Genomic DNA, 72,089 nt, shown 5'->3' with positions numbered 1-72,089 from the left:
TATTAGAGGAAACACAGGAATGGATCTGTGCTCGTTAGTGTGCAGCTAATGAGGCGTTCTCCGGGTCACTTTCAGGTGTTCGCTGGTGTCTGTGGGTCAGACGAGATGTGACCTCAGCGCCGTCGACAAAACCCAAGCAAATACAGATCATTAACAACGATCTGAGAGAAACACACACACACACACACACACACGCACACACACACAAACACAATCTCACACATGTTTATGCATTGAACTGTTATTTTAGTATTACTGATATACGATTCATTTTTGTCAGTATTCTGATTTTTTTTTTTTATATATATTAGTTTTTGTCATTTTTTTATGTCTATTTATATTTTTTATGAAAATCAGACTTTAATTGGCAACTAGCTGAAATAAGTGTATTTTCTTATATTTTATTTCAGTTCAAGTTTATTTTATTGCAAGTTATAACATTTTTATGATTTTTGCTTTAGTTAATAATCTAGATTTTAACAAGATTTTGCAAAATTATAAAAAATACAAAATTATAAAAATGTAAAATATTTAAAATGCATATATATTAATTAATTTACAAAGTGCATAATGTATAATATATGTATTTAGTAATATTTATAATATATTACAACATATTTTAATACAAAATTAAATAAAATATATTAATATGAAATGTAGTTTAAAATACATGTAACTACAAATTATCTAACAAGAAATTTACATGAAAAACTACAAATATACAAAATAAATATACAACTATATCTTAACATTTTTAAAAGCAAGTATATAAAATATGAATATGATCATGTTTAAAATGCATTTAATATGTAATATGCAATTGATAATATATTTCAGTGTATATTTAAAAACAAATCATATATAAAAAGCATAAAAATAATGTATTTAAAAACACATAGAATTCACAAAATGTTTTTAAATATATATATATATTTTAAGTTTAAAACAATAATTAAAAGAATAATTACACTAAAGAATTCCTTGTATTAATTATTAATAAGAAATAGTCTGCCTATGATAATTTGGACAAGGGTGAAAAAATACCAATGTGCACAAAACAAAATAAAATAAAATATAGAAAATAATATATAATTAATCTAAAAAAAAATTATTATCTTAAATATTTTTAATTTCTATTGACATGCAAAAAGAATAAAATTATACTTTTTATATTTAACTAACATTTTAAAATTGAATTAAACCATTTTAGAGTTTTTTTTAATATATTTTTGTAAATTTTAGAAAACTGCAATAATTTAATAAATCTAAATAAAATACATTAAAAGATAATGTAATACATAGAATTTCTAAATGATTGTACAACATATACAAACATGCAGATAAAATTTTTATTTTAATTTTATAATAAAATTATATGTAAAAATAAAATAATTCTCTATTGTTTTATTTAGTCTTCTATTAATGTGAAAAAATATATAACATATTTCTTACATAAACACATAAAACAATTTTTATTTTTCAAAATTTTAGATTTTATCGTCAATTTGATATTAGATGAAAAATATAGATAAAATAACTTATATACATAAAAAAATTGTATATGTTATTAATGTGCAAAAAATATAATAAAACATGTGATAAAAAATTATAAATAAATTTATATTGCATTTTTATGCAAAAACAAATAAATATAATTCTTAATTACATTTAAATAGCATTTAAAATTTATATAATTTAAATATAAGAAGTTTTTACATTGATTAATCAGTTTTAAAGATATTCTTTTTTGTCAATCTTTTTTTTTTTTTAACTTTGAATAAAATATGACCCAGATACACCAGAGCAGAAACCAACATGGCCGTCTCTGCTTAAACTGCTTCAGTTCATCCTGCTTTGACAAATACCTCTGTATCTACAAATTCATCACATTTATTGGAACAGGGATGTATTTCCTCTCAGCATCACACTCTTATTCAGGAACAAAACAAGACAAAAGGCCTGGCTGAAGTGTCCTCAAAGTCCACTTCATCTTCCCGTGTTTACCCTCCGAGGGCACAGAGAGATGCGAGTCAGCGGGAGTTAAGCTGAAACCAACAAGAAATCGCTTCTGAAAGCCACCAAATCATAACAAATGTTGGAGCCTCCTCGTGACTGTTTTGTGCTTGAACCAGTCTTTCTTCATTCTGTGACACCAGATCGTCTCGCGATCGTCTTCACTAGTTTAAAGCTCATGAACACACACGAGGCCGTTGTTTATCTGCACATTTCAACTAAACAGGGACAATTTATGTTTATAAGTTTGATGTGGTAAAGTTGTTGGAGATAATAATTCATAAACACATTTCAAAACAGCGTTCTAATGTAATTTTACTATAAAAACAAATGGCAATAAAATCTGCAGATTTGAATGAAACATAAAAAATATGTATTTGTTTAAAGATTTAATGTAGTAAATTTAGGCATTTTTGTAATAAATGCATTTCGAAATATTCGTCCCTAATTTTACTACAAAAAACCCTGGATGTTTCATTTGTATTTAAAGTAACAATCTGCACAGTTAAATTAAATGTTAGATTAAAGAGTGTGAATGTATGTTTATTGGTTTGATGTGGTAAAGTTGTTAAACATTTAGATCATAAATACATTTCAAATCATCATTCGAATGTAATTTTACTACAAAAACCAAACGGCAACGTTTCAGGAACATTTAATTTGGCTTTATAGTAACAATCCGCACATTTGAATTAAACATTAAAGGAAACAAAATATGCATTTGTTTATAGGTTTGATGTGATACATTTAGGCATTTCTGTCATAAATGCATTTAGACTCTAATTTTACTAAAAAAAAAAAAATCCTGAATGTTTCATTTGCATTTAAAGTAACAATCTGCACATTTAAATTAAATGTTGGATTAAAGAGTATAAATGTATGTTTATAGGTTCCATGTGGTAAAGTTGTTAAACATTTAGATCATAAATACATTTCAAATCATCATTCGAATGTAATTTTTCTACAAAAACCAAACGGCAACGTTTCAGGAACATTTAATCTGGCTTTATAGTAACAATCCGCACATTTGAATTAAACATTAAAGGAAACAAAATGTGCATTTGTTTATAGGTTTGATGTGAAGTTTACCCGAAGAGGATTAAGCATTTGTGTCATATTATGATTTTAAATTATAATTCTAATGTAATTTTACTATAAAAGTAGTAATGTTCCTGGACCATTTTGTTTGGATATAAAAAATAACAAGCAGCAATGTTCCTGGAATATATATTTTTTTTGGATCTAAAACAACATAATTAGTAGGAGTTAAGCTGGAACCAGTAAGGAATGCTTTCTGAAAGCCTCCAAATCATAGGAAATGGAGGAGCCGATGGGTAGGCCGGAAAATAAACCCATAATCCTCTTTTAAAGGACTAGTTCATCTAGAAATGAATGGTGTGTCTTCACTTCCTCACCCTCGTGTCTGTTTTGTGCTTGCTGGGACCAGAGTGTCTTGCAATCATCTTTCCCTGTTGTAAGCTCATAAACACACTCAAGGCTGTTGTTTCGCAGCTAAACGAGGGTTTATGAACTCATCTGTACAGCAGAGACAGCAAAAGCCCATTTGTCTGGATTCATAATACATGTTGTGTGGTGAAGATCTATATTTACCAGCCACTGGCACTATTCTGCCACATATTTTTGTGTTTAACGTCTCGTCCTCTTTACAAATGGCTTCTGATGGCGGTTTACAGCCTTGTAATCTGTTTACGGGCTCATACTGTATGTAATAAACGTGTGTTTAATGATGGTTTGGTCACTGAGATGATAAATCAGATTAATCAAATACCACCCACCTGAGAGGAGCTTGAGATCCTTCTTCTTCTTCTCGTTCTCTCTGGTCTTTAACGTGGCAATCATTAGCTGTTCATTTCAGCCAAATGTTTAATTTAGTCATGAAAACATCTTAATTTTATACAAACAGCATATAACATTTTAAAACAATGTGAAAATACTGTAACATGTAGCTTTGAAACATCATTACAATGCAATTTTAATGTAATCTTCTGCTACGTTTCTTTTAGTTTTAAAATAACAATCTGCTTATATAAATCAAACAGTGAAAATTTGTTAATTTATAGGTTTGATTTGGTAAAGATATGAAACATTTTAGTCAGAAACACATTTCAAAACATCATTCAATCATAATTTTAACCATAAACGGCAAAGTTGGATTTAAACCAATGTACTTTGTACATTTAAGTTAAACGTTATGGGTACCAAAGAAACAAATTATTTGTTTATTGATCTGATGCTTTATATATGTTGATAAAACATTGCAAAGGATATGCAAACAATGCCATGACCTTATAAACATACTACGTTAAACACCGTCAAGCAGTGTTCGAATTGTCAAAGCGGGATCGCGAATCATTTGAATCACTTCGGGAGTTCGGAGCGGGTTCGCGAATCATATGAGTCAGTTTGGGGATCGCTATTCATTTGAGTCAGTTCGGGAGTTCGGAGCGGGACTGCGAATCATTTGAATCAGTTGGGGAGTTCAAAGCGGGTTCGCGAATCATATGAGTCAGTCTGGGGATCGCGAATCATTTGAATCAGTCCGGGAGTTCAAAGCGGGTTCGCGAATCATATGAGTCAGTCTGGGGATCGCTATTCATTTGAGTCAGTTCGGGAGTTCGGAGCGGGATCGCCAATTATTTGAATCAGTTCGGGAGTTCACAGCGGGTTCGCGAATCATATGAGTCAGTCTGGGGATCGCGAATCATTTGAATCAGTCCGGGAGTTCAAAGCGGGTTCGCGAATCATATGAGTCAGTCTGGGGATCGCGAATCATTTGAGTCAGTTCGGGAGTTCGGAGCGGGATCGCCAATTATTTGAATCAGTTCGGGAGTTCACAGCGGGTTCGCGAATCATATGAGTCAGTCTGGGGATCGCGAATCATTTGAATCAGTCCGGGAGTTCAAAGCGGGTTCGCGAATCATATGAGTCAGTATAAATGCAAAATGTCACAGTTCACATTATTTTAATCTCCAATCTCGTGTGCAAGTGTTTTGTTTGCATGTATGTCATTGCAGCAGCACATTTAACTTTAATTGTAATTAAACTACACAGGATCTACCTGTGAATCAAATTATTTTAATGCACCCCTTTTAGCCAATCAGAATCAAATATTCAGACAAACCATGGTATAAATAGATTTATTAGAGTAACCATTCAACAAACCAAGCAACTAATGGTTGTGTTAAGGAAAAAAAGAACACTTTTTGTGTTTGTGTCAATTTGCTAAAGTAGACAGTAGTGTTCCTGTAGCTCAATTGGTAGAGCATTGTGGGGTTGGGGGTTCGATTCCCCAGGAACACTTGATAGGTAAATAATTGATAGCCTGAATGCACTGTAAGTCGCGTCTGCTAAATGCATAAATTTAATTTAATTTAACTTGAAGAGCAGTCTCTAGATTAAGATGAAGGTCCTTCCCAAACCGCATCTTCACTTCATGCAGCAGCTACCAAAAAAAAGAAAGAAAAATTCATTAAAATAATTTTGACTTTTTATTCATACAAAAAAAAAAAAAAAATGTAAAAATGCAGTGGAAATACTGAACTCAAAGGAAACAGCACTAAAAACAAATACTCACAATTTGTGGAACCCGAAGAAATGGGAACATGTCCATGACCTCTCATGTTGATTTTGTCATTAAATCAACCCTTTTAACAAGATCGCATCTCATTCGATTTTTGATATGTTGGTGTATCTGGTTGTCTTTTACATAGTTCAGCATTTATCACAGTAATGTGCTCCTGAAAACTTAATTGATCTTCTCCAATATTTTCCAGGTTTAATATAATCTGAAAAAAGTAGTAAATAACAAAATTCCTATTGTATATATATACAATCTCCTAGCATTACTGGTCAATAACCAAGCAATTTTAAGACATTTTAGTGAAGAAGGATAAAACAGACAAACCTCCTGGGACTGGGTGGAACCCGGATTATCAGTACACAGGAGTACTGGGAAGTTTGAAGTCTTGCATCATTTTTTTCTAAACTTAGGATCAGAAAACACAAAATTTAACAGTTTGCAACAAGCACAACAAAACTTATGGATGTAAGGCAACTTGTGACACTGTCGCGGTTCAGGCTCTTTCGTGTTTTAGTGTAAATCCGCTGTAGAAACATTGACAACTTAATTACTAATGGGTTTAATTAATATATTGATAAATATCAATTAATATAGAGAACAAGTCTTTCTTACAAAACGATTACAGCAATGATAGTGTGCCCTGTGTACATTTTATACCTGTAAAGGATGATCAAGCGATGTTTCTTCACCGATGCTTTATCATGAATGAAGCATATCGCGAGAACTCCCGCACGCAGTGACGCGCACCTTTTCATTCAACCAATCACACACATCAATCTCCAGCTATGATAATATACATATTAAATCGGAACGATAACTCTTATGAAAAATCCCGAAATAGTTGTAACATGTATTTTGATTAACACAGCATTTATAATACGATAGAAATTATAGAAATAAAATCTAATTCAAATCAAAGAAAATGGATATTGATAATTGTGCATCATGTCACATGAAATATACACAAGAATAAACTGATAATAATTATAATTATGATAATTATTCAGGATACCACACTAGCATATTCACGCTGCGCTGTCTCGCGAGTGCAGTGCACGTTTTTGAATTCCAACGGTCGAGAAGAGATTGAGCCCCGTCTGCTGATTTAATCATAGATATCATATAAGTAGAAGCCCTATTGGCCGCTGGGCGACGAGATTTGCGGCCGCCATCTTGAACCGGTCGTACTCCTAGTTTCGTTGCGTAGCAGCAGTTAAGATGCCAGAGCACTGTGCAGCATTTTCCTGTTCTAATCGGCGGAGCATCGCAAGTACGGCTCGGGATTACTTTTCACAAGTAAGACTTAACATTATTATTGTACTATTGATTGTAGTTTGTCCTTAAATCCAGAGAATTGAGAAGGAGCAAGGATCTTTGATAGTACTGTACTGAAATCGTAGCTAGCTAACATTAGTTAGACTATGTATCTCAACTCAAGTGTTTCTCACATAACTTACTATTACTATTCAGATCAGAAAGAAGTTCGAAAAAACACATGTTAGATGCACGAAACTTACTTTTAGCGTTAGGTAACGTTAAGTGCCTAATACCAACACAATCCAATCTGAGTACATACATTGTTCGACATAACATAACTGTTATTTGTGTTAGCGCACGTGATATCGGCAAGTAATGTATATTAAGGTTGCTTTGTTCATATTTTCTCTGTTCTTTATAGTGTATTTGAGTACTGTGTAAAGCGCTAATAAATATGCATAATTTGTATTCTTATTATAAGGTGCTGAGAGCTGCAGAGAGGGTGATCCGCCAAGCTTCAGCAATACAAGCTCCTCAGGTGTCAACAGTCACAGAAGAGAGAGTGTGTGTGTGTGTGTGAGAGAAAGAGAGAGAGAGAGAGAGAGAACCAGTGTATATGTCACAAATTATAATAAATTGTTTCTTCAACTTATTAAATATCTTATTTTACTGCAACTGTTTCTGCTTCTTTATCATATTTATAGTGTGTGATTTATAAATATTCTACCTCACATATTTATATTTTGGGCGTCTGGTCATTTAGATCTTCTATCAGAATAGAATATGTAACTGTAAACCCTATTATGAATATTAAAATACGCCGAATCATGTGTCCTATATCATAGCTGCATGAATGACCTTTGCAGCAAAAAAAAAATCCGCGTCAAAATCAGTTACGTATTCAGTGAGCTATGATTAATTTAATGCGCTGACAGCTCATTGCACCTGGCAAAAAAGTTACACTGAGTGGAGCTGGCGACCGATCCAAGATGGCGGCTCCACGGCTCGTTCGTGCCAATAGGCAGTAGCGTTCGATGGGGCGTCTACCTATATGATGTCTATGGATTTAATGGTTAATCACATGGTTAGCATAAATGTGCCGTGATTAGCTCGCACGCTGGTTATTAGGACATGAAGTAAAACGTATGTACTGTTGTATGCATTTCATGTTATACTTTATTCATTATATATGTTGTTATTCCTTATTCCTTCTGTTATGAGTTTATTTCATGCTTATTCACTGATAGTGTATGTATGACGCCCTGAAAAGACTATGTAGTCGAGTGGACCTATACATACCTGGCCTTGTGTCATAAACTGATTTGTGGTAACAGTAACTGCATCTAAGTCAATACTGTGTTGGTACTATGCATTTTTGCAATTCATCAAGACTATGCACTTGTGCAATTCACATCATTTGAAATGATTCATGATATAGCATCGGTGAAGAAACATCGCTTGAATGCTCATTCATTTAATATCATCCTTTACAGGAGTATTACACTAGCGCAAATGCAAACAAATTGTTTACTTTGTAAAATTAATGAAAATAATGAGTTTATTACTTATTTTTGTTCATGTTTGGTGTTCAACGGATAAAAAAAAATTAATCCATAAAGCAAAACTGTCAAGTTGTGGTACATAATTTCACATAAATGACAAAGAATGAAATTAAAAAGCAGCAAACAAGGCTATAAGTAAGGGGCAGTTCACATTTCGCATCTTTTGCGCTCTCAAGATCATTATTTTAAATGTAAGTGCACCATATGCGCGCTCGTAATGGAAGCGACGCCGCTCATTTTTCCAGAATCATTTGAGTCAGTTCGGGAGTTCGTGGCGGGATAGCGAATCATTTGAATCAGTTCGGGATTTCAAAGCGGGTTCGCGAATCATTTGAGTCAGTTTGACGATCACAAATCATTTGAATAATTTCGGGAGTTCTTAGCGGGTTTGTGAATCATTTGAGTCAGTTCGGGAGTTCAAAGCGGGTTCGCGAATCATTTGAGTCACTTCGGCGATCGCGAATCATTTGAATCAATTCGGGAGTTCGTAGCGGGATAGCGAATCATTTGAATCAGTTCGGGAGTTATGACGACAAAAATAAAACACTGAATCAATTTGAAGCTTTGAAAAAACCGGCAAAAAAAATGTCCCCATCAGACACAAGTTTTTTTCGTATAGATTTTTCTGAAAACTTAAGGCTTTTTTCTTCATAAAACGAGTTGGACATCATCAGACAAATGTCTGCGTATGGACCAGTAGTTAAATCAGAAGACTAAAATTCGCATGCAGAAAATAAGGATGTCACAACAATAATGAGCCACTCACACCAGGTATAAGGTTTAATAATTTCTTTAAACACCGTTTTTTTTTAGGGGTTCAAGGACTTTAAATACTCTAAAGGACTAATCTAAACCAAATAAATAAAGAACAAAAATAAATGTATATTCTGCTATTTATGTTAATACTTGTTTTTAACCTGGGTTACACACCTCCCAGCAGTGTACGCAGTAAGCAGAAATGGCATAAGCCCACATATCTTTACAGATAGCCAAATATAAAACACAAATGCAGTTAGAACCCACATACATTCATTAACAATTTACCTGCTTAGTAGACCTTATAAAAGCCAGGGCTGGCTTCAGCAAGTGAACTGAACAAACTGAACGATGTAACCATCCATCCGTGTGCTCTCTATGCGTCTCCGCTTTGGCCCGGGTCTCAGTGACTCGCTGGTGTGCGTGGCAGTATCCAGCATCTGCTTAAACTCTTCATCACAACAGAGTTTTTTAACACATGCTGTTGCACTCGCCACAACACTTAAACCTGTCAACAAGTCAGTGTCCTCTCTCTGGAGAAGCTTGTTCGGTGGGTCCAATAGAGAAAGGTCTCTGTGGGTTAAGTTGGCAAGGAACATGAAACGTGGCTCAGATATCTCACGCAGAAGACCTGTAGCTTCCATTCTCGTCTCTGAGCCATAGTTCAGCACAGTGTCAGCATCGGTCAGAATCGATTTAATGTCATTAAATGACTTAAGAATGACTGATACAGTGGCAAGATGCCCTGTCCATCTCTGCTCCAGTAGACGTTTAAGATGCGCACCTTTATAATGCATAGCAACAGTTGGTTTTCTACAGAACTTGTACATGGAATCGCACCCCTCGAAAAACTCTGAAAGTGGGGTCTCTGCAGACATGGCATGAACAACAACCAAATGCAACTGATGGTTAAGGCAGTGCACATATGGTATCTCACGTCCAAGTCTGTCCTGTAGAATTTTCTGAACACCACCACGTTTCCCCGACATAAGTGCAGCTCCATCATATACCTGACTCAGAATTTTTGAGCTATCCAAGCCAACCTTGTTAAGCTCAGTCAGAATGGTGTCAGTTAATGTCTGTGCGTCACCTTTCTGAGCCGTAGCGATGCACAGCAGACGCTCTGTAACTTCGTAAGACTCATTCACAAATCGAAGCACAATCGATATATTTTCACATCCTGTGGGGTCATGCGTCCCATCAACTTTCAAAGTGTAATAGGACTCACCAACTTCCTCCACTATAGCCTCTGTCACCACATTATTGAGTGTTCTTATAAGTTCATTTTGCATATCATGACAGGTGAAAGTGGCATTGCGAGGGATTGTCTTCACCACATTAGCCAATTCAGGATCCTTTTGGATAGTGTAATAAAGCATGGAAAGGAAAAGTCCAGACCCCCCCTCCGACATGTCATCAAAAGCGTCAATCTTCCCCCGTAATGGCAACTGGTTTTCAACCAAGAACCCAACCACATCTATTAGTGAGGACACATAATACCGGTTTTTCCTGAGTTGATCTGCATTGACCATCGTTGATACCTCATTCCCCGTATTGCGACGCATCTCCCTCTCTTTCCACATTGCAAAGCAAGACAGGTGGTCCCTCGAAGTTTCATTTTTATGAAATCCACGGTCTTTGGCCATAGCGTGTTTCCAGTTACGATATCCCACACTCGCGAAGGCATCCAATGTTCCAGATTTTCTAGTAAAGCTGAACATCCGACAGCAAAAACAAAATGCTGCTTCTGCCTTGACACTGTACTCCAACCACTCTCTGTTGTGAAACCATTTATCAACGAAGGATCGCCCCTTGCCACTGTAAACAGTTACAGGATACTGTTTTAACACAATTTGGACAGGCCTGTCAGTCCCGATATCATCAACCGCTGTCCGCTGACTTGAAGGACTTGAAGATTGTTGGTCTATGGCTGCTCTAGTTAAATGTTTTGGCGGTTGTCCGAAACTAGCATTCGCAGATGAAGGGCCAGCTGGGCTCTCATAGACCGTGGTACTGGTGGTCGTGGCCGGAGTATCTAAGTCCGATTGACGAGCCTGCGGAGGTCTAAACCATTTTCGTAAATCCATTTTAATTAATTAATTAATTTTTTACAATTAGCTGCTAACAAATGTCTATAATATAGACGGACAAATTGTTTTTCAACTTGAAATGGATTTTTCGCTCCCGCTGCAAATCAAATGTAACAAGTTTACTCAGCGACCAATAAGCATTCACCGAAGCAGTTATGTGCCATGAACAACCAAAATGATGCATTTTCCCCATTCTTTTTATTTTATTTTATTTAAGTTACAGTTTGAACATTTAATATTACAATCAGGGCTTGAAAACGAAAAAAAAAAAAAAAAATTCAATCGGTTCACTCCAGCAGAATCGATATTTTAACGTTTCTGTTCTGCGTTCCTCTGATATTATTACCATTCCGAAACCGGTTCGGGAGGAAGACATACCGGTTAATAACGTTATTTTTTAAGAGCAATATTTTTTGCCTGTAATTTGCCTAATAATAATAATAATTTAATAATAATAATAAAGTATAACGTTTTCCTTAGAGATCTAACGCTTACAGTTTACAGCTTGCACCAGATTTTGTACAAATGTATAGGCCTACTAAAAAAAAAAAAAAAAAAAAACACTTTAAGTTTTTTTAAGATATTTAAAAATGTTTGCTTCATTGTTAAAAAAAAAAACACTTGTATAAGATTGCGTTTTGAGAGTAAAAAAAAATAAAAAAATTAAGTCGGGGCTCATTGCATTTTTATTAGCCATATTACTTTCCGAAATAATGAAGGCTAAAATACCTGTAGTCTAAAGCAAAATGTTTTAAAACATTATAAAAACAGTTATTAGTTTCTCTTCAAATCAAATCCTCTAAAGTTTAGGCTATAAAAACCTCAAACCAAAAACAAATTAATTTAAGCTGAAGCTGACGCCTACCCCTCTCAATCGGCACAAATCCAAATGTTTCCATGTTCCCGACATATCTGCTATAAAATGTTATTTAATATAAAGAATATAGAATAATGGTAAATGTATAATAAGTAACGCTGTATAGCTATGCGTCCGACAGTCAGACTCCAAATTTCATTTAATAATTATTTTGAGGACCTCAAATTGAGGTTAATAGAAAATGAAAACTGTTCAGCTTCTGGGAAATTAGTGAAGCTCCGCTAGGCTATTTTAGTTCCCCTCACTCCACAACAACAACAACAACAACAACAACAAGAAATCAATTAACAGTATTTATAAAAGAACAAGAATTACAAATATAAGAGGCTATAGCAATATTAACGACAAACCAAAACTAATTAATTTAGACTAAAACGAAACTGAAACCAACACTGGGTTTCTCATTCGACACAAAATCAAAGTTTCCTTATGTGCGATGTATTTGAATAACAAATGATTATAAAAAATAGCCTAATGTTTGTAAACATTTTGTGTCTGCATATTTCTGAATGAAATAATTGTTTTCTCTTAAAAACTTTAAAAATGAAATATATATAGCCTATTAACCATGCAGGAAAACCTTTTTAAATATTTTGATAATATACTGTAAATAAATAAATGACTTTTTAAACCGTTTAACTGTGACTCAACAGAGCTTGTACGAGCTTTTGTCCTCTTTAAATCTTTCTCAGACGTTTCCATATGTCGAAATTGGTTAGCGCATTTATCTGTGCATGATGGTGTCCAATGACTCTGGTGAGCGGAGCTTCTCAAAGTTGGGAATAATCAAAGGAGAGCTGCGGTCCTCGATTGGGCAGGAAAAGGCTAAGCATGCTGGCGCTTGAGTGTAGAGACCGCGCGGGATGGATTTTTCCGTCCCGCTCCCGCAAAAATATATGTTATTTTCTCCCGCTCCCGCGCGCAAATGATCAAGTTTCGTCCCGCTACCGCCTGCAAAATCCCGCGGGTAAAGTAGCCTATAAGTTTTTTTTTTTTTTTAATCCATTGCATATTCTGCCTGCTACTCTGTTATTTTTTTAATTCCTCCCCTGTTGAATATAAATTTAAAATAGAAACAAATGTTTCGTTTTATTTGCATTTAATTAAATGGATGAAAGGAACGAACAAGCCTACCTATTAGGCTATACTATATATATATGAATTATATAAAAATAATAATAAACCTGGATTTATTTCATGTTCAAAGGAAAATTAGCCTATAGTCTACTGCTTAAGAATGCCTTCTTTTCTTCAAACATTAAACGAAAAAAATAAATAATTTTTCCTCAATAACAAAATAGACCAATTTTAAATATTTAACAAAATAAATAGATAATTAAAAATAAACGGAATTAAAAAAAACATTGTAGACTACGACTACTAATGTAGTCCGTGCAGTAATAGCATGTCGTTCATTGATGAGGGCTTCAGATTAATCCGTCTCTGCCCACTTATGCAACCGCAATTACTAAAGCTGGAATGCAAAGTAGCCTACATGGCGTGTTACTTTGCTTAATCTTGGAAACTCTTGATATCGCCTTTTCCACCACTCGATCTCTCGCTATTTCGGAATGGAATTACGTCGCTGCCATGGTTTCATCATCATCCTCCCATTCCGCAAAGTCTATTTTATTTTATTTTAGTCTATTATAAATAAAGGTTTATCTGTTTTTAGTAATTTTATTTTGCTAGATATTTCCACTTTGCGGGAGTCCCAGCAGAATCGTTGTCATTTTACACTGTGATCATTGTGAGGTGTTCCAGAATGACTATTTTCAGGTTCAGTTTGTGCAAAATGAATTAGTCTATTAGACTTCAGTTCACCATCTGAGCCACACACATGAATATACCTCTAATTATCCTGCCGCACAATAGAAATCTGACAAACTACAATAGAGTTAGATTGATGGGGGGACTATGCTACTATATATCTAGAGACCAGAGAGGGGAAGAAAACACCTAGCAATCACCCACAACTGTTGTGTTGAGAGGGTAAGTGGAGTTCTCCAGAGGTCAGAGATGACATTGTGAAGCTCCTCGAGCCGTGGGCCGCTGGATGAGAGAAACTGAAGATGTGGAGATCTCCAGTGTTGTTTTAGATGGAGCCTGCGGCGAGCAGCGGGGAGCGGCGGAGTGTGTATGTGTGTGTTTACTCACCGGGACGCTCATCTTCCCTACCTCTCGTCGAGCTAATGGCAGCTGGAATCACACAGCAAGTGCTCTGGCCCCTGAAAGTGAGATTAAACCTGCTGGGAGGAGAGAGATGGGGACCCTCGCTGTTTCAGACAAGAGGAGGTGAGCCCAAGCATACAGAGAAACAGCTCAGTGTCTCTTTAATTTCATTACACTTTATTATCTGAAACACCAGAGTTCAGTTTTATGAAAGAAAGGGAAGTGATGGCAGGAGAGACCTGTTATATAATATACTATAAACTTAAAAGATTAATAAATTAGCTTATAACAAGGTAAGTTGAGTAATTGGGGAATTTTAAAGCAAATTAAAAAATATTATTATAATTATTATTATTGCTACAAACAATACTAGTGTCAACGATCAAATGGATATGGTGGTGTGTTGTATTCATTAAAGGAACAATGCATCCAAGCATAAAAACTCTTACCATAGTTTCAAGTCAGATTTAATGTTTAATGGCTTCTGGGTAAAAGGCAAATTCAACAGATTTTACTATCAACAATAAAACTATATATATATATATATATATATATATATATATATATGATCAAAAAAACAAAGAGAACTTCAAGACGTACTGAATTTTGAATGGGCATTTATTTATTTATTTTTTTACATTTCAAACAGTGAAAGCGCTCAAACTACACATAATCAGTGAGTTTAGGAATGAAAAAAAAAATTAAAAAAATAAATGTTTTGATCACACAAGTGGGATGGGAATTATTTGTTCTCCCACATCCTGAAGATTTCCAATTATACTGAAATCTGGGGAAAGTGCAGATGATTTAAGGAAACTCTTCAAAGATTTTTGTCACTGCAGGTCAGCTTTTTATTTTGACCGATTTTCTGTTCAAACTTTGGTTTCTGCAAAGTAACGTCATAATGATATTTAGAATTACACTGTTTAAAAACAAGCAAACAAAAAAGTAAACAAACAACAACAACAACAACAAAACGTATTTTTAAAAATTTTGAATCCATATGAAATCTCAATCAGGTTTGGCCAGTTTATTCCAACTGATGTGGTTACACGAGACTCTGAATAAGATCTGATTATTATGTGCCATGTATAGGCAGCTACTGATGACTGGATTACACATTTAGTTTGATGGAACAATAAATTCTATAAATATAATGTAGAGATAATTTATTAACAGTATATGTACTATATATATAGATACTTTGGAGTAAATTCAGATTAGCATTCAGAAGTTTATCATCACCCAGAACTGTAACTGCAGTGATGGCTGTTGAAGATGAGTCTTTGCATTTTAATTTATTTCAATAATCCTGAATCTAGGTTACGTATGTAACCCTCGTTCCCTGAACAGAGCCCAATCATCTTCGAGTGGTAACAAAATGCAACTCGCACTCATGTCTTCGCTGAGAAGCCGAGCCCAGTGACCCGACCATTCAGTGGAACAGCGATGTGGCAAAGGGGCATAATGTCTCCATTCCCTCCTTCGGGGAATGAGGGATACATACATAACCTAGACAATCCCTTTCAGTTGGTCACATTCTATGTTACGTCAGACAGAGAGTTACGAATGGGGTCCCTTACAAAACAGTGCCCAGGAGGAGGCTACACTCCTCGTTGAATGAGCTCTTACCCCTAGGGGGCATGGCAGGTCTTGAGCCTGATAAGCCAGGATAATAGCATCCACTATCCAGTGGGATAACGTCTGCTGGCCCCCGTAACAAACTAAGTGCTGGTTTGAGGTCCTAAGGTACTAAGTTCTGTCTACGTAAGTGCGGAGCACACATACTGGAGAGAGCAGTGCCAGGGCTGGGTCTGACTCCTCCAGGGGCAGCGCTTGCAAGTTTACCACCTGATCTCTAAAAGGAGTGGTGGGAACTCTGGGCACGTACCCAGGCCGGGGTCTCAAGATAACATGAGAGTTGACCGGCCCGAATTCCAGGCTTGCTCCATCAACTGAAAATGCCTGCAGGTCCCTGACCCTCTTCACTGAAGCCAAATCCATCAGGAGCACAGTTTTCAATGATAGAAACTTTAGCTCTACTGAGAGCAAGGGATCAAAGGGAGCCCTCTGCAGTGCCGATAGAACCACTGCTGAACTTGCTGAGGGCGAGGTGGATTTAGCCTCCTGGCCCCTCTCAGGAACCTTACCTGATGATCAGATCATGCTTCCCAAGAGACTTACTATCAACAGGGTCATGGTAAGCCGAGATGGCAGCCTCATAGACCTTCAGGGTGGAAGCAGACAGCCTTCATTCCAACCCTTCCTGAAGAAAGGAAAGCACTGACCTGATCTGGCAACTCCAGGGGTCTTCACGGTTTGAAGAACACCAAGTGATGAAGAGGTTCCACTTCAAAGCATAGGCGTGTCTGGTAGACAAGGCTCTAGCTGAAGCGATGGTAGTTACCACCTGAGGTGGCAAGGTACCTAAACCTTCCGTGACCCATCCAGAACCCACACATGTAGGTTCCAAAGATCGGGACGTGGATTCCAGAGGGTGTCCCGTCTCTGAGAAAGAAGGTCTTTCCTTCAGAGAAATTGGCCAGGCAGGGGCTGTCACGAGGAGTACAAGTTCAGGGAACCAAGTCTGGCCGGGCCAAAAAGGCACAACCATGAGGACCTGCTCCTTATCCTCCCTGATCTTGCACAATGTCAGTTGTAAAACAACTGGCAGTGGAAATTTTGTGGAGAGAATTCTGTTAATGACATGAAGTGACCTCACATGCTTCTCTCTCCACAAGAGGATATGGCGAGCGAGGTGCGACATGCATCGGGAGCATAGACCGCCCTGATGATTGATCTACACTACGGTCGCAGCATTGTCCATATGGACCAGAACATTCTTGTCCTTCAGCAGGGCCCTGAAGCGGTGCAGAGCAAGCCATACTGCTAGCAACTCAAGGCAATTGTCATGCCACTGAAGTCTGGGTCCTGTCCAGGAACCTGACGCAGCATGCCCATTTCACATGGAACCCCAGCCCGTGGCAAAGGCATTTGTTGACACCACAACATGTCTGGACACAGGTTCTAGGGGAACAAGAGGTCCAACCACGGGGTGAAGGTTCGGAGGCAGGCCCGGAGTGATGGTCACTTGGAGCATGCCCTGTTACCATGCCCATCTCGGGACATGGTCGTGAAGCCAGTGCTTAAGCGGTCTCATATGGAGCAACCTGAGTGGTATGACTGCCGCTGCAGATGACATATGCCCCAGGAAACTATGAAATATTTTCAGTGGAACTGCTCTCTTGCCCTCAAATTGTCTCAGGCAATTCAGCAGTGACTGAGCGCACTGATTTGTAAGCTGCACAAACATGGCGACCAATTCTATTTCCGTTAGGGCTGGGTATCGATTCAGATGTTCCAGATCGATTCGATTTTTATTCTCGATTCGATTTCAATTCGATTTTCTACACTCGATTTTCGATTCAAGTCAATGAATATAGATTTGAAACAAATACTTTATGTATAAAAAAGAACAGTGAACATACGTTTACAATTGGGTAATAAATAAAAAGAAATTAAGAGCCACAAACCTGTATATTAAACTTTTATTTTAGGTACACTTGAGTACATTAAAACAGAACCCATCTCTAATTTTCAAATGCATACAATTATGTTAAATAATTTAAATAGCCTACATTTAAAATGAATAAATGACAGGTTCGTTGGTAACATCGCACAAGGCACATAAGATGGTGACATCTAGTGGAGAAGATTTGTATTAGATTAATTATTCTAATCTTACGTTCAATGTCTGCGGAAATAAATATGGAAAAAATAGATTTATGGCCTTTGAGAATCGATTTTGAATCGACCACATTTGAAAAAACGATTAATCGAAAAAAAATATTTTTTACCCAGCCCTAATTTCCATACCGAGAAAAGAGATCCTCTGCACAGGGGAAAGTTTGCTCTTTTCCCAGTTGACCTGTAGACCCAGGGGAGACAGGGCCAACCCAAAAGGGAGAACCTTGTACTGAAATGCCTGCCCCTCGAAAGCAAACCGAAGAAATGGTCTGTGTCGAGGAAGAATGGAGACATGAAAGTACACGTCCTTCAGGTCGATTGCTGCAAACCAATTCAATGGATGAATGCATTCGAAAATGTGCTTGGGTATTAGCATCTGGAACAGAAGTCTGTGAAGAGCTCTGTTCTAGGCACGCAAGTCCAGGATTGGTCGTAACCCACCTGTTTTCTTGGATACTATGAAGCATGGGCTGTAAAAGCTGGACTTCATGTCGGCTGGGACCGGGACCAGCTCTATCGCACCCCTTGCCAGCATGGTCGTGACCTCTGCGTGCATGACATGAGCATGACAGGAGCATCCTTGCCCACCATCATGACTACCCTGAAAACTGGGGGGACGCCGGGCGAACTGAATCATGTAGCCGAGATGGCCTGGGGAGCTCTAGACAGGCTACCGGAAGATGATCCAGCGGGTCAAGGGAACTAAAGGCATACCCACAGTCGGGCAGCGAGGTGGAACAGACAGCCCTGGCATGGGAGCCAAAGTGTCCCTTAGCGGGGGCAGAGTGCGAGCACTCATCTGATTCCAAGTGGCAAAGAGGGCATGAGAAAGCAATGCGTTCTCGAGCCAGCTCTGCATGGAAACTGGGAGAGGGGAACGAGAGCGTCGAGGAAACATTTTGTCAACTGTCGTCGGCGGCCTCTTGGGACCCTGAGGTAGAGGAAACATCTCTTTTAGTGAAGGTTTGGGTGGAACAAAAAGAAAACGAGAACAAATGATTCTCCCACGGCCCTCCTCCGGGGGAAGCAGTGGTCCATCTCCATCTCCTGACGAGATGACATCCCCAACTTCGGCCAGCCTGCGCTGCGGCCGGGGTGAAAGCTGCTGCTGTGGCCGAGCGGGAGTGGAGGAGACCGCAGGGGGGTGCCCTCAGTGATGAGCAAGCTAAGGTGGCCGCCTCGGCGGCAGTGTGGAGGCAGCAGCGGGCCTGCCAGGGCAGGATGTGTTTGTTGGCCTAAGACTGCTTGTGGGGGCAGCAGAGAACTGCTGAGCAAAATTCTCCACCGCATCGCCGAAGAGGACAGCCTGAGAGACCGGGGAGTTGCGGAGCTGAGTCCAATCAGACTCCCTCATGTCTGCCAGGTTAAGCCATAGGTGGTGCTCCTGGACCACCAAAAGTTTGGTCTTTTAGAGATAGAAAAAGCTCTTTCAGTGGTGCATAAGCGCTCAGGGGAACGTGGGAGCTGAATGCAGGAAGCCCAGACGAACCACTGAATCGCGCCATCACACCATCACCAGCTGATTCGCTTGTAAACACTCTGGTGAAAGCAGCAAGTGATGTGCTTGGCTCTGAAGTAAAAGCTTGAGTGCGAGTTGCTCATGCTGCTCCTTATATACCCCCACAGGCCAAGGTAGTCTGTGTATCATTGGCTCGTTTTGCTATCACTCGAAGGTGATTGCACTCTCAGGCGAGACCCCATTCGTCAGTCTCTTTCTGACATAACGTAGAACATGACTGACTGAAAGGGAAATATGTGCTATGCTCATTTTCTGGGTTCATCTGTTTGCTTGTATATAGTATGCATGATCAATAAGGTATATACTGACCTGAATCTTTTAACATCACTATGTGGTACATTAAAGGGATAGTTCACTCAAACAGAATCATAATAACGTTACACCTCACTATTAGCAACTTACATTCATTACTCTTGATCACTTCTGGACGGTCTTTCCATTGTGCTCCACCACACAAAAATACTGGTTCATCTTCAAGTTGTCTGGAGAAACTTGAATGATAAACAACAGGTAGTCAACCAAAATGACTGTTACCAGTTCGGCGATAAACACAAACCAGTCACGTTAAACTCATTCACAAAATCACCACCAGGTGCTCAAAGCTGGAATTCTGACATTTTCAATGAAGTTGAAATAAAGGAAAATGAATGGTAATATTAATAATGAAAATAATATAGCATTAAAACATTTATTCTTGATGAATTATTCATCATATAGATCCTATATAAATCCATATAAAACGTAAAAATATTAAAACTTCGGTAATACTTGCCAGTCTTTCAGATAATTATGCATTTTGAGAGGGTGTGCATTATGCCTTAAAATAAATAAAACAATAGAAAAAGCAGGCATCATCTTCTGACGAGATGTGGCTATTTACTTGGCACGACCCTCACAGTGCATTATGGGTACACCATAAACACAATACCACATTATTAACTTACTTTTGTTTCTCTTGATCTCGTCCTCAGTCAGATTCTTCTGGATGGTCATCCCCTCGTGCTCCACCACACAAACATACTGGTGCTTCTCCCACTTGTCTGGATAGATATTGAGGGTAGATGTCTTCTGGAAGGTCCCATCTTCATTTGGTAGAAACTCTCCAAGCTCCACATCCTCATCATGATCTTCTCCATTTCTTAACCAGGTGATATTCACTGCTGATGGGTAGAAACCTGTGGCATGACACACTACTGGAGAGAAGGGATTCTTCTGTATCAGAGACACTGAAGGAGAGACTTTTTCAAAAAAAAAAAAAAAAAAGAGATTTATATGAAAGTTTAATACTTCAAATGTATGCAAAAGATCAACTTAAACATAAATGCAGGTATATTTTGTTTTAACCCTCCGGTGCTCATTTTAGAATTACATTTGTAATTTCATCATCAAAAGTGACACTTTTTTTCCCTTATATATATATATATATATATATTATATTATGAGAGAATTTTATGGTGCTAACTAATATTTATGCAATAATTAATGCCATTTACCCATTGAAAATATATATTTTCTACAAGAAAATTCCATTATTTTTCAATTAATACAGTATTTCAGGTTAAAATAGAGACTAGGCATTTAAAATCCAGTTTTACCATGAAGCTACTATTTTTTTAAATGTATGATAAATTCTTTGGTCAAAAGTGAACGAAGAGAACCAAAGGGTCGAAGAAACAATCGCACCAATGACTAATATATTATAATCAAAAATCATCTACTATATAAAACAAAGTACATTTCTTGAAGAAAAGCTACCTCTTCTAGTCAAAGCCTCTTTCCCTAATGTCAAGAAATATTTGATCCAGTCAATGCGGTCTTTATCGCAGTATTGTTTCAGTAATTCAAGTTGTTCAGTGTCATTGTTCCACTTCATCACTGTGGATATTCCCTGTGGTAAAGCTGAGATGTATCTGAGCTCCTTCAGGTCCAGTGTGATAAAATCTTCTCCATCATAACCGTGCTGATCAAACCCATCTGACTCATTAGTCTCATCATCCCAACCACATCCATACATCCTCTGATACACATGAACACCTGAGGAAGAAAAGGAGGTGCTAAGATCTGCTCTTTCTTACTGTAAAAGATCATTCTTTCACAGTTAAAACTGTAGTATAGAGTATTGTAACTCACCATGTGACTGATTTAATTGCTGCATTAGAACAGTAATGTTGATTTTGTTGATCTGCTGCACTCGTTCTCTGATCTCAGTGTATACTTCCCAGATGTCTTCAGATGCAAACTCCTTCATCCAGTCCTGTTTGGGAATCAGCTTCTTTGTCACACTGTCATAATAATCAATCTGCTGTCCATCCAGTGTAGTTACAGCAGAAATCTCTGGGAATCCAGCAATCGTCTGTCCATTTATTTCAGTGTAAGCTATGGTGAAGGTGTGCCTCTCTGAGCAAGCAAAAAAACAAACACAGTTAAACACCAAATACAGTGCCATAAATCAAATTACTGATTGAGTCGTTCAGTTTTTTTTCTTCACATCACCACTTTTGCAGTTTCAGCATAAACTAGATAATGTTTGTCAAGACAAACTGAAGGTTTGCTTGAGAAAGCCTAGTCTGAAAAAGTTTGAAGCAATATTAAGTATATAATTAGTTGTTTTAAAAGCTCAAAGTTTGAAGGTTAAGTTTTTAAACAGATGTAACTGTTCTTGCTGGTTCTGAATACGTGCTATGGTGTTATTAGTTGGTTTCTAGGGTGTTGCTAGGGTACTCTGGATGGTTTCTAGGTTGTAGCTAAGCAGTTGCGAGGATATTCCAAGTGGTTGCTATGGTGTTAATGTTGATTGATAGGTGGCTGTCAGGGTGTTCTCTGTGGTTAGACGAGACCATTGATAAGTGGTCTTTAAGGGATTATGTGTGGTTGTTAGGGAGTTGCCATGTAGTTGCAAGGTCTTAGCATGTTTGCAAACCTGTTTCTTGCATGTTTTAACACTTTACTAGCATGTTTATAACATGTTCGCATGTTGTTAAAATCATTTAACACACCGCTAGCATGCTTTACCATTTTTCTAGCATGATTTGCACACCGTTAGCATATTTTATCGCTTCTAACATCATTTAGCACACAGCTATCATGTTTTAACATGATTTAACTTACTGATAGATGGATAGATCAATTCATATTCAAATTGCTGAATGTCTGTGCAGAAATAAGGTTTTATGAATGCACACACAAAACAAGAGATCCAGTTGCAGTGTTTAATGGGGACCACCATACCGAAAAGCAGTCCAAAACAAGAAACACAAATGGACAAATGGAAATGGACACACAAATCTGAACAGTAGCGATACATAGTGTGGATAGTCAATCATTTAAATCAGATTTCAATCAGATATGCACAAAAAAAATATTTGGACTGACACTCTAAACAAAGCTTTACTCAGTCAGAAATAGCATTTCTGTAGTTTTTTCACTAATTAGGCATCACTGAAATGCTTTAAACTCAAAACTCTTCCTGGGAAAATAGTTTTGATATGGCATAATCATGGAAATGTTACTTTAAACCTTTTTGAAAGCTCAATTTGTGATATCAAGATATTTTTGTCAATGGCTGGCTAAAATATCTTGATAGACACTACTACTGAAGCGATAGCATGACAAAAACCTTAAACAACAGGAAAAGCAACTGAATAACAGATGACCCACATGGAACAATAGTTTGCTATTTTATCTATTAATTAAAAATAATAATAATAATAATAATAGTCACAGGCCAGTGCCACCACACAAGCCTACAGTGAGTAAATATCAGCCTATGATATAGCCAATTCTACAGGTAAATAAGATCTTTGAAACATTGGTAAGTAAGCTAAAAGAATAAAGCCAAATTAGACTGTTATTATTGAGCTCAACTGCCCTGTCAAACTCAGAGGGTGAAAAAGTTCACGTGTCACAAAATAAAGCACACTCTTTTGACTTATATCTGAAGGCATGAGATGGAAAATATGACTAAACTCTTATTTTTATTTTACAGTATGAGTAATTTTAGTTCATGATAATTAATACTATGATATTTTTGTTATTTTATCTTTCACTCATGTCTTTTATCAAACACATGAGTAAAATAAACTGTTTTTAGGTACAGTAGGTCTATTTAAAAGTACACTGAAGTAAGAAAAGATACGGGAACTGAATAACGTTATTATTCTGGGACTAAAATTTCTGTTTGTATCTAAAATGTTAATCAAACAAGAAAAGAAAAGAAAAAACACTCACTGATATTGACTAATTTCAGTAGCTTTAATAGGGACCAATGTATAAATATTTAATTCACACACTGTACAAAAGATAACTGTGAAATTTACAGTAACTTGCTGGCAGTAATTGGGAAGTAAGTTTCTGTGATATATTCCACAGTATGATGCTGTAAGTTAAATCACAGTACAGTAACTTTGAGCAGTCCTCCACACTGTGCGGTTGTATGAAATTTAGCCAGTGTTCATGCATATAATATGAACATTAATTGAAAACTTGAAGATTAAAACCACTGCCTGGCAATTAACTAAACTGTCATTGATTATTATAAAATAAAAAATTATCAAGAAAAAGAAAAATCCAAAAATAAACACTGATTCAAAATATTAATAAAAAATAAAGTACCACAGAGTTCAACACACGGAAGTAGCTGAAGGCCTTGCTGACAGAAATCTTTCCTTTTCATACCATGCTCTTTTATGTGGCTTTATTCATGGCAAGAGCCAAATTTAATTATTCAAAGGTAAAACTTAAGGAGGTATTTAAATCTTTGTTGTTTTTGTTGTTGTAAAATCCCCAAAACTTAATTTGGATTTATTTGGTTAGCTGATAGAGAATTCATCCCTAATGATTAATCGTTAATCTCACCTGAGCAAACAAAACGCACGCAGAAGAAGAAAATGATGAGCTTCATTTTGGACAAAAATCCATGCATTTGAAACACAAATAAGTGTATCTGTCAAAGAGCACTGCAAGCCCTCTCTAGACTTCACCACATCCACAGGAAGAAGAGGTTAATGAGGGAAGCTACACGTCTATATAAAGTTTCAATACGGATGTTTGAGGAGGAAAGTTTTACTCATAAGTTGACAACACCAATTTGTTTTTTGTTTTTTTCCAGAGAGACATTCGATCATTTCTGTTAAATCTTTATTTTGATAGCCTACTTCAGACATTTTACTAACAGGTAGATCTAACACTAATATTCAGGTAAAGAAAGTAAGTAATCAAACGTAAAATATCACTGGATAGTCTTCACTGTATAAACACAGACAAGTGAGTGACTGGCTCTTTGTCTCTTATTGCTCTTTGATTAACATTTATGACACAGACAGCAGCAGGTTCATCAGGCTGCTGTCACTTTAAGACTTAATGCACAAATCTAATATACTAAGCCATTTCCTTTTCAACCGTTTACACAAATTTAAGACATAACCGACTGTGTTTGTGTGAATACTGACCATGATGGGCATTTTGACAATTTTGTGCGTATTAGAAACTTTACGTGAAACATTCAGTGAAAAAAACCTCTGTCCAGTAGTCAATACCTGTTTGAGAAGTGGTTTCATGTGTGCACGCTTTGGGTGTGTAGAGGCAGTAACCGTCTCTCAGAGAGCACGCGAGCACTGAACTGAGTTCTCTTTCGCATCTTCTTGCACATGAATGGTGTAAAATCTCTTAACATTGGCAAGACTTAAATAATATAGATACACATTATAGGTAATGTCCTGAGCATCTTTCACCCTGAAATGCTTGTGGAAATTACCTGCACTACGAGCCCAGAGCCTGTGGGAATAAGTAAAATAATGCATAATACATGCAATCCTGTGCTAAAATTCTGTTGCTCCAAAGCTCCATTGCATCTCATGAGCCAAAAAGCATATTAGGTGCCAAACTCTTGTCTTAATTTTCATTACCAAGAACAGAATTTCAGCGTCAGTCATACCAGCCCTATGAAGTGGAAAATAACCAACATCATCTGTACAAATGTTAATGGATGTAAGATAACCAAAAAGATTCCAGTTATATAATTATGAATGTGCTAGTTACAGATGGAAAGTGTTAGAAGTTATTTACAGATGTAGGAGGTGTGTTATGTGTTGTTCAGGTGTGATATGGCTGAGGGGAAAAACTGTTCTTGTGTCTGGCCTTTTTGGTGCACAATGCTGTGTAGCGTTGGCAATGGGACAACAGTTCAAAGAGGAAGTGTGCTAGGTGTGTGGAGTCCAGAGTGTTTTTACCAGCCCTTTCCTCACTCTGGAGGTCTAAAGATCTTGGAGGTTTGGAAGGAGGGAACCAATAATCTTCAGCAGTCCTGACTCTCCGATGTAGTCTCTGATGTCTGATTTGGTGGCTGATCTTGAATGACTCTACTGCAGCCACAGAGCTGTTCATGATAGTGAGTAGAGGGAGTGCAGGGGGTTCCTCCTGAAGTCCACTATCATCTCAACTGTTTTCTGCATGTAAAGCTCCAGGTTGTTAAGACTGCACCAGACAGCCAGCTCTTTAACTTCCTCTCTGTAAGCAGACTCTTCACAATCCTGGAGCACTGCAAACACTCTTCAGAAATTTCACCACATCCACAGGAAGAAGTGGTTAATGAGGGAAGCTGTTTCAATATGTATGTTTAACACTGGATAGTCTACACTGTATGAATAAATACAATCCTTACAGATAAAATTGCAAAAACAAGTTATTTAGTCAAGAGTATTGAGTAACTTGCTCTTTTGTTAACATTAATGACACATACAGCAGCAGGTTCATTTCGCTGGGGTAACTTTAAGATCTAATGCACAAATCTAATATACAGTTACAAAAGCCATATCCTTTTCAACTGTTTACACTCATTTAAGACATAACAACTGTGTTTGTGTGAATACTTTACAAGCAGGGGCGGGTCTACGTGGTGGCCAGGGGGGGCATCGGCCCCCCCAGAAATTCGATTGGCCACCCCAGGTGCCCCCCCTATAAGATGTCTTGTGATTGGTTCATTTTATGGCCAATCATTTTATAGACTCTACTGAAGTTCGCGATTCAAAGAAGTGCAGCCGCAGCGTCGGTCGTCAGAGAAACAACCGCTTGTCGCGGACTTGGACTTTTACTTTATCAAGTGTGGGAAGTCGAGACACCAGTGATGAGAAGTTCTGATCATTTTACCGACTCAAACTTTTGAGTCGCGTTCAGCAAAATGAACGAATCTTTTTCCGATTCATTTCGTTCATTTTACCAAAATGTAGTTACGTGTTACTTCCCCAACACATCTAGTACTTACGCAAACGTTGATCACACTACAAACAATACAAAAATAAAATGCTATAAAGATACAGAAAAGATTAATTAATTCTTTACCTGGGTCTTCAGTCTGTGACTAACTCACCTCTTGTCTGACAAGTCTTCGGGTTCAAATCATTCCTTAATCACATGACAGCCACATACGCTATTTCTGACATTTCTGTCACTGTGTTTTTGTAACTGTTTCTTGAGGATCTGTGGTGTGTTATTATTGTATAAATAAATAAAACCTTGTTATAAATAAAATATTGAATAATTTGTCTTTTTGACTGTCTATCAGTAAATAAATACTAGGCTATATAATAATTCAAGTATTTATAGCCTAGTTAAATTTTTTATCCAATTCTGAGTTTGCTGGTATAATAATTGCTTAAATTGGTCTTATATATGTATAAGATGCTTGCTAAAAAAGGACATAATGACATAAATTAAAAGCAAATAACATTTTGAATCCTAAACAAGTAACACTACAGTTCTATAGTCTAATCTGAAGGGTATACTCAAAAGACATAAATCATACAACAAGGTAATTTTTGGAGATTACAATCCACTGTAAAAAAAAGAAAAAAAAAACCTTCAAAGTGATGTCGCCGTCATAGAGACGACTCGTTCTTCCCTAGTCACATTAAAGATTCGAATCGTTCAAGAACGACACATCACAAAACACCGAACAAAGAGCTGGTAGGTAACCTTTATGTATGGTTTAATATGTTTGTAAGGTTTTCTCAGATCAATATTTTTACACCGTCAGGCTCTGCTCGCGTTGGTCGTGGTTGATTTCAATCGAATGTTCAGTCAAAGTTTAATAAAACACAATAAAAGTAAAATACGCTGCGGGCGCTTTCAAACAATAAACAGTCATGGAGATTTGCATATTTTGTATCAGTTTATTTTGTGACAGTGACCAAATAGCAAGATTGCACCGAATGACAATATGCACAGAATGTTCCATAATAATAATTGTATGGTGACACGTTACTTGTTAATGCATGAGAGTAAGTCAGTTAGATAGTCAGTTAAATTGTCAGGCCTAACTTAGTCATTTACACATGAAATGACATGGATGCATTCTGTGCATTTCATTCACAATTAGATTTTTTTTTTTTTTTTTTTTGAGATTGAGAATAACAGACACACATAAGTGTTTCTTTTGAAGGCAAGGAAGAGAGCAGTGCAAAGCCATGAAGTAAAGATATAGGGAGTTTCTTTCAAAAAAAAAAAATATATATATATATATATATATATATATTCTCAAATGTAACTTAATAGATATATACAGGGATGACAAAAAAACTAAATTAATAAAAAAAAAAGTGGTTTATTACTGCATTTGTTTACAAGTAACTTTATTCAAGTAAAAAAAATTAAATCAATAAAATCAATAGGATTTACGTAATATACTGTAGTATTTAGCTTTTTTTTTTTTTTTGGTCACTGGCGGCCACCCCATTCGGAGGTAGTGCCCCAGCATGGCCCCCCCACTGAAAATGCTCTAGACACGCCCCTGTTTACAAGGGCTTTACATGCATTATGCAGTGAAAAAGAACTCATTAGTTGCGAGCTGTCTGAGAAGTGGTTTCATCTGTACACATGGGTGTGTAGGTGCAGTAAACAGCACATACTGTGTCCCCACTGAAACTGATAAACGATAAAGTTACATTCTCTGTGACCTCTTTTATCAAAAGCAACTATGGTTGCATGTTCCTTCGTTAACAGCAGAGTTCAATGGAACTTACAATCATAATTATCTAACAATGCTTTAGGGAAATGCACCTCAGATTGGTGGCTGCAGCTTTAAAAACACTTTAGTCATTTTAGACATTTAGCTGATGTTGCACGTACAATATTTTATGTTTATATTTTCAGCTGTATAAGGTTTTCTTACAACGGTTTTCTTGAAACTGAAATTTAAATTTACAAAAGCAACCCATCAAACAGAAATCAATGAATTTACGGTTTAAAAAAACAAACAAACATGTACCTGTAAATTGACAGGCAGTACTGGATAGTAACCTATTACATGTAATCTGGAATTAAAATGTTCAATCAGATTACAATCACTTTTCTGGATTACATAATTACAATTTATTCAAACAATGACAGTAAATTATTAATAATTTATTGATTCTCCCTAATTCTCTTTTCTTTCTCACTCTTCTTAAATGTTGTCATGTGATGCAGGATGTGTTGCTTTTTGTCAGTTAAAACTAAAATATACTTACCTAAAGTTAATATTTCAATAATTTAACAGTCCATTTGCATGCTCTCTTATGTCAATTAATGGTCATACAGTTTTTTCTTTATAACCTTAATCAAATTTCAATTAATCCCAAATCTATAAACAAATGATGGCAAAAGTAATCCAAATGTATTTGTCATCTGATCATTAATATGATTTTAAAGTAATTTGGACTCTTACAGGGCATTTCCTTTTGAAAAATGTACAAATGGAAAGACAAGATCACACCCAGTAACACATCTGAGTTTCATATACAGACAGTATCTGGTACCTTCATATCCAGTGTGGTTGGACAGACCCAACGTCACACATACTTTATGTTAGAAAGTGTTTCCTCTTACAGTATTTCTTCATGTCATGTCTTGCCCAAGTCACCAAGTGAACAAATCAACAACTGATAGAGGTTTATGATGTCCTTGTGGATATTATTTTAGACTGAGATATGTTTTTGTTCTAAAGATTACCAACTAGACTGGAATCTGGGGCCTGTGCTGTACAGATGAACGGAGGAAACTCTTAAAAGACTTTGGTCTGCTTTTTGTTCGGACCAACTGCCAGCTCATACATTTCACGGCTGCAAAGTAATGTTGTACATATTCATTGAGATTTGTAATTCTGCTTTTGTAAAAGCTATTCGTGGAAAAACTGTAAAAGTACTTGTATATTTTGGATTGAAAAACAAATGTTGAAATGCTTTGTCAGACGTTGGTTTCTGAAAATGAATCTCATAAAGAACAAGAGAAGATCTTATTAATTACACTAAAGCAGCATGTGACAAAACTCTGCAAACAATCTCTCTCAAATGCTGCCTAAACATTTGGCTTTGTTTCATAAACAGCAAAGTCATTTAGCATTCAAACATTTGTAATCACATTTATTTGTGTGTGCATGTGTGTGTGTATACACACAGTTACTCAATATTTTGCCAGAATTTACATATTTTTTCCTATTTTCAAATTTATATTTTCTTATGTAGAAGTTTTATTGAAGAAGAAAGAAACTACATGTGCTAATAAAGTTTTAGTTTATTATTATTTTTTTACATTTAAGATAGCTGTCAAATTATTCTTATTCAGAGAACTGTATATGTACAAAAAATGTTTCTTTGATTTAAACTATATACAAATACCAGTGTTAAACGACAGGATAACAAACAGTAGTACATTCAAAGCTCCCATTACACTTGATATTAACATAAGTTTAATAACCAGACAGTATCTGGGTGCTCTTTAGCTGACTGGCATTTGCATCTCATACCCATGTGTCTCCAGTCTGCTTTTATAGATGAAACACCACACAGATGATATAAAGTGTTCTTTTTCTGTGTTTCTTTGGTCATGTGGTCTTCTTGTTTGGGAAAACAGGTCCATGACGTCCATACTCATGCATCTTTTATTGATTTAACATGTTTTGGTCACACATGCATGCTGGAAATCATCTGATCTCCACATCCTGAAGACTGATAATCTCACCAAAATCTGGGAGACTTGATTGGAGGAAACCCTTTAAAGACTCATCATTATCATTACTGTCTGAAATTCTTATTAACCCACTTCGTTTTATCTGCAAAGAAATGTAATAAAAATTAGTTAAATTACTATATGTTTAATTACACCAATTACGCACTGAAATTATACAAACAGCAAATCCTGCAAATCTCTAATGTTGCTTGAACACAAACGTTTAAATATATTGAAATACATATTTTTATAGATACAGAAAATAGTTTTAATCCAAATTAAATAATATTACGTCCATTTATTCCAAATGAAATGGTTAGATGAGACCGTTTTCATTTAGACTAAACTATTGTGGTCCATGTAAAGGAAATTACTGAAAACTGGATTAATTTCTCAACATTTGAAGATATTTTGGAGTCAGTTTACACTAGCATTTAAAAGTTTATCACATGTGAGTTTAACTGAATTTAAATCCACTTTACTGGAAATACAATCAAACACAAATGTTTGAAAACCCAAATGTTTGAAAGCTTGAGTAATTGCTGAGGACATTAATCCTACAGCTAACGAAACTGGAAATAAGAGCAAAAAAAGAGAGATGTAAACATATACTTACTTTCCAAACAATCAATGCAGTAACAATAACCAGGACTACAAGGACTACGAGGATGACAGTGAACACGTCTGTCAAACCCACAAGTATTGTGAAGTATTTTTTTGTAGGTCCTTAAACACATATAAAAAAACACGTAATAAATAAATAAATGAAAATACAAAATACACAGAAACAGCAAAATAAGGTTGAAACATTCTAGTGATACAATAAAAACAAATACTAATAATAACAAGCTATTAATTAGTTAGGTCCAGGGTTATTATCATTAACAAAATGAAATTGTTAGTTGGAAATAAAGCTAAAATCAAATTAAAAACAAATATATGATTTAAAAATTTTTAGATTACTAAATAAAATTTAGCTATGTTTCCTTTGTCTACTGCGATGAATAACAACAAACAAACAAAGCTATAATATGAATTTTGGAAATATGGACAATGGCATATGGACTCATTTCATAATGTGTCAAACTCTTTTCCTAGTCACTTTCATTGTATGAAAGAAGATCATACGTGACATTGTGCTGTATGTTGTCTTTTATGTTCTGCAGATGAGAGTCGTGTAGGTTTGAACGACGAGAAATAATTATGACAGAGTGATCATTTTCACACTGTAAAAAATTATTGTGATTTTGACAGTAAAACACTGTAAAAATGCTGGATAACAATATGTTTCCATACTATATACAGTGAATAAATGTAATAAAATTTATTTTAATACATTTCATAGATTTAATACATTTATAATACTGTTAAAAATAAATTTTTTGGAAGTGAAAAAGAAAAAGTAATTGTATAATTTAAAGTGAAAAACCATACTCATTAAACTTCATATATGATGGGTTTTTTTTTTTGTTGAAATAGCGTTTTTAGTTTTTTTCTTTTTATAAGATATGTACATTAGGGTTTAATCTTGCATGTAATGTTGTTAAATTAATGTTTATTGCATTATTTTTCATGTGTGTCACCGTGATGGTGATTAGTGTTTTGTGAATGACACTGTGTGCACCTTCTATATATAAGTATCGTCCTCCTCAGTTTTTGGAAAAGCGGTTTGTGATGAGCTTTGGTTCATAATGTGACTTTCTCATCACACCAGTTTTTGGTTAATCAGTGCATTGCAATGGTTTAAAACAGATATTAACACTTCAATATGTTTGTTTATTAACATTACATCAGTTAATGAAATACGGTATTTTATTGTGAATTTAAGTTAAGTTTGTAAAACCTAAAATATTGGTACCATATTTTTTTTACCATAAAGTTCTGGCTGCCAGTTTATTACCATAAAAGTCACAGAATTGTTTTTCTTTTCCTTTTCTTTTTACAGTGCGGGTGAACTATAGCCTTCTTCATATCTGATTTCGGTTTACAAAATCTATTTGATAAGTTTGCCCAGTGTGATCTTAAAGAGTAGGTTCAGCCAAAACTGATAATTATGTCATCATTAACTCACCCTCGTGCTGTTCAAACCTGTAAGACTTTCATTGCACTATAAAACACGGTATAAAACATACTGTATTGTAATTAAACACTGAGAGATTTCTGTCCCACCATTAAGATCAAATGACGTATTAGCCAAATGTGTTGAGGGTAGGATAAAATTCATAGTGAGTACTAAAAAACAACAACCATAACACTATACCGCACTATTAGCTACTTACCGTAGTTACTCTTGATCTCGTCCTCAGTCAGATTCCTCCGTATAGTCCCTGTCTCGTGCTCCACCACACAAACATACTGGTGTTTCTCCCATTCATCTGGAGTAACACGGAGGGAAACAGTCTTCTGGAAGGTCTCATCTTCATTTGGTAGTAGCTCTCCAAGCTCCACATCCTCATCGTGATCTTCTCCATTTCTTAACCAGGTGATATTCACTGCTGATGGGTAGAAATCTGTGGCATGACACACTACTGGAGAGAAGGGGTCCTTATGTAACAGAGACACTTCAGGAGCTACAAAAGATTGAGATCAATGTGAGGAAAATACCTAATTCTCAGATACGTTTATTAACATTTATCCATATGATCAACTATGGTCTACTATCGATCTACTATCAGACCAAATTAAACACATCTCGTGATTTTCTGTCTGTTCAACACATGGAAGTAGCTGAAGGAGTTGCTGACAGAGAAAGTCATAGTTTAAATGAATCAAATCTCACCTGAATTAACCAAAGGTATGCAGATGAAGAAAAGGAAGATTTTTAGATGAAAATCCATTGATTTGACACACAATTCTTTATGCAGTCATCGAAGAGCGCTGCTAAAACTCTGTAGGATTTGCAACACCTGAATCGTCAGGAAAAACTGGCTAGCATTTCTCTGTCAGCAAAGCTTTCAGCTACTTCCGTGTGTTGAACAGACAGAAGATCACGAAATGTTTTTAATCTGATAATGCAGTTAGCTGATCTGAGTTGAAAAGCAGGTTATTGTTTTGGTGAAGCTTCACTGAAATTGTCTCATGCAGGCAGAGCTATCTAAAAGGCTAAATGAGACAAGCTTGAGAACTGCTCAATGTAAATGACTGAATCTACTGTATGCACATTTTAGTGTAAATTAAAGAACAGACTTGCTTTCAAGGGGTGTCTATGTGCCACAGCTCCGTGAAAGATGATTTAAACTATAGTCAACATGAAACACAAAAAATTTACATTTTCTACAGTCAGCTGAACGGATCTAGGAATGGTAAGAAATGGTGTAAATTTTAAGTGTTATATAAATATATTACTGTCATCCTTAACCTGAAAGAGAAAAGACCAAATATATGCAATCAACTTATTTACTAACATTTGCATTCCTGTATTAGCATACAGTTTCAACATTTAAGTGTAAAACACGCTTGTACCTCTATAATTCCCTCTAAACCCCTCAGTCTCACACTCACGCCAGGTGAAGTCCAAGTAGAGCGTGGCTTTAGCGTTGACTGATGAGTTGTTTTGCTCACACTGGCCTCAGGCGTCAGGAGTCGCTGCACTCAACAGACCTGCTAGCGAGCTAGCATGAGGCTAACCAGACAAATCCAGACATGATTAATGACACGACAGAAGCAGAAGTGCATAAAGAGTTGCGCTAGAGAAAACTGAGATTGTTAGCAAACTAGCTTTAGCATGTAGCTCAGTTTGAAAGAAATCTATTTTAGATACAGATATTACATCACTTTAGACAACTTTCCCTTTATTTAAGATCTTTGGCTATTTTCACGTCCTGAACACAAGTCTGTGTTATTCTGCTCATACACTGTGACTGAATCATGGATGTAATTCTGAAGGAAATGCTTGTTTTCATAATCTTTCATCAAATGTAATCACTTTCACTGACACTTTATTGAGTCTCTTCTCACCAGCTCAGCCGGGAAACTTACATGTTGGCCAAAGTAATATGTATTTATTGCTTTTTCATTAACTAGTAAAAAGCCTTTTTTTAGCTTTTGTTGTTGCGATGCAGCAAAATGAGCCAAGAAAGACATGCAATTTTATACAAAAGAATTAAAGGAAAAGCCATTTTTCTTGCACATGCCTGTTGCCTCATAAACCAGATAAATAAGTTTTTTTTTTTTAAATCACTGATCATACAAAAATCTATAAATAAGCCAATTGGGTAGGGAAAATAATCATCAATAGTACTGTTGGTTAAACCATCTGAATTTTAATTTTAATTTAAATTTTTTACAAAACTTTAAAATGTCACATATGAATGGATTCCGTGCTTTAATTACTATTATTTAATTTTTATGTAAATGTATATGAAAATTAATCATATATATATATATATATATATATATATATGATTAATTTTCATATACATTTACATAAAAATTAAATAATAGTAATTAAAATAATTATAATGCATGGACTTAAAATGAATGAATGCTTTTCCATGTTCCAAGCTTTCCTGATACACTGGTGACTTAATGTCACTTCATGTGCGAGAAAATTATTATTAGATTGTTGGATTTCAAATCAGTAAGGGTTTAAGCATCAAAAGTAAAGTAACAAGCTAATTTTTGGATGGTAACTGTAACATTATTACTGAAATCTTGAAAGAATTGCTGTAAATGACAAACGTCACGTGCTGTCCCCGAACTTCTAATGTTTGATTCAGTCGAGGGTTTTCAGTGACTATACTGAATCTGTACACACCACATGCTGGCTTGATATTACTAAAGATGTTTGAGAAAATACGACAAATGTGAAGCCATTTTCTGTCCTTAAAGGTATGAAGAAAATAACAAACTCCTTTACAGACGAAAAACATGAACTCTTTTGTGTGTTTTTTTTCACAGGTAACTTACCAACGGCCCTAGCAACCATCATGGGGACCCTAGCAACCACCCTGGGTACCCTAGCAACCACATAGCAAAACCCTAGCAACCACCCTGATTACCATAGCAACCATATAGCAATACCCTAGCAACCACCCTGATTACCCTAGCAACCATATAGCAACACCCTAGCAACCACACTGGGTACCCTAGCAACAGCCTAGAAACACATTAGCAACCGAGGGACAGAGTTTTGCAACTGCAAGCACTACTCACATTTTCTTCAGGAAATGTACATTTTAGTTTTTAATAACATTTTTAAAATGTTCCACTTACAATGCAAGGATAACATTTTTATGCGAATGTTTTTAGAACAATTATCGATGGCAGCCAGAACGTATTTGATAACTTTGAGAGAGACTTTAGAAAATGTTACGAGAATGTTCCCTGTTAGCTGTGTTATTCAACCATTAGACATGTCTGATCACACATGCATGCTGGGAATCATCAGATCTTCAACATCCTGAAGATTCCTGACTGGAATGAAATCTGGAGCGAGTGCTGATGACTGGAGGAAACTCTTCAAATACGTTTGTTGATGTAAATCACGCTTTCAGAGGATGAAACTAGCTGATACCCACTTCTCATCTGCAAACAAATGTCATAAATATCAATTAAATGAGGATATTTTTAATTACACGCTTTGTATGACCACTGAAACAGCATGTGGCCTATTCTAAAGCTTAGATTTTTGCAATTACATGCTTAACTGGAATTATAAAAAGATGCAAATCCTGCAAAATTATTTTGCTAAAATGTTGCTTTAAGACAAACATTTGGCTTGGATTGTTTTTATAAATATAGCTTGTAAATATATTTTTGACATTTGAAGATGTTTTGGAGTCAGTTTAAACTAACATTCAAAAGTTTATCACATTTGAATTTAGATGGTGAAGATGAGGCTGTGCATATTGTACAGTAATTCAAAAATAATATTAATTTTCTACATTAGTGAAGCATTGGCTCTATATAATCCCACCTTACTGGAATTTCTAACAAACACATTAAAATGTAAGTCCAAAATAAATTTTTTAGTAATTGCTCATCCTACAACTAATGAAACCACTTGAATGAGAAATAAGAGCAGAAAAAAAAGACATGACAGTCAGTGCATATATCACATCAACAAGTACTGTGAAGTATCTTTTGGTAGGTCCTTAAATATAAAATACAATTAAAACAAACTTAATAAATAAATAAAAATACACAGAAACTGCAAAATAAGGTTAATACAACTTACCGATAATCAATACTGATAATAACAAGTTATTAATTATTTAGGTCCAGGGTCATTAACAAGATAAAATTGTTAATTGGAAATAAAAATTAAATCAAATTAAATATAGATATTTGATTAAAAAAATATAAACTAAATGAAAATTACCAGTGTTTTCTGCAATGAATAGCAACAAACAAACAAAACAAAACTATCACATAATTTTGGAAGACTTGAAATATGGCCCACAATTCATATTGACTAATTTCATAATGTTTCTATCACTTTTCCTAATTGTATGAAAGAAGATTACACTACACATTGTGCTGTATGATGTCTTTTATGCTACGCAGAAGAGAGTTGTGAAGGTTTGAATGACGAGAGGGCCAGTAAATGATGATGAGTGATCCTTTTCAGGTGAACCATACCCTTCTTCATATCTTATTTTGATTTCAAAAATCTATTTGATAAGTTTGCCCAGTGTGATCTTAGATTAGATTCAACTTTATTGTCACTGCACTTGTAAGTACAAGGCAACGAAATGCAGTTAGCATCTAACCAGAAGTGCAATAAGCAGTAAGTACAGAATATACAAGGTCTATAATATGTACAATAAATATACAGATAAGTATTATGGACATAATTTACAGATTTTAAATACTATTAGCAAGATATACAGATAGGTGTACTATGAACATACTATACAGATGGATTATGTAAAGGTGTATGTACACTATAGGCAGAACTATGAACATAATTACACTTTTGCAATGCACAGTAAAGTGCATAGAAAATATTTCAGTGTGCAAATGGATTATTCAGTGTTCCTGGATGAACAGGTAGTAGTGCAAGTAATAACAAGTTACTGTTTTTTGCTTGTTGTGAAAAAATAAATAAATCAGTCAGAGTGTTGAAGAGGGGGAGGAGTCTATGTGTGGTGTGGGGGGGTGTTGAGGGGTGTCAGAGGGCAGAGTTCAGCAAGGAGACAGCTGTAGGGAAAAAGCTGTTCCTGAATCTTGTGGTCCTTGTCCGGAGGCTCCTGAAGTGCCTCCCGGAGGGCAGGAGGTTAAACAGTCCGTGGTCAGGGTGAGAGGAGTCCTTGAGAATGCTGCGAGCTCGACGTAGACAGCGTTTCCTCTGGATGTCCTCAAGAGCAGGAAGTGGTGTCCCTTTAATGCGTTTGCCAGTTTTCACCACCCTCTGCAGTGCCTTGCGGTCAGCCACTGAACAGTTCCCATACCAGACTGTGATGCAACTGGTCAGGATGCTCTCAATCGCACACCGGTAAAAGTTCACTAGGATGGCTGAAGACAGCTGGTTCTTCTTCAGTGTCCTGAGGAAGAAGAGGTGCTGGTGAGACTTCATGACCAGGCTGGAGGTGTTTGTTCCTCTGAGATGGTCGTTCCCAGGAACTTGAAGCTGGAGACACGTTCAACAGCCATCCCGTTAATGTGGATGGGGTCATGCGTGCTTCCTTTCTTCTTCCTGAAGTCCACAATGAGCTCCTTAGTCTTATTGGTGTTAAGGAGCAGGTTATTGTCAGCGCACCATGTGGCCAAGTGCTGTACCTCTTCCCTGTAGGCAGTCTCATCGTTGTTACTGATGAGGCCAATCACCGTGGGGTCAGGTTGAAAATGTCTCAGACCCCTGCAAGCTGCTCTCCACATGCTCTAAGCACAGGTCCAGGAATGCCATCCGGGCCAGTAGCCTTGCGTGCGTTGATCCGGCTCAATGCAGTGTGGACTAGAGCTGTAGTCAAGTCCAGCTTTGTCGAGTCCAAGTCAAGTCCAAGTCCAGGACTAGTCGAGACCGAGTCGAGACAGAGTCCAAAGAGGTTCGAGTCCAAGTCAAGTCCAAGTCCGAAAGTTTCGAGTCCAAGTCAAGACCGAGTCCAAATGAGAGAAAAAAGGGTCCTCTTCAAGACCACATACTTAACTACTTATAATGTATGTGATGCGAGAGACAGCATATCTCCTATTCTAAGAAAATAATTTTACATTATTATTTGTAATGATCAAAAAGCGTGTGCAAAGTAACAACTCTGTAGGACAGGGGTCCCCGAACTAGATCCTGGAGGGCCAATGTCCTGAAAAGTTTAGCTCCAACGGGCCTTAACACACCTGGAAGATTAGTGTGTCTAGTAAGAGCTTGATTAGATGGTTCAAGTGTGTTTAATTAGGGTTGAAGCTAACAGGGGCGTTACACAAGATCCCGGGCCTGGTGCATAGGTAGTCCTGATGGGCCCCCATGCCCCCCACCCATGAAAATATCCAGGTAAAATAAAATATATTTCAGATCCATACTTTTCAAGGGCCCTCTCTTCCTTTGGGGCCCTGGTAATGAGTACTGGTTTTACCCCAGTCCGATCCTGGGAGCTAAACTATAAAGGACACTGGCCCTCTAGAGTTTGGAGCTGTAAGGTCAAATTATTTTTATGTACTTTATTTTCATTTTATTTACTTAATAATGCTGCTTTTGCTGACATTATGTCTGTGGTCAAAAATTTATATGACTGATGCCTTTGCACAGTGCACAGACACACGCAAAGCTCGGGATATGACAAATGAGTGCGGTTAAGGCTAGAAGGGATACGTTTGGCTCTACTGGGCATGCGCACATAAATACAGCGACATTTTTGTCATACTGTACTAGGGATTGCATAGACTACTCGGCGCTGTCGGAAACAATCGACTACTCCAGCATGCATTAACTATAATGCATACAAAGTGTTTGCAAGTACGACTTGAATTTTAGAATTACAATATTGCGTGGAGCTGTTACTATATGACCTTATCTATGTTGCATGTAAAAATAAAATATGTAATGTAATAATTAGGGTTGTGCCTGAAGCCGAATACCTTATTCGGAATGGCACGGATAATGGCTTAAAAAACGAATAACGGACAAAGAATAATTCTGCCTGAATACTCTGCTGAAGCTGACACAGTCTGGTGTTTGCTAGATAACAGATGAGCCAGGGGATCAGCGCCAGAAGTCAATGAATGTAAACTTTATGACTGGAAAGAGCACAAATCAAACACAGCATTGTTGTTGCCTCTCTGTGCATCTCTCAGAAATCAGAGCATTGCAAGAGTAATTTTAACTATAATAATACATCATACACGTTATATAATTTGTATATATTTAAAAGGCAAATATTTAAAGCTTAGGCTACGATATGATACGAATGAATGAAATAAGCACAGCGCGCTCACCAATCAAACAGCGTTGCGCGTCTCAGTCTCTCAAAAACCAAACCAGTTCTCTCTAAATAGTAGGCTAATAATCAGCTTAGATACGGATACATTGTCTACTTGTCCTACATGTTTGCATCTTTACCTTTTGCTGGTTTGCCCGGCACACACACATCCGTTTAGTGAAGTTCATTAACATTAGACTCGCTTAAAGTGTTCAGCATAATGAAAATATGCACATTGAATGGATTGAGTCGTGTTCAGATGATCACTAAACATTTGTCATGACATCTCTCTGCTTGCATGATAAATATTATTTTAGAAATTAATAATTATTTTAGTTTAACACGACATACTTGTTCAGTGATAACTACGAAAAGTCATATATAAAAAGTTATAACGGTCTTATCAAGTAACTGTATGACGTTGCATTCGAATGCAAAAATTTGTGATTGTTACAGATACAAATACTTGTACATATGTAATTGTTGCATAAGGCTATACATTAATACTATACTTTGTTTTCATTTACAATAGCATGAACCACGAGTAGCCGAGTAACTCAAGCATTTTTTTATTTAAAAAAATCTACTAGTAGAAATCAGTAGTCTTGCAACCCCTATTCTGTACAACAATAATTAGTATTTAATTATTGTAAAGCGTACATTTAAGGCTATCTAGGTGTAGACATAAATAAAACACAATCTAACAGGTAGAAAATTAAATTAGAAACATCTAAACTTTTCATGTCGCAGTAAGTGCACCGCTGGTTATGCACATCCTTTCCCGGAACAATACTGAAAGCTAAGCCAAGGATAGCCATTTTTTAAGTGAATCTATTATGCGTCTTCATGGAGAGCGGGTCATGGTTGCCCAGCAACAGCAGACGCCACTGGAGCGCGAGCGCAGATTACAGAGTGCTTTGGAAATAAGGAGAGCGGGGCGCCTAGCGTTTTCCACACGTTTTCAGTTGCGAAATAATGCAAATGTGGTTTTGTTTTGAAGGAGAATTTTTTTATTTTATTTTTTTGCTGGACTCGATCGAGACCAATTAGAAGACTTGGCGAGTCCAATGGCCAAGTCCGAGACAAGTCCGAGTGCAAATGCAACGAGTATGAGACAAGTCCGAGACGACAGAAAAATGTCTCGAGTCCGTACTCGAGTCCAAGACCGGACTCGAGTACTACAGCCCTAGTGTGGACATCTGTGGAGGTGAGTTTGAGAGGTTGGTGGTCTGCTGAATGTGTAATTTTGGTGGCCGTCTCCTTGCTGTCACTGTTGAACCGAGCATAAAAGTTATTTAGCTCGTTAAGGAAGGAGACGTCCGTGACCCTTGGAGTGGAGTTGCTTGACTTGTAGTCACTGATGATCTGGATGCCCTGCCACATGCGTCGGGGGTCAGAGTTGGAAAAGTGTTCCTCTACCTTCAGCTTGTAGCAGTACTTGGCGTTTTTGATGCCCCTTTTCAGGTTAGCCCTGGATTTACTGTAGGCCTGAGCATCATCTGACCTTAAGGCAGTGTTGCGGGCTTTCAGCAGAAGTCGCACCTCTTTGTTCATCCATGGCTTCTGATTAGGGTATGTTGTTATCTGTTTTTCTGTTGTAACACTGTCAATGGTGGAGTTGATGTGTTCCAGTACAGAGGAGGTGTAGATATCAATGTCCGTGTGAGAGCCACCGGCAGCCTGAGAAGCAAACATACTCCAGTCAGTGTGTTGAAACCTGTGTTGAAGTAAAGAGTATGCTCCAGTTGGCCACACTTTGATGGTCCTCACTGATGGTTTCACACGGTTGAAGGGAAGTCGTGACCTAATGGTTAGAGAGTCGGACTCCCAATCGAAAGGTTGTGAGTTTGAGTCTCAGGCCGGCAGGAATTGTAGGTGGGGGGAGTGCATGTACAGTTCTCTCTCCACCTTCAATACCACGACTTAGGTGCCCTTGAGCAAGGCACCGAACCCCAACTGCTCCCCGGGCGCCGCAGCATAAATGGTTGCCCACTGCTCCAGGTGTGTGTTCACAGTGTGTGTGTGTTCACTGCTCTGTGTGTGTGCACTTTGGATGGGTTAAATGCAGAGCACGAATTCTGAGTATGGGTCACCATACTTGGCTGAATGTCACTTCACTCTCCTCTGGTGTGGCAGGAAACATCCTGGTTTTTAATTTGCAGTGATTAAAATCAACCGCGACAATAAAAGCAGCCTCCGGGTGAGCAGTCTGTTGTTTACTAATGGCTGCATGAAGTTTGTTCAAAGCAAGCTTTGCATTAGCATCCGGTGGAATATAGACTGCGGTTATTATGGTGGAAGTGAACTCCCTTGGCAGATAAAAAGGTCTACATTTAACCATGAGGAACTCTAGGTTAGCTGAGCAGTGTCTCCAAACAATGACAGTGTTTGTACACCAAGCTTTGTTGACATAAATGCACAATCCACCACTTCTTGTCTTGCCGGAGGTCATCTGCCGTTCTGTCTGCCCAGAACGTGTAGCGTCCAGCTAGCTCAATAGCATTATTGGGTACGTCACTGTCTAGCCATGTTTCTGTGAAAACCATGACATTGCAGTCCCAAAGTCTCTTACTGTAGGTGATGCAAAGTCGTAACTCATCCATTGTGTTCACCAGTGACCGCACATTAGCGAGGAAAATGCTGGGTAAAGAGAGCAGGAGCATTGTTAGCTTTAGCTTGACTCTTAGGCCTCCGCGCTTCCCCTGCCTTTGTTTACGATCTTGACGCCGCCTGCGAGCACTTCCGCCCGGCCGGGTAGAGTGCGTAGCCTTGGGTGTTCTAGCGATCTCAGGGATGAGTCGAAGATTGGTGATAAAACTGTTGGAAAAGTCCTCACCGATATCCAAAAGCTCCTGTCGGGTGTATGATGTTAAAGCAAAGCGAACGGACCCGAGATGAGCAGGAATAATACTGCAAAATTGCAAAAACACGTTGTCTTCGCGCCGCCATCTTGGTCTATTATTTAAAGACCAAAGACTATTACTTAAAGGGTAGGTTCAGGTCTAACTGATCAATTCTGTCGTCATTTACTCACCCTGGTGTTGTTCAAACCTGTAAGACTTTAAAACACAAATACAGATATTAAAATTGAACTCTGAGAGTTTTCTGTATCTCCATTAAAATCAAATGACCTATTAGCCAAATGTGGTGAGGATAGTATCAACTTTATAGCAAGTATTTTCAAAAACAACCATAAACACTATAACACACTATTAATAACTTACTGTAGTTACTCTTGATCTCGTCCTCAGTCAGATTCCTCTGTATAGTCCCTGTCTCGTGCTCCACCACACAAACATACTGGTGCTTCTCCCATTCATCTGGAGTAACACGGAGGGAAACAGTCTTCTGGGGTCCAGGGTCATTAACAAGATAAAATTGTTAATTGGAAATAAAAATTAAATCAAATTAAATATAGATATTTGATTAAAAAAATATATGAAGTGAAGTGAAGTGGTGACATTCAGCCAAGTATGGTGACCCATACTCAGAATTTGTGCTCAGCATTTAACCCATCCGAAATGCACACACACAGAGCAGTGAACACACACACACACACTGTGAGCACACACCCGGAGCAGTGGGCAGCCATTTATGCTGCGGCGCCCGGGGAGCAGTTGGGGGTTCGATGCCTTGCTCAAGGGCACCTAAGTCGTGGTATTGAAGGTGGAGAGAGAACTGTACATTCACTCCCCCCACCCACAATTCCATCCAGCCCGAGACTAAAACTCACAACCCTTCGATTAAAAATTATATAAACTAAATGAAAATTACCAGTGTTTTCTGCAATGAATAGCAACAAACAAACAAAACAAAACTATCACATAATTTTGGAAGACTTGAAATATGGCCCACAATTCATATTGACTAATTTCATAATGTTTCTATCACTTTTCCTAATTGTATGAAAGAAGATTACACTACACATTGTGCTGTATGATGTCTTTTATGCTACGCAGAAGAGAGTTGTGAAGGTTTGAATGACGAGAGGGCCAGTAAATGATGATGAGTGATCCTTTTCAGGTGAACCATACCCTTCTTCATATCTTATTTTGATTTCAAAAATCTATTTGATAAGTTTGCCCAGTGTGATCTTAGATTAGATTCAACTTTATTGTCACTGCACTTGTAAGTACAAGGCAACGAAATGCAGTTAGCATCTAACCAGAAGTGCAATAAGCAGTAAGTACAGAATATACAAGGTCTATAATATGTACAATAAATATACAGATAAGTATTATGGACATAATTTACAGATTTTAAATACTATTAGCATGATATACAGATAGGTGTACTATGAACATACTATACAGATGGATTATGTAAAGATGTATGCACACTATAGGCAGAACTATGAACATAATTACACTATTGCAATGCACAGTAAAGTGCATAGAAAATATTTCAGTGTGCAAATGGATTATTCAGTGTTCCTGGATGAACAGACAGTAGTGCAAGTAATAACAAGTTACTGTTTTTTGCTTGTTGTGAAAAAATAAATAAATCAATCAGAGTGTTGAAGAGGGGGAGGAGTCTGTGTGTGTGAGTCTGTAGGGCAAAAGCTGTTCCTGAATCTTGTGGTCCTTGTCTTGAGGCTCCTGAAGCACCTCCCGTAGGGCAGGAGGTTAAACAGTCCATGGTCAGGGTGAGAGGAGTCCTTGAGAATGCTGCGAGCTCGACGTAGACAGCGTTTCCTCTGGATGTCCTCAAGAGCATGCATCAGGATGCTCTCAATCGCACATCGGTAAAAGTTCACTAGGATGGCTGAAGACAGCTGGTTCTTCTTCAGTGTCCTGAGGAAGAAGAGGTGCTGGTGAGACTTCATGACCAGGCTGGAGGTGTTTGTGGCCCAGGACAGTTCCTCTGAGATGGTGGTTCCCAGGAACTTGAAGCTGGAGACACGTTCAACAGCCATCCCGTTAATGTGGATGGGGTCATGCGTGCTTCCTTTCTTCTTCCTGAAGTCCACAATGAGCTCCTTGGTCTTATTGGTGTTAAGGAGCAGGTTATTGTCAGCGCACCATGTGGCCAGGTGCTGTACCTCTTCCCTGTAGGCAGTCTCATCGTTGTTACTGATGAGGCCAATCACCGTGGTGTCGTCTGCAAACTTAATGATGGCGTTGGATCCATGCACAGGCTTGCAGTCGTGAGTGTAAAGGGAGTAGAGGAATGGGCTCAGCACACAGCCCTGTGGTACGCCAGTGTTAAGTGTGATGGTGGTGGAGTGGGTGTGGCCTGACCGAACATGCTGAGGCCTGTTGGTCAGAAAGTCCATAATCCAGTTGCAGAGGGAGGTGTTAATGTCCAGGTCTCCAAGTTTTGTAGTCAGCTTGGAGGGAATGACGGTGTTTAATGCTGAACTGAAGTCAACAAACAACATCCTAACATACGTTTTGTTATGGTCCAGGTGCGTGAGTGCAGAGTGCAGCACTGTGCATACTGCATCCTCTGTGCTCCTATTTCTGCGGTAGGCAAATTGGTGTGGGTCCAGTGTGGGTGAGAGGCATTATTAACATTTATCCTTATGATAAATGTATTTAATTGTGCTAAGTTTATTTTATTTTATTTTTTTAATGAAGCAATCCATGATAAAAGAAAGAGACGTTAATGACCTATTATGATAACAATAATTATAAAAAAAGATCTACTTGGAAAAAGTGAAGTTCTCAAAAACAAGCTACCTCTTCTCTCGAAATCCACTTTCCTTGATTACTGCGCCACTGTCAGGGGCAGGGGCAGATTGAAGATGATTCAGAAGAGCCAGATGTTGATTCATCAATTGCCCTTTTGACAGTTGTCCAAAAAACCCCAGATATTGCTCTTCAGTACAATCCAGAAAAGATTTTGTTCAACCTTGAGAATGAAGTTGTCCTAACAAACCTGGGGTGCATTTCCCAAAAGCATCGTTAGCCAACTATGGTCCCAAGTTCCGTCGTTACCAAAGTAGTTCAACAATTCGGTGTTTCCCGAAACCAAAGTTGAAACGAACATTCGCAAACTGCATCATAAACTTGTGTCATTGGAACGACAGCTTTCCACCTGTGGTTAGAGACATACTTTGTCGTTAGTTTGCTGTGTCAACGTCATTGATTGCGCCGGACCTGGGATGTGTTCTATTCAGAGCTATCGACCCTGTGCCCTATTCCTTTAAAAGATTTTAACCATCCATTTTGAATGATTTGGAAGAAAGTTGTGGTGCGTAGATCTTTCCTAATTCACCTTTAAATATTTTTTTTAAATCACAAATTCAGTTTGAAACTATATAGCAGCGTGGCCCTCGTCTCCCTTCGAAGTGCCCTCTGAAGGCATTAATCATGCCGATTTGAACGCAGCCTTCATTTAGTTTGTGCGAAGAAAAGTTGAGTTTATCAAGTATTTTAAAACCTACATAAACGCATATTTCTCATATAACAATATTGGTAAAACAGTATGTTAAACGTTTTCACTTATATTAAATGTTAACACTTAAATCACAGTATTTTAAATGAATGTACCCAAATAAAGTAACACAAATGAACCTAAATAAGTAAGTGATTTTGTTGTTATTACAGAATTAGAATATAGAATATTCTCTACAAATGAGTGTGTGTGTGTGTGTGTGTGTGTGTATACACTCACACGCACACACACACACACGCATACACAGTATATACACTGTTTGCAAAATATTTTTTATGTTTGTTCATTTAAGTCTGTGGGGCAGGGGGCATATTGGCAAATAAACAAAACATTTAACAGATGTTGTCAGATTAAACAAATGGTTTAAACTGGAATGGTGGCCGGATTCTGCACAGGTGTCAGGACGTATGGGTGAAGAAGATATCCTCTGTCTCCCAGCAGCCAGCTATCACCAAAGCCATGCACCCTCTTCAGCCACCTGCAAACTGCAGAAGTGGCCCACACAAAAGAGTCATGTGTACTTCCAAGCCATTTTGCTACAATGTCACTGAACATCCCCTTGTGATCACACACTATTTGAACATTTATGGCTGGATATCCCTTCCTGTAAATGTATAATGGCTCATTTACCACGGGGCTTGACACTGGTATAAGGGTGTCATCAATGATGCCACTAACTCTGGAGATATTGTCAATACTGTTGATTGGCCAGCTGGATTTCTTCAGGAGTTTGGGGGGAAATCAGGATGTTCTTCATAAGCTGTAACAGCAAAGGTGTTACTGCGGTCAAAGTTTTTCTCTACTGAAGATTTGCTGAGCCCCAGGCCATCACCCACCACCTCCATAAAACTTCCAACAGCATAATAATGCAGTGTAAGGCGTTGTTTCTTCTTATTGCCCTCTGAAAATGTGAAGCCTGATGTTAGAGGTCCAGACTGGAGAGGGCCTGATGTTGAAGGCCTGAACTTTGAAGGCAAAGGTTGATGGTTGATGCACATGTATTTATACCTCCAAGGATTCTTCCATTGCAACAGGCCCCAGGATGGCCAAACTTTCTCTTCCTCTTCCTCTTTAGGGAGAGGAGGAACTTAATTGACACCCCATCAGTCTTGTTTGCTTCTCTCTTATGTGCCGCAGCTCTCCGTTTTGTCACACTTGCATAATCCTTCCACTTATTTCTGACTTCTTCTGGGCTTTGTTCGTATCCATAACCAGCATCATTTATTTTTGATTTCTGCCCAGATTTAATTTTCGTCAGCATTTGTAATGCTGTTTTGCAGCTTTGAAAATAGCTGGACTTTATTATTTTCCACCTCCTCCAAAAGAACTGCAATTTCATCCTTTGAAAATTGGGGTTTTCGTGTAATTTTCATTAACACATGGCTGAAGGGTAAGGAGAATTAAATAGGAAAAATTTCGCAAAATAAGCAACAGGTGTCCACAACACTACATCACAGTTTTTTAAAAACCCATTTTTTTTTCAACTGTGCTTATGTAGGCCTATCAATATTAAATAAGAAATGGTATTTACATGAAATTGTCAAATTATTGACATTGGGATCAGAAAAGAGCACATCTTTAACTCCGTGTGTATATAATGTATTGCAGAACAAATGAATGATGCGTTATTACTCAACTCCTATAATGTCATTTCAAAAGTGTAATTCGAGTCGAAGAAAAGAGAAAATAAAACCAAATTACTGTATGTGCTCATAGCTCCAGTCAACCATTAGATCGAAGAAGAAGAAGATCGACGTCGCAAACCAACGTAGTTTGACCGATGGATCTGCGACACAGGTACCATGGTTTTGGGAAACAGTCGTGACTAGCTAGTTCTTTTCCATAACGATGCATCGTACTATGGTGGTTAATCAACAAGTCACATGATGATGGCAAACTTAAGCCAAGGGTGCTGGCTCTAAAGAATGACTTGCTGATTAATGCACAGTAATTTTATACAGTGTGCCTGTGTTGTGTTGTTTTCCTTGATGTCAGGCATCTGTGCAAGATTTCAACAAGAGTTCTCATAAAAAATGTTGCTCTGCCTAAAATATATACAAAAATAAAAATAGCAAATTCGTCACAGTTCAAAGAAATTTTGGAGACAGCAGATCACGAAAGCTTAATCCTGTTTTGTATTCATTAAGGTAGTATTTTAATTGATTTTCTTTGACCACATGTGCCTTTTTTGTTGTTTTAATGTCTCATGTTTTATAATAAAACTTTCTACTTTGTTTAATTATTTCAGATTTGCAATTTGTACTGTTAAGTTGTAAAATGTAGTACAGGAAACAAGCAATCAGTTGCCACAAAATATGTAAGTAACATTACTACTACAATTTAAGATACATAAATTATATAATTTAATTTTAATAACACTTAAAATAAGTTTTGATAAATAAAAAAATTAGATTTATATATATGAGGGATATTTTAATTAAGTGGAGTAATTGAAGATGTCAGTACTCAAATCTTTGAGTTGACCTAAAATAAAGATGAACAAAACACTAAATATATATTTTGATTTAAATGAATGTTTATTTATAATTTACAGTTACTCAAAATAACTAGCTATATGCTTACTGATGATATTTAAGTTTGCAAACGTAAAAAAATAGCAGCAATCAGTTGCCTCTATTTTTTTGAGTGAGTAAAACTTTTCTGGGCTTAAAGTGTGTCTATGGTTACATACTTGCTAGCCTGGATATTATTATAGCCATGGATGGATATATATATATATATATATATATATATATATATATATATATATATATATAAGAGGAACGGAAAATAAGCATATAAAACAAACATAAATTATATTGTCATTCATTATAAACAATATTTATTATAAACGCCAAGCCAAAACGAATTTACATAAAGCGAAAGTGAAACTAGAGTCGTGTGGAAATGCAACGATCAAAATGTGCGCATGTTGCGCTCGACTTTTGCTTCATATAAATCGCTTTGGAATATAAATCGCAGAACGTTTCAGACGATAGAAATCCGATTTATAATCCAGAGAACAGCAGAACCAAAACACAAATACACACTGACTATGCAAATAAATATAGCTCATCCCACAGTATCCCCGCTTCTACCACGCATCTTGTTTTCCTTCTCCCACTCTCTATCATATTTTTTGGCTTGTTGCTGTGAAGTTTCTCTCTCTCTGTTTGTGTTGTGTGTGTGTGTGTGTATTCCAATTTTACCCATACTTTACATATTGTTCCTATTGGCAGTTTTAAATTTTCTTATGTACACGTTTTATTGAAGAAAAAAAGAAAAATGCATATGTTAATAAAAGTTTCTGTTTATTTTTTTTCCATTTAAAACTAACAAAGCTAGCTGTCAAACTAGTCTTATTCAGTGAACAGTATATTTACAAAAAAAAAAGGTTATTTTACTTTAAAATATATACAAATTTGAGTGATGAAAGACAATATCACAATAGTACATTCAAATCTCTCATGACACCTGAAATTAACATAATTGTAATATTCAGACAGTATCTGGGTGCTCTTTAGCTGATATGCATTTGAATTTATACATTGATGCATATCCAGTATTTTTATAGACTCAACCTCACAAATATTTTAGAGTGTTCTTTTCCTTTTTTTCTTTTTTCTTTTTGTTTGGTCATGTGATCATTGTGTTTGGTACAAAAGATCAGCGTTCATACTTGAGTGCCCATACTCAAGAATATTATTCAGCAATAAACACGTTTTGGTCTCAGGTGCATGCTGGAAATCATCTGATCTCCCACATTCTGGGGAAAGTGCAGATGACTGGAGAAAACCATTCAAAGAGCTTTGTTGACAGTTTCAATGCTATCACTGGATGGGCTATGCAATAGACTATCTTCCTGGTTACTGGTTGCATTACTTTCCTGCAAAGTAATGTCATAAATATTAATTAAATTAGGATATTATACACACTGGAATTGTAAAAACAGCAAATTCTGCAAATCTCTCTTTTTTTTTTTTAAATGCTTCTTGAAGACAAACATTTGGTTTTGACTGTTTTTGTAAACAGCTTTTGAAGCTTACACTCAACTTTTCTTAGAGGGTTAGTTCACCAAAATATTAAAATGATGGACCCATACTGGACAAAAATGAACAGTAGACCGTACACACAGTTTCAATGGAGGGACTGAGAGCTCTCAGACTAAATCTAGAATAACTTAAACTGTGTTCTGAAGATGAACGGAGGTCTCACGGGTTTGGAACGACATGAGGGTGAGTTATTAATTACATAATTTTAATTTTTCGGTAAACTAACCCTTTAACTGTTGCCAGTTGAATCAAATCAATACATGTGTGTATTTAACAAAACAATAACCAAATATAAAATCACATTTTGAAATACATCCTTTTTTATAGACACAGAAAACCATTTAAATCCAAATGAAATGGTTAGATGAGACCGTTTTCATTTAGACTGGACTATTGTGGTCCATGTAAAGGAAATTACTGAAAACTGGATTCATTTCTTAACATTTGAAGATGTTTTTACACTAGCATTCAAAAGTTTATCACATGTGAATTAACTGAAGTGAGGGCTGTTTAAGGTGAGGCTGTGTACAGTACATAATGTACAGTATTTCAAAAATAATAGCGATATAAAGAATTATAATCAAACACATTAAAATGTGTGTAAATCCAAATGTTTGAAAACTTGAGTAATTGCTGAGGGCATTCCCATTAATCCTACGGCTAATGAAACCAATTGAATTGGGAAATAAGAGCAGAAAACATATACTTACTTTCTGAATAAGGAATGCAGTACCAACATACAGGACTAGAAGGACTACGAGGATGAAAGTCAGTGCGTACATCACACCCATAAGTATTGTGAAGTACCTTTTTGTAGGTCCTTAAATATAAAATACATTTAAAACACAGCAAAATACGGCTGAAACAAATTACTGATTAAATAATAATCAATATAATAATAACAAGTCATTACTTATTTAGGTCCAGGGTTATTATCATTAGCAAAATAAAACCTTTAATTAGAAAAAAAGTTAAATCAAAATAAAATATAAATATCTGATAAAAGTAAACTAAATGAAAATTACCAATGTTGCCTTAGTGCACTTAAATGAGAAACTACATTTTTTGTTATTTTTATTTTTATAAACAAACAAACAAAGCTATCGTATGACTTTGAAAGACTTGAAATATGTGTCTAACTCTTTTCCTAGTAACTTTCATTGTATAAAAAAAAGATCACGCTAGACATTGTGCTGGGTTGCTTTTATGTTTCGCAGATGAGAGTTGCACAGGCTTGAACAACATCAGTAAATGATGACAGAAAGATTATTTTCAGGTGAACTATCCCTTCTTAACTCTTCCCCGCCAAACATGGAATTTTCCAAGTTTCCGTGTCCTCACTGTGCCTTCTATTACACATCTCCTGAAAGAGTCTAGAATGTGCTGATCAAACACACATCGCAGAAACAAGGAATCTCATATGTACGCAGCTGCATATGAAAAACAACGCAATCTGCCCAATGTTACTGAGTGAAACGTCAATGGCAAAGGACTGTGAAGCTTTGCTGCATCTTTGCTTTAAGCATCCTACTGAATATAATATAAAATATATTATTTGATTAAAACTTGATTTTCTCAGCTTTTTGCTCTAAATTATTTTGTTTTTGTTTTTTAGAAAATTTACCAACATTTAAGTGTTGATAAAGCAGTAATGTTTGAAACTTGAATAAAACAAAGTTGTTTAAAAGTAGAGTTCTTTATTGCAATGACAGATATTCAATAAAATATTTTGGAGGCCAAGAAAGTCTAGTAAAAATCATAAAAAATGTCTGGCAACTTTTTTTTCAAAAACTCTAGCGAGGAAAGAGTTTAGGGATGCATCGATCCGATGCTCAGTAATCAAGATCGGTATCGGCTCCGAGACTGTCCTTTTCTGTGCAAGACCGATCCAAATCTGATACTGTAATGTGTTATTGTTGAGCCCCGCGAAAGGCACAAAAACATTATTAGGCACCAAAATGTTTTCTTGCACATATTTTAAGTGTTCTGAAGCTGTTCCATAGTTCCATGTGAGGTACAGATTAATACTTAAGTAATTAAATTCAGTTCACATCTCTCCGCAGCGGCTGTCTGTCATCCTCCATTCAGCAATCAAACTGTGTGTTGTTCCGTTACTACAGTCAAAACCGTGAATCTCTCTTCTAGAGTGCACAGTAAGTGAGGTTTAAAACTGTTCAAAGAAAAGGCTCATTAAACTAACACACAGATTTAATACACAACGTATCAATATCTCTTTCCTTTGTCCTAGTGATGTCCGGTTTATGAACAAATTGTTGATTTAACCGATTCTTCTTATTGAACCGGTTGAACCAGTTCACCAAATCAAACTGAATCGTTTTAAACGGTTCGCGTCTCCAATACGCATTAATCCACAAATGACTTAAGCTGTTAACTTGTTTAATGTGGCTGACACTCCCTCTAAGTTAAAACAAACCAATTTCCCGGAGTTATTAATTTACTCAAATGTACACTGACTGAACTGCTGTGAAGAGAGAACTGAAGATGAACACGAAAAGAGCAGCTTGTGTGTTGTACTAACTGTTCTCTGTGGACTCGGAGGACTGCGCAGCTGCACACTGTGACTCCGTGTTGTTTCAAGCTCATCATTTTGAGCACGGGATACGCATAAGCGCTCTCTGCCGTTCTGGCGTCTTTAGTATTATAATACTTTTCTGCGCAATCAAAGAATATTAATAACCTTTCTTATTCTGTCCTCTCTATCACATGTTGCTGCCTTTATTACTGTGCTAGACATCTAAAAGAAACGTCCTTTAAAATTCTATATAAATGTATATATATATATATTTTTTCATGAATGTACTATTTTACCACAATACAAAGAGCAACGTGTAATAACATGTTACCAGATTTTAGACTTATTCTCTTTATTGGTAAATAAAATATTTCACTATATTTTATACAATTATTGTGCACCTTTGATTTTTCTGGAGTATCTTTTGTTGCTGAATTATTATTTTTTAATTTTTTATTTTTTATTAAAATGAAGCTGTCTATAAGCAGTAGATTGTGATTAATACACAAAAGAATGATGATCAGGTCAACACAGAGAAGTATGGAAATTCTACATTAAATAAAAAAACTGTGCTGGTATCAGATTGGATCAGTATTAGCAGATACTCAGAATTTTCGGTATCCCATGAGTTAAAAAAAAAATGGTACTGTTGCATCCCTAGAGTTAATATCTTATTTTGATTTAAAAAATCTATTTGATAAGTTTGCACAGTGTGATCTTAAAGGGTAAGTTCAGGTCTAACTGATCAATTCTGTCCTCATTTACTCACCCTGGTGTTGTTCAAACCTGTAAGACTTTGAAACACGAATACAGATATTGAAATTGAACTTGGAGAGATTTCTGTCTCTCCATTAAGATCAAATGACCTATTAGCCAAATGTGGTGAGAATAGTATCAACTTTATAGCAAGTATTAAAAAAAAAAAACATAAACACTATAACACACTATTAATAACTTACCGTAGTTACTCTTGATCTCGTCCTCAGTCAGATTCCTCAGTATAGTCCCTGTCTCGTGCTCCACCACACAAACATACTGGTGCTTCTCCCATTCATCTGGAGTAACACGGAGGGAAACAGTCTTCTGGAAGGTCCCATCTTCATTTGGTAGTAACTCTCCAAGATCTACATCCTCTTTGTGATCTTCTCCATTTCTTAACCAGGTGATATTCACTGCTGATGGGTAAAACCCTGAGATATGACACTTCACTTGAGAAGAGGAAGTCTTCTGTAACAGAGACACTTCAGGAGCTACAAAAGATTGAGATCAGTGTGAGGAAAGTATTTAATACTTAGATAAGTTTATTAACATTTATCCATACAATAAACTAAATTTTGCTAAGTTTATGTTTATTGAAGCAATGCATGAGAAAATAGACATTAAAAACTCATTATAATAATAAAAAATCTACTTGTTGGACAAAGTGAAGTTCTCAAAAACAAAGTACCTCTTCTCTCAAAATCCACTTTCCTTGATGTCAAGAAATATGTCATCCAGTCAATGCACTTATATCTAAAATATCGTTTTAGATAGACAAGTCGTTCTCTGTCATTGTTCCACTTCATCACTGTAGGTATTCCCTGCGCTACAGCTGTGATGTATCTGAGCTCCTTCAGGTCCAGAAAGATGAAATCTTCTCCATCATAACCGTGCTGATCAAACCCATGTGATTTTCCAGTCTCATCATCCCAATCACATCCATAAATCCTCTGATATGTATGAACACCTGAAGAAGAAACAGTGGGAACCATAAGATCTGCTCTTTTATTGTTGTATAACTTACAAACCCGATTCCAAAAAAGTTGGGACACTGTACAAATTGTGAGTAAAAAAGAAATTGAATAATTTATAAATATCATAAACTTATATTTTATTCACAATAGAATATAGATAACATATCAAATGTTGAAAGTGAGACATTTTGAAATGTCATGCCAAATATTGGCTCATTTTGGATTTCATGAGAGCTACACGTTCCAAAAAAGTTGGGACAGGTAGCAATAAGAGGCTGGAAAAGTTAAATGTACATATAAGGAACAGCTGGAGGACCAATTTGCAACATATTAGGTCAATTGGGAACATGATTGGGTATAAAAAGAGCCTCTAAGAGTGGCAGTGTCTCTCAGAAGTCAAGATGGGCAGCGGATCACTAATTCCTCCAATGCTGCGGTGAAAAATAGTGGAGCAATATCAGAAAGGAGGTTCTCAGAGAAAAACTGCAAAGAGTTTGAAGTTATCAAACTTCTGGTGGTGGATGAGGAGATACCCCCTGTCTATGTAAAGCGCTTTGAGTGTCTAGAAAAGCGCTATATAAATGTAAAGAATTATTATTACAGTGCATAACATCATCCAAACATTCAAAGAATCTGGAACAATCTCTGCGTGTAAGGATCAAGGCGGAAAACCAGCTTCTGAAGCTCTGGGTGCGGTCCACCTATACGCTTGCAGGTTCACCACCTGGTCTCAGAAGGGAGTGGTGGGAACCTTGGGCATGTATCCAGGCCGGGGTCTCAGGACAACATGAGAGTAGGCCGGTCCGAACACAAGGTACTCTTCACTTACCGAAAATGCTTGGAGGTCCCCGACCCTTTTGATGGAAGTGAGCGTGACCAGGAGCTCTGTCTTGAGAGACAGGAACTTAAGCTCGACTGAATCCATTGGCTAAAAGGGACCCCTCTGAAGTCCTGCCAGGACAATAGAGAGGTCCCAGGAGGGAATCAAGGGTGTCCTAGGAGGATGTAACCTTCTGGCACCCCTCAGGAACCTAACGATCAGGTCATGCCTCCCCAGGGACCGGCCGTCCCCTGCATCGTGATGGGCTGCAATGGCAGCCACATTAACTTTCAGGGTGGAGGGTGACAGCCCACCCTCCAACCTTTCTTGCAGGAAAGAAAGCACGACTCTGACCAGGCATCTCCGGGTCTCTTTTTAGTGAGAAGAACACTAATTCATGAACAGACTCCATTTCAGAGCATAGGCCTGCCACGTAGAGCAGTCTACAACCGCTATGGCAGATCACGGTCTGCCGCATCCCATCCAGAAGCCACACGTGGCGGTTCCAAAGATCTGGATGCGGTTGCCAAATGGTGGCAAGCCTCTGAGAGAGGCACCAGGGAGGGGCTGTCACGAGGAGCATGAGTTCCGAAAACCAGGTCCGGGTGGGCCAGCAAGGCGCAACCAACAGGACCTGTTCCTCCCTGACCTTGCACAGCATCTGTGCGAGCAGGCTCACTGGGGGAAACGCATACTTGCGTAGAGCCCAAGGCCAGCTGTGTGCCAGTGCATCCATGCCCGGGGGGGCCTGGGACAGGGAATAGTACAGCTGGCAGTGGGAGGACTCGTGGGAAGCAAACAGGTATCCCTTGGCTTCCCCGAATCGACTCCAGATCAGCTGGACCATCTGGGGATGGTGTCGCCATTCCCCGGGAAAGGTGAGCGATTCGTGAGAGCGCGTCGGCTGCACGATTGAGCGCCCCCGGGATGTGGATAGCTCACAGCGTCCTGAGCCGCGTCTGACTCCAGAGGAGGAGATGGTGGGCGAGTTGGGACATGTGATGTGATCATAGACTGCCCTGTCGGTTGATGTACGAAACAGCTGCAGTGTTGTCCATGCGGACCAACACGTGCCTGTCTAGCAACAGCTGCCGAAACCGGCGTAAGTTAGATGCACTGCCAGCAACTCCAGACAGTTGATGTGCCAAAGCAGTTGAGGTCCTGTCCAGGACCCTGAAGCTGCCTGCCCGTTGCATGTTGCACCCCAGCCCGTGTTGGAGGCATCTGTTGTGACAACAACATGCCGGGACACTTGTTCTCAGGGCACGCCGGCCCGTAGAAAGGCAAGGTCCGACCATGTGTACCGCAGCGCCATGCCCATCTCGGGACTCGTGCTGAAGTAGTCTCATATGGAGCAACCCGAGCGGCAGGCTTGCGGATGCCATATGCCCCAGGAGCCTCTGAAAGTGTTTCAGTGGTACCACTGTCCTGCCTCTGAAGGAACTCAGGCAGTTCAGCACTGACTGGGCACGCTCGCTGGTGAGCTGTGCCATCATACTCACCAAGTCTAACTCTATACCGAGGTGAGAGATTCTCTGCACAGGGGAGAGCTTGCTCTTCTCTCGGTTGACCTGAAGCCACAACTGACTGTGGTACCAGAGCACCAAGTCCCTGTGATCGCACAACTGGTCTCGGGACCAGGCCATAATGAGCCAGTCGTCGAGGTAGTTGAGGATCCTGATGCCCACTTCCCAGAGTGTAGCAAGGGCGCCCTCCGCGACCTTTGTGAGGACACAGGGGACAGGGAGAGCCTGAAGGGGAGGATCTTGTACTGCCATGCAAACCGCAGAAACAGTCTGTGGCGAGGGAGGATCGAGACATGAAAGTACGCGTCTTTCAGGTCGATCGCTGCAAACCAGTCCTGGGGCTGAACGCATTTGATAATGCGTTTCTGCATCAGCATCTTGAACGGGAGCTTGTGCAGGGCCCGATTCAAGACTCGCAGATCCAGGATAGGCCGAAGGCCACCGCTTTTCTTGGGTACGATGAAGTAAGGGCTGTAAAACCCTGTCCTCATCTCGGCTGGAGAGACTGGCTCAATTGCATCCTTCGCCAGCAGGACAGCAATCTCCTTGCGCAAGACAGAGGTGTCCCGGACTGCCACTGAAGTCTCGCATCGCATTCCGAGTCATCACGGCCACACTCCTCATGTTCCCAGAGAAACTGGCCAGAGACGCACGTAGAGGAGTTGCGTCTCTGAACCGCGACCTCTTGACCGCTGGCGAAAGGGGGCGTGGTGAGTGAGAATGAGGAGGCAGTGCATCGCTCATTGTCAACCCGTGAGCCTTGCAACTCGGAGGAAAGGGAAAATGCTCTTTTAAAATTTTGTCTTTTGTAATGATCTGAGTGATCATTGTGTTATTGCTACTTCGAGAGGCAGTAAAATACCCAAATGTAAATCACAAATTATTAGAAAGAGGAATTTGAAAAAGCCTATCATCATGATCTATCTTTGATTAACTGGGGACAGCTAGGCCTGTTGCCTGACGTTGAGCTTGCCTGGACACTTTTTAAGGAGAATTTCTAGAAAATTTAAAAAAAAAAATGCTCCTTGGACAAAGCACAGAGTGAAGGGACGGGAAAACCCTTGGTTTTCTCCAGAGTTGTCAGACATTATCCATCAGCGAAATGCTGGGCACAGCCCCTGACAGCATCACCACACAGGACAGCCTGGGAGATGGGAGTGTCGAGAAAGTGCACTTTGTCAATGTCTCTCATACCATCAGGCTGAACCAGAAACGGCATTACTGGACCACCAGAGTAGACACCGCCTTCCCGAGGGACTGCATCGTGACTTTCGTCGCCCAGAAGAGTGAGGTCAGTCGCCGTACGCTGTTCCTGCATCAACCTCGGGTTGGGTCTACCCTCGTGCATTTGTTAAAGCCTTGGCTTGGTGAGTTTGCAGGATAGCCATGGCATGCAGGGCAGAGGCAGCTTGACCTGCAGCACTGTAAGCCTTGGCAGCGAGAGCGGCCGACAGCTTACAGGCCTTGGGTGAGAGGCGCAGACTATTCCTCCCAGTGGTGGCGTTTTGTGGACACAAGTGCACCGCAATCGCACCCTTAGCTGCCCCGCCATCGAGGGTAGTGAGGACGGAGGAACGAAATGAACTGCTTCCGGTCGTAAAAAAGGGGCCGTCCACGACTACATCACTTCCCCATGAAAAACCGGGAAGAAAAGAACCAGAGCAAAACGCGGTTGTGAGTCGCGCTCTACACCGAGAAACAATCGAACAGCCATGAGCACTTCACCTCCATCCTGATGCTCACAGGTGCCCGGGCAAGCGTGGCTGTCAACTCTGGGTCCAATTCGGCAGTGGCGACAACACCCAAAGTGGGCAGCCCCACCGAATCTTCATCTACAGAGGTCAATAGCCCATCCCTGATGCTGCATTCGACATCTGATCCCTGGTGGTAAACTAAATGACCCATTGGGACTGCCATAAGACAGCACAGCAAAATCACCCAGCAGCCGCACAGGACAAACACTGCGGAAGGGGTAAGAGGTCCGTGGTGCGTGGCCCGGCGGAGAAGCTCTCACTGTCACCTTCAAATCTCCCAGAGCACTAGCCGGTGGTCCTCTGCTCGTGGCAGAGGAACCGGAACGGGTAGTGACAGAGGGGACAAAGGAGAGACGCAATCGCAGCGTTGCCATGGTGACACACGCAGTGCGTGCATGAACCATCCACGAACGCGCCTTCAGCGTGCTGAATGCCCAGACACGGAAGACAACACTCGTGCCCGTTGTCAGAGAACAGGAAACGACAGCATCCAGAAGGACACGGACGAAACGGCGTCCCTAAAAAGACGCGAATCGTCCGTGATTTGCTCTTTTAGGAAATCTGCTCTCTTAGTAGAAGCGCCCAGGGGAATCGCTGAAAGGGACATCGCTGTTTGCGCCGTACCGCCAACTAGAACAGCTTCCCGACACACAGCAGATTAATGGCTTTGTGGAGTATAAAAGCTTTCAAACAACCACTTGGCTCCGAAGCAAAAATCTAATGAGTGGATGCACCTGTCGGCCTTTATACCCGTTGGCACGGGGAGTGGCTCAGGTATGTTAAATCCATTAGCCAATTTTCATTGGCGTTTTCTCTTAAACTCAGAGATGATTAGCCTCCCAAGTGAGATGCCATATGTCGTTCGACATAACTCGTAGTGACCGACAGATAGGGAACTCACCATGTGGCTGACTGAATTGCTCCATTAGAGCAGTAATGTTGATTTTGTTGATCTGCTGCACTTGTTCTCTGATCTTAGTGTATTCTTTCCATATTTCTGTAGCAGCAAACTCCTTCATCCAGTCCTGTTTGGGAATCAGCTTCTTTATTACACTGTCATAATAATCAATCTGTTGTCCATCCAGTGTAGATACAGAGGAAACTTCTGGAGTTTCTGCAACCGTCTGTCCATTTACTCCGGTGTATGTAGTGATGAGCGTGTGAGACGCTGAGAAAATATTCAACAAACAAAGAAACTCTTCTTCTCAGGCATGATTAAACATCACATACAGTGCCATAAATCAAATAACTATTAAAAACCACAATTTGAGACATTAGTCTTACTGAAAACTGTTCTTAGCTTCTTTTTTATTATTATCAGTATAATTAATATTCATGTTCTTTGGAGTGGCTGGGTTTTATTTATTTATTTTTATATTTTGGCCACAGTTCTAGTTTCATGCATTCAAGCACATTTTCTGACTGTGAATCCACTTCTGATATTTACCTTAACAACCAAACCAAATCTATTCTAATTAAACACATCTCATGATTTTCTGTCTGTTAATTAAACACACAACACACGGAAGTAGCTGAAGGCCTTTCTGACAGAGAAATCATAGTTTAAACGACTTTACAAATGAATCTTACCTGAATGAACAAAAGGTATGCAGATTAAGAAAATGATTAAGATCATTTCAGATGAAAATCAATTAATTTGACACACAATTCTTTGCGTAGTCATCGAAGAGCGCTGCTAAAACTCTTTAGCATTTGCAACACCTGAATTAACAGGAAAAACTGGTTACTGAGCACAGCCACAGAAGATGTCTTTACAACTCTGGATAAACAATCTTAATAAGGACGTTTAAGGCGGAAGCTTTTAGTCACAAGTTCATGTAACTCACTCAGTAACTGGTTTTATCCTGTCGATTCAGGTTTGGCAAATGCTACAGAGTTTTAGCAGCGCTCTTCAATGACAAATTAAAGGATTTTTCATCTAAAAATGATCTTCATAATTTTCTCCATCTGCATACCTTTGGTTCATTCAGGTGAGATTTGTTTCGTAAAGTCGTTTAAAAAATGATTTATCTTTTGGAAACTACTTCCGTGTGTTGAACAGACAGAAAATTATGAGATGTTCTTAACCTGATAAGTAATTATTTATTTATTATTTTTTATATATATAAAATAAATAAATAAATTAAATAAAAATATTCTTCATGCTAACAGAACTAGTTAGTAATGAATTAATTTTTTTATGTAAATTAAAGAACAGACCTGCTTTCAAGGGGTGTCTATGTGCCACAGCTTTGTGAAATAAATGATTTTAAATTATAGTCAACAGGAAACAAAAGAAATGGCTTTTGTAACAAGAAGAAATATGAAGCAAGGCTTAAGTTTGTCCGTGTGGGATTGATTGGATGGTTGTGGTTAAGAGCCTTATGGTGGTGTGTTTATTGTGATGTTGATTGTTTATTGAATATTTTCTCAGCGTCTCACATCTTCATCACTACATACACTGGAGTAAATGGACAGATGTTTGAAGAAACTCCAGAGTTTTCTGCTGTAACTACACTAGATGGACAGCAGATTGATTATTATGACAGTGAGATAAAGAAACTGATTCCCAAACAGGACTGGATGAAGGATTATGCATCTAAAGACCTGTGGAAAGCAGATACTGAGATCAGAGAAAATGTACAGCAGATCTACAAAAATAATATTCCTCGTTTAATGCAGCGATTCAATCAGACACACGGTGAGTTACAATACTTCATTACTTGGCTCTCTGAAATGCTTGATTCTAATTGGTCAGTCTTGACATTCGGAGGTCTGTTATTCACCATACTTTCAATAGAAACGCTGTGTAATGATGCTTCATAAATGTCTCTCAGATCATAATGCAGATAGCCTATACTCCGTCTCATTTAATCTAAACAGTCTCAGTTGTCGACTGTATTTACTGTAAAATGAAAGCACTATAATAATACTGTTGAAGTGTTTGTCTTGATGATAGAATTATTGTTATGCACTCTGTCATGGATTATAAGATAATAAACAGGTAAAATATTAAAATGCTGTATAATAAGTGATTTGACTATTAGAGGGTGACACAGGAGTGGATTTTCAAATCTCTCCCATCCCCAGCAAAAAATAAAATAAAAAGCCCATCCCGTTTCAATCCCGGAAGAATGACTCCTGTTCTCCTGTGTTGTATTTCTTTTGGCCATAATCTGTCAATTACAGTAAAAAAAAAAAAAAATAGAAAATAGAAAAAAAAAAAATACTTTAGGTTACATACAAATTCAAAGTGTAGTTTTTATTTTTTATTTCATTGAACTGAAAGCCACCTAAACAATGCTCATTGTGCATTGCACACACATTACATTTCATGTAAATCCTCCATGCTAACACGTTTTTATTCTTTCTTTTTTATTCTCTCTATAGATTTATTTTTCATACAGAGTTTCGAAGTTTCTTGCTCAAGTTCACGTGACCGAGACGGCAGAATCTGCATCTTGTTTTTTTTTATTATTTTAAAGAAGCACAGCGTTTCGTTGTTATTCTGAGTGCACACAAATAAACGTATATGGATTAGAAAGATTTATGACTTTTATCTGTAGGACCAATAACTACAGAATATTTATTCAGAATATAAGTGAGAGCACCATGCCTCCATCTGTCCTGCTGTCAGCGCGCTGCTGTTCAGTTTCCACACACACTTTCCACACAACATTTCTGTTGGTTAACATTAGATTGCGGACATGTAAAGTTGTTACTACATGAATCTTTTAGATGAAAAGCTATATTTGAGACAGGGACAGGGCAAGTAGAATTGAGTTCACAATTAAAATATAAGCCTACAGTTTATACTTTAGGTAGTTTAAATGGTAGGATATATTTGTGTATAAAGTTGGGGATCAAAGTGTAATTATGATTCCCAGTCCCGCCCACTCCCGCTGACATTTTTTCCTGTGTCCCGTCCCAATCCCATGATTAAAAAATGTCAGCCTCTAGTGACTACCCCTTAATTGTCTATCTTATTCAAAGCTGCTTGCTAGGAATGATTTTTCTTCATGTAAGCTTTTAGTTTAATGAGCTAATAATATAATATATATATACTCATACCAACTCATACCAATATCTTATTATACATATGTATACTTACAGTCAGTTATCACAAAACAAACCCAGACAGCGTGGTCAGGAGAGTCTTGTATCTCACTGAAGAGCTTTATTAGTTCATTATCCTTTACTTATACTACACTTAGAAACATCAAATAATTATCTTGTACATTAAAAATATAAAAAAATAGTATTATCTCTCGCTCTTTCAGGTGTTCACACGTATCAGAGGATGTATGGATGTGATTGGGATGATGAGACTGGAGTCTCACGTGGGTTTGATGAGTACAGTTATGATGGAGAGCGTTTCATCTCATTGGACCTGAAGGAGAACAGATACACTGCATCTGTACCGCAAGCAATACCTACAGTGATGAAGTGGAACAAGGACAGAGAACAACTTGTCTATCTAAAACGATACTACAGATATGAGTGTGTTTACTGGCTGAAAGAGCTCTTACATTTCTCTAAAGCTTCTTCTGAGAAAACAGTTAAAGTACCAGAGTCAACAGGACGGAGTTTGACAAAGCCAGCTGTCAATGACAACAAGAGTGATGGTAAGTTGAAACCTGGTTCACTTGTCTCTATGTGCTGTGCATTTGACATATTTTAGAGGCAAAACACATGAGAATGTCGCCATTTTTCTTCTGTTAGTGTTTTTAGGTTTATTTGCTTTGTTGTTGTTTATGTTTTCCTGTCATATTATTCAATGCTTATTGTGTTTATGTTTCTCTGTGTGTTCTAGGATCTGATTCATATATCATGCCTACAGTTGTTATTATCATCCTAGTTATTTTAATATTGAGTGTACTGTATGCACTTCAGAACAACTGGGATCAAATCAAACAGTGTAAGTACCAATGAGCTGTTGTGAGATATATTTCCCATCATAAGTGCAAATGTTTGCACATGTGTTTCTGTGTGTGGTGATACGATGAAGAAGAGCACAGTGAATGTGAACCTGATGATGTTTTATCAGTTACACCTGGATTATTTTCATTCTCTGAAATGATTAAACTTTAAGAATTCTGTTAGTGGTGTGTGTGAAATGGCATGTGAATCCTTTGATAATGTTCTTTAAGTTTAATTACAGCATGTTATACTTCTGTTTATCTCTCTTCACAGGCTACAAGAAGAGATATTACAAAGATGTTAAGAGTGATGAATGTAATTATAAAGCCTCCATAATCAACAAAAGAAGGAGAGGGGAACGGGCGGACAATCAAATGAAGAGTCGGCCCGCCCCTTGTCATATTTTAACATTTGAGCATTTCCCATTGCTCAGTTCCTCTGAAGAGGAATGATCCTCCCAGCCATCCCACAATATTCATGCAATTTTGCAAAAATACATTTTAATGTATTAATTCTGTCAGCAGGGTTTCTCAGCTGTGATCGGTTTTGTAGTTTTGCAAAGTCAGAGGAAATATAACCAAAATAATTTCTTACCATTCTCAGATCCGTTCAGCTAACCATAGAAAAGCGGATTTTTTTTTGTATCCCTCATTTGTTGCACTGAATTTTGTTAAACGAGAAACTTTGAATTTGCTGAAATTTGCCTCTAAATAATTTTCAGTAAAGATGCGACACACTACCATTTGAACAATCTTTAGAAATTAGAATACATTTTCCTAAACAGATGTGAATATATTTATGTACATATTTTATATGTGTAATCATGTGTGCTAGTACTATTTGTGCCTTATCTCCTTTTCTTTCTGTGTTCTGGAGTCAATGATCAGTTTAAGTTTGGTCTGTCTGAGGGTTTCTCATTGGAAAGTACTTGTTGAGCTTGTGCTTAACAAAACAGAAACAAAAAATGATGACGATATGACGTTCACAACACATGGGGGTAATACAAGCTACTGACTTACATTACGAGATCCCATGATGAAATTCATGCAAGTTGGATCTGCCTGTAATTTCAATTTTTACTTTGATTTTTGGGTTGATTTTGAATCCAGCTCTCAATTTGTTGATGATTTCGGTCACATCATTTGGTTCTCAATTAATCATATATAACATAAATTTTCATTTAAATATTTCATTTATTGAGATTCAGTGTGTGATTAAAGTGTTCCCTTTCCAGTAGTGCATTTAATTTGTATCATTCTAAATATAATATTATAATCCTTATAACACAGGGCAACCTCCGTAGTTATTGGAGGCCTAATAAATAATGTGACCCATCCATCTCTAGTGCCAATACGTGTGATAGTGCTGCCTGTGTATGTTCTCAGCATGTTTTGGGGTTTTTGCATTTTGTTTTAGTGAATTTCTCCGAGACCTCAAATGTCACAGTTTTAAGTCTGGATGTTCAGGGCTTTTCAGAGATACCAAATGATTTGGATGTTTAACCATAGCCACTCCCTCTCCTTGGATTTTAAAAATGGCTGACAAGAATTTAGAGAAAAATGTGTACATCTTTATAGTAATATGATAATATTTTGTATTTAGAATTTAAATCTGATTAGGATATTTATCATTCATGGATATTGTAAATAACCATATAATGAATTCATCCAAATCACAAATCATACAAATTAAATATATATGCATTTTTCATGAAGTAAAAAGATAATGTAAATTTTATCAAATTAAATAAGTGTATTTATTAAATGTAAATAAAATATAAAACAAATGGTAGTCATGTAAACAATGACTATTTGATTCAAATATATTTATTTGTGTTATATTAGAATTTAATAACTAAATATAATAATTAAAAGATTAAAATTATTAGAGGTGGGCATAGATTAATTTTTTAATCTAGATTAATCTCACTGTGATCTTGAAATTAATCTAGATTAAAATGGCTCATTCGAATTCTGCCGATGGCATTCAGAATATGTGTGTTACCCAAATAAAATTGACAAACAGTAAGTCTTTGAGAAGGGGTTTATCAAGCTAGGTGGTGCATTAGAACATCGAGTCCGTGCTGCACCACATACGTTACGCACACGGACTGCATACGCACTGCAGACGGAGTATGTGTGAAACAGGCATGAGCCGTAGCTGGGGTCAGCGGGGACCCGGTGAAGGTTGTACCAGTGGGCCCTGTTGGAAATTTTTTAATATGTATGTTCATTCATTTTTATTTATTTGTGCTATTTACACAATGTTTAAGTTTTTTTCAAGTTTGTAGGTGTCAAGGTACAGAAACCAAATAATTAAATGTAAAATAGCACTGGATAGTCTTCAATGTAAAAATTAAATATACAATCAAACCTACATTTATTCAGACACCATCAACATTTCTCACATTATTACAGTTTTGCTATATATATAAAAAAATTATATCTGGTGTCTGAATCATTTTTGGTTTGACTGTTAAAACTACAAAGTAATTCAGTCAAGAGCAGTGAGAGATTTTCTTTCATTTTCTTGGATTAACATTACAGCAGCCAATCGCTAAATTAGGCGCGGTCCCTTTAAGAGACGATGAATGCATCCAATATAATACACATACAGTTTTTATTCCTCAACTGTTTACTTTTACTTAAGAAATAACTGACAGTTTTTTCCAGCATAATTTCCAAGGTGGATATTTGTACATATTTTGTATGTATTTGTTGGCACAAGACCATAAAGAAGCAAATTCGATGTTCAAGTGTTTTGAGACGCCTTTCTCTGCGCGAGCCCTGAACACCAGAACACCGCGAGTGCTGAATTGGGCTCTTTCACATCTTTTTGTTTGTTCAAACTGCGATTTGTATTTGTTCGTTCAGGTGCAGGAGGGACTTCGAGGAGAACTTCGCAGAAGAGAGCTCAGTTCAGTGTCGCTGTCCGTGATACGCGGCTCTCTCTCTCTCTCTCTCTCTCTCTCTCTCTCTCTCTCTCTCTCGTGCGCACCGAACACAGCGCGCAAGTAACCAGTTCTGTTCAGCTTTTCCGCGTCTAGTTTTTGGATGCTTTAATGTTTAAATCGACAAGCGGTAAGGCTTAAAAACGTGAGAAAGATAAGCTTTCGTGACGATGCGCAGCAGTGGCCCCTCAACTGTCCTGAGCATCTTTTTAGGCTGGCCTCAGCGAGTCAGTTATATAAAATATCAAGGTGAAAGTCATCATAGCTCGCTTAGTATAGACCCAGCTCCCAACCCAACTTTGAGAATAGATTAACGGCGATATTTTTTTTATCGCCCGATAAGAGTCTCGCGTTAACGCAGCACGTTAACGCCGATAACGGCCCACCACTAAAAATTATACATGGGAAATATTAATAATATGTAAAAGAAATGTGTTTAATATATTAATGTAAATAATAATAATAATACAAAAATTATTTAATAAAAAAGTGTTTCATAGTCATAAAAAGTCATATACACCTAGGGTGACTTGAGGGTGAGGAATTTATGAGCTAATTTTAATTTTTGGGCAGACTAACCATTTTAGTATAAAACACACTTGTACAGATATAATTTCCTCTAAACTCCTCTGTCTCACATGGTGTAGTCAAAATACTGTGTGGCTCTAGCGGTGACTGATGTTTTGTTTTGCTCCAACTCCCCATTTAAGATTCCGCCATGCTAATTATGTTGGCTTGCCAACATACTGTTATGCTATTTAAACTTCTTCTTTTTCTTTTCTTCTTCTTCTTATTATTTTTCTGAGACTAAACGCTACTCCTCCTAGGGCTTTAAAGCTACAAGCCCCAAACTCGGCAGACACCTGCGGGATAGAGGGATGCTTGTTGCTATATCTTTTCAGAGTGATCAGACTTATAGTTTTTTATTTATTAATTTTTAAATATCAATTCCCCATAGACTTCCATCGTCTGAGAAAAATCGCGCCCCTACTGTTTGCAATACCCGGAGTTTTGTTTACTTTCACTTTTAAACCGGTTAAAAATATAAGTAAATAATACAATTTCCCTCAACCTGACACGCTAAACCAACATATGTGATTATTACAGGGGTCAGGGCTCATTAATAATTGATTTCTGGGCAGAGACCAGTCAGACGAGAGAAGAATCACGGCTGGTCAGCTGCTGGAGGCATTGTCTCCACGAGCTCACAACGAGCGAATTTATTCTTATTTACGACCTTTAAAAACGGCGATTGCACGCAATCCACACGTTAGAACACACCAAGAGCTAAATTCAGATGTTTCTGAACTGTTTAAAGTAATAACATGATATATTCGCGGCAGCCAAATGTCCGCGAGCTCGCGATGTATTTCTCTGAACACTTGAAGTCCACATGACAGCCCCGTTTCGGGGCGAGATCGGACAAATAAATAGGCTACACATTTCATTCACACTGACAAGCTGAACCAACATATGTTATTATTACCGGGTCAGATCTCATTTATAAACTAGAATTAAAAGTTAGTGAACTAACTTTGATGTTGGCTTGGCCATCTTGGCCATGGGGCAAAAGAGCCACAGTACTTGTGTGCTCAACATTCTTGAGTTGCCCCGCTGCAAAAAAATAAAAATAATAATACCATAAAAAAATACACCTGCAACAGTCTTTTTTCATGGTCCCTTGCTGTTTTCTTTTTTTAATAAAAAGCCTAGGCTATGATAACAGCTATGACAGGGTTGTCTAGCAGAATGCGAAATAACCATAATCTCCTAAATACCATTCAATGTAATCTTATTTTAATAGTACTGACAACATATTTTAAGTTATCACATTACTGAAAAATTAAAGAAGGGACACTATATATAGTATACTTTGGCGAGTCAAGAGCTAAACAAAAAGTCCTGTTTCATTACAAAATACTGTAACTTTTATAAACTTTATACTATCACCACAAAATTTTAATTAATATTTATTATAAAATAAATATTTCATAAAACTGAAACTTAAATATATTATTTCTATAGGCTATACAAAACAGAAAAGAAAAAAGACTAAATAATAAGGCTGAATAAGCTGATCTATAGCATGTTAAATGGTGGTTGCCTGTCTATGAATGGTACACCCCTCTAAGCTCACAGAAGTGGTTTGACCCAAGTCCTCAGCAGCCAATGACATTGACCTCTTCAAACTGATTTTTAACGTGTACTTCACGTGTATTTCATGTGTATTTCAACGTGAAATACACGTTAAATACCCGCTGATTTTTCCCGTGTAAACAACACGTTTTTAACACGTTAAACAATATTGGATATAATATCGGAGTAATATAGTATTTTAAGAAGCTATTAAAAAATATATAAATGACTTTACCATGTTGTGCAGCGCCGATAAATAAATAATATTAAATACGTGTTGTCTACGCATGAAATACACGTATTTAAGGTGTTGTTGACGCGTTAAAATTCACGTGTATTTGACCCTCTTGGCCTTCTATACACATTAAACTTAAAAAAAAGACATTGCGTTGTTTTGATATGGATTACTTTATCACAGAATATTTGTTCTGGAGCACTTGTTTAGTTTAAAAGTAGACATGTCAAGTTTTCTATAGATATATCTCTCATGTCTCTTCGTTGAGTATTCATGGAGTTACAGTTCATTTTAATGACGTGTTTGTAAATGAAGATCAGCGCAGACCAAGGCTGCAGACAGCACACCTTGTTTGTTATCTTTATTTTATAAGTGCCCAAAGTTTTGTTGTTATTATGTTTGTATCCAAAAAAAGTAGACCCTTTACAGAGACACGTTAAAATTCACGTGTATTTGACCCTATTGGCCTTCCATACACATTAGACGTGAAAAAAGGACATCGCGTTGTTTTGATTTGGATTACTTTATCACAGAATATTTGTTCGGCAGCACTTGTTTGGTTTAAAAGTAGACATGTCAAGCTTTCTATAGATATATCTCTCATGTCTCTTCGTTGAGTATTCATGGAGTTACAGTTCATTTTAATGACGTGTTTGTAAATGAAGATCAGCGCAGACCAAGACTGCACCTTGTTTGTTATCTTTATTTTATAAGTGCACAAAGTTTTGTTATTATGTTTGTATCCAAAAAAAAGTAGACCCTTTACAGATTCGATTGATGTATTGCTCTTATCTGTATGATTAAAACTGAAAGTGTAATTTAAGTAAATTTCGGGGTTATCAGGAGAAAATGACTCAAAACGCGTATATGCGTTAATAGACTCCAGAGTTAAAAGGCTGTCGTGACTTTTTTTCCTTCCAGTATTCATAAGCTGTATCACTCTGTCAAATTATATTTCATTTTGCACACATAAACAGTTCAAAAACACCTGAATTCTGCTCTTGTTGTGTTCTAATGGGTGGATTAGTGCAATTCGCTGTGATATTATTTTTGGAAGCGCTCATTTCTCTCTCGTCTTTCTCTCTGTTCTTTGGCCAGAGACATAATTTACGTTATAAAACGTTTTCTTAAAATACACATTTCTGTTTTAATAAATGCTCATATTAAATCATAGCATAACACATAAGTAGGTACAAAAATAATCAGTGATGCATGCGACCCTTTTGGTCTCAGTGCAGCTCCCTGCTTTACCATGTTATGCAACGCTGAGCAATCGCTGCGACGTTCAGCCTGACAGAGAAATCTCACAAGCACATATAAACACTCATTTTCATGTGTATAATATATTCTTCTAATTGTTTTGTGCCGTTTCGCTGCAGTGTTTTAACGTGAAAGGCTGTAAATTCTCTGAACACTTAAAAAAGTGTTCAGAGAAATACATCGCCAGCTCGCGAGCAGTTGGCTGCCGCGAATATATCATGTTATTACTTTAAACAGTTCAGAAACATCTGAATTTAGCTCTTGGTGCGTTCTAACGTGTGGATTGCGTGCAATCGCCTTTTTAAAAGGTCTTAAATAAGAATGAATTCGCTCGTTGTGAGCTCCGTGTAGACAGCCTGAGATGAGCAGCAGCGATTCTTCTCTCGTCTGGCTGCTCTCTGCCCAGAAATAAATTATTAATGAGCCCTAACCCCTGTACTAATCAGATATGTTGGTTTAGCTTGTCAGTTTGAAGGAAATTTGTATTTTTAACCGGTTTAAAAGTGAAACGAAACCCGACTCCTCCCCTAAATCTCATTGCAACTGTAGGGGCGCAATTTTTCTCAGACAATGTAAGTCTATGGGTAATCAATTTTTACATTTAAAAATTAATTTAAAAAAAAACTTTAAGTCTGATCACTCTGAAAAGATATAGCAACCACCACCCTCTATCCTGCAGGTGTCTGCCGAGTTTGGGGCTTGTGGCTTTAAAGCCCTAGGAGGAGTAGCGTTTAGAATTTTTTTCTCAGAAGAATAATAATAAAGAAAATAAAAATAAAAATAAGTTTAAATAGCATAACAGTATGTTGGCTTGTTGCCAAGCCAACATAATTATGTCTCTGGCCAAAGAACAGAGAGAAAGACGAGAGAGAAATGAGCGCTTCACCAGCATTTTTTAAGCGCTTCCAAAATAATATCACAGCGAATTGCACTAATCCACCCATTAGAACACAACAAGAGCAGAATTCAGGTGTTTTTGAACTGTTTAGCTATGTGTGCAAAATGAAATATAATTTGACAGCATGATACAGCTTATGAATACTGAAAGGAAAAAAAGTCACGACAGCCTTTTAACTCTGGAGTCGATTAACGCATATACGCGTTTTGAGTCATTTTCTCCTGATAACCCCGAAATTTACTTAAATTACACTTTCAGTTTTAATCATACAGATAAGAGCAATACATCAATCGAATCTGTAAAGGGTCTACTTTTTTTTGGATACAAACATAATAACAACAAAAACTTTGTGCACTTATAAAATAAAGATAACAAACAATGTGCAGCCTTGGTCTGCGCTGATCTTCATTTACAAACACGTCATTAAAATGAACTGTAACTCCATGAATACTCAACGAAGAGACATGAGAGATATATCTATAGAAAGCTTGACATGTCTACTTTTAAACCAAACAAGTGCTGCCGAACAAATATTCTGTGATAAAGTAATCCATATCAAAACAACGCAATGTCCTTTTTCATGTCTAATGTGTATGGAAGGCCAAGAGGGTCAAATACACGTGAATTTTAACGTGTCTCTGTAAAGGGTCTACTTTTTTTGGATACAAACATAATAACAACAAAACTTTGGGCACTTATAAAATAAAGATAACAACCAAGGTGTGCTGTCTGCAGCCTTGGTCTGCGCTGATCTTCATTTACAAACACGTCATTAAAATGAACTGTAACTCCATGAATACTCAACGAAGAGACGTGAGAGATATATCTATAGAAAGCTTGACATGTCTACTTTTAAACTAAACAAGTGCTCCCGAACAAATATTCTGTGATAAAGTAATCCATATCAAAACAACGCGATGTCCTTTTTTCATGTCTAATGTGTATGGAA

General features: G+C 37.5%; 3 protein-coding genes across 3 annotated transcripts; 1 reads left to right on the top strand and 2 right to left on the bottom strand.

The window, feature by feature from the left end:
* Positions 1 to 15,151: 15,151 nt before the first annotated feature.
* LOC113064524 (major histocompatibility complex class I-related gene protein-like) lies at positions 15,152 to 45,828 on the bottom strand. Its single transcript, XM_026235386.1, has 9 exons — positions 45,805 to 45,828; positions 43,149 to 43,272; positions 34,034 to 34,138; positions 32,851 to 33,141; positions 21,725 to 21,991; positions 21,350 to 21,628; positions 20,539 to 20,832; positions 19,997 to 20,085; positions 15,152 to 15,214 (listed from the first exon to the last, which is right to left on the bottom strand). Exons 1-8 carry the CDS (start codon positions 45,826 to 45,828, stop codon positions 20,012 to 20,014), a joined length of 1,458 nt encoding a protein of 485 aa, XP_026091171.1. The 3' UTR covers positions 15,152 to 15,214; positions 19,997 to 20,011.
* A 1,217-nt stretch (positions 45,829 to 47,045) lies between these two features.
* On the bottom strand, positions 47,046 to 60,377 carry LOC113064523 (major histocompatibility complex class I-related gene protein-like). The gene is made up of 5 exons (XM_026235385.1): positions 60,332 to 60,377; positions 59,643 to 59,909; positions 54,356 to 54,634; positions 53,836 to 54,158; positions 47,046 to 47,288 (listed from the first exon to the last, which is right to left on the bottom strand). The coding sequence occupies exons 1-5, from the start codon at positions 60,375 to 60,377 to the stop codon at positions 47,046 to 47,048; spliced, it is 1,158 nt and encodes a 385-aa protein (XP_026091170.1).
* An 842-nt stretch (positions 60,378 to 61,219) lies between these two features.
* LOC113064522 (class I histocompatibility antigen, F10 alpha chain-like) lies at positions 61,220 to 64,964 on the top strand. Its single transcript, XM_026235382.1, has 3 exons — positions 61,220 to 61,442; positions 63,022 to 63,366; positions 64,951 to 64,964. The coding sequence occupies exons 1-3, from the start codon at positions 61,220 to 61,222 to the stop codon at positions 64,962 to 64,964; spliced, it is 582 nt and encodes a 193-aa protein (XP_026091167.1).
* The last annotated feature ends 7,125 nt before the right edge of the window (positions 64,965 to 72,089 follow it).

The sequence above is a fragment of the Carassius auratus genome, chromosome 47, assembly GCF_003368295.1.
Source record: "Carassius auratus strain Wakin chromosome 47, ASM336829v1, whole genome shotgun sequence".
NCBI lineage: Eukaryota > Metazoa > Chordata > Actinopteri > Cypriniformes > Cyprinidae > Carassius > Carassius auratus.
The sequence above is the reverse complement of the archived record's forward strand: the minus strand, read 5'-3'. Positions and strand labels throughout refer to the sequence as shown.

Coding starts and splice junctions, on each gene's coding strand:
- LOC113064523 (XM_026235385.1), bottom strand. CDS start 60,377: ATGATCTTAATCATTTTCTTAATCTGCATACCTTTTGTTCATTCAG. Junction 54,635..59,642: donor GCAATTCAGTCAGCCACATG/GTGAGTTCCCTA, acceptor TTTCTTCTTCAG/GTGTTCATACATATCAGAGG. Junction 54,159..54,355: donor AGTGGATTTTGAGAGAAGAG/GTACTTTGTTTT, acceptor AATCTTTTGTAG/CTCCTGAAGTGTCTCTGTTA.
- LOC113064524 (XM_026235386.1), bottom strand. CDS start 45,828: ATGCTTTTGGGAAATGCACCCCAG. Junction 34,139..43,148: donor CGAGATCAAGAGTAACTACA/GTAAGTTATTAA, acceptor CTGACGCCTGAG/GCCAGTGTGAGCAAAACAAC. Junction 21,629..21,724: donor GCAATTAAATCAGTCACATG/GTGAGTTACAAT, acceptor TTTCTTCCTCAG/GTGTTCATGTGTATCAGAGG.
- LOC113064522 (XM_026235382.1), top strand. CDS start 61,220: ATGTTTGAAGAAACTCCAGAGTTTTCTGCTGTAACTACACTAGATGGA. Junction 61,443..63,021: donor GCGATTCAATCAGACACACG/GTGAGTTACAAT, acceptor TCGCTCTTTCAG/GTGTTCACACGTATCAGAGG.